Genomic DNA, 72,089 nt, shown 5'->3' on the forward strand with positions numbered 1-72,089 from the left:
TTCGCTTGAAGTAGATCCTCCTACCGGAGGAGATGAGGGAGTCGCCGAAGTCTAGGAGGGCATTAGGGGCGAAGGAGAGGAAGCTGTAGCATAGCTTAACTTATATTTGTGACTTTTGTATGTAAAAACCATGTAACAAACCGCTCTGATATATATATTTTCTTTCGGTTGTTGCTTTTCATATGTGTGTGATTGTCACTTTTTTGCCCTTTATATGTGCCCTTTGTCCTTTTGCCGACTCCATATTTGTGTTTCTTCATAGCTAGGGTGGCCAGACCCTTTTTGCAATTTTGAGTACTCGTTTATTCGCTTAATTTTATGCCTTAACTTATAATTCTTCTTTCGAAAATAATCATAAGTTTTGATCATAAGGTTTTGCGAGTGATGCGTAATCATGCATCCGCCTTTCTTTAACATGCAACACATTTATGTGTTTTTGATTTTAACCCTAAGGTTTTTTGCGAGTGATGCGTAATCATGCATCCGCCTTTCTTTAACAGGCAACACATTTATGTGTTTTTGATTTTAACCCTAAGGTTTTTTGCGAGTGATGCGTAATCAAGCATCCGCCTTTCTTTAAGAGGCAACACATTTGTGTGTTTTTGGAAAGAATCCGCATTTTGTTGTAACATACTGAGTGAATGTAATAACTTTTATTGATGACGAGAAAAAGTTTATTACATATGTACACCAATTGTGCGGGATCGAAGCCTTATTAAAACCTTTTATCAGAAAACCCAGTGGGAAAAACTCATAAAAGGAAAAAGAGTACTCGTCATTTCCTCGAACTACTCGGCCTTTCTATATAGGCGTAGATTCTCTAGATTCCAGGTGCGCGGGAGCTTCTTTCCACTCATTTCTTCTATTTCGAAAGTGGCCGGTCCCATCTTCTTGGATACTTTGTATGGCCCGATCCAGTTGATGCCTAGCTTGCCTTTGCCATCTCTAGACTGTATTTTATCTGCTTTTTTCAAGACCAAGTCTTTTTCGTTGATCATTACTTTTCGCACTCTTCTGTCATGGTATTTCTTGATTCTGTTGCGGTACATTGTCATTCGCATGTAAGCTTTTTCTCTTCGTTCCTCCACAGAATCCAAAGCATCTCTGATGTTGATAGGATTTTGTGTCGCAATAATAAATTGTCCGATCTGTGGGCGACTTGATTTCAACAGGTAGGACTGCTTCGGCTCCATAAACTAGCGAGAAAGGTGTTTCGCCTGTTGCTGCCTTTATAGAGGTTCTGTATGCACACAGCATATGGGGTATCTCATCCGCCCAACCTGTTTTTTTGTCACCTAGCCGCTTCTTGATGCCTTGAACCATGGCCCTGTTGGTAACCTCCGTCATACCATTTGATTGGGGATGGTTTACAGAAGAAAAATGATTCTTGATTCCCATGCTTTCGCAGTATGTTTTGAACTTGGCACAGTTGAACTGGGTTCCATTGTCGGTTATAAGCTTCTGCAGGATCCCAAATCGCATGATAATGTTCTCTCGTAAGAACTCGATCATTCGCTCAGGTGTTTGTGCGGTTACTGCCTCCGCTTCTACCCATTTGCTGAAGTGGTCCACTGCGACTATCAAATACTTCCTTTTCTTTGTTGTTTCTGGGAATGGACCCACTATATCAATTCCCCATGTTGCGAATGGCCACGCCGTCATTATAGTGATTTGTTCAGCTCCGGGAACATGCTTTTCATTCGCATGGATTTGACAGTTGTGACATTCCGCAACCATCTTCTGGGAATCTTCCACCACCTTGGGCCAGTAGTATCCCACCAGTTTGACCTTTCTTGCCAATGCCGCCGAAGCTTCGTGCGCGCCACAAATTCCTTCGTGTAGTTCTCGCAGCACATAGTCTCCTTCATTGCGACTAACGCATTTCAACCATGGACATGTGTACGATTTCCGATATAAAGTTCCATCCCGCATTGAGTATCGTGCCGACTGCCTAATTATTTTTCTGGCTAAGCTCTTATCAACCGGCAAATCTCCCTGCTCCAGATATTGACGGATTGGCATCCGCCAATCTTCATCGTCTTCCAGTTCCTCGATGATCATAATCTGATCAACCTCGAATGCTGGTGCCGATTTTATTTCCAAGCTGCATGCTTTTTGACTCCATGGTTCTCTACTTGCCGCTGCTTTTGCCAATTCGTCAGCTTTTGCATTTTGGCCTCGTGGAACATGCACCATCTCCCAAACGACTCCCTTGTGCGTTAACTCTTGTGTCAATCGGCTGACCACCTGATGGTATTTTACTAGCTCCTCCTGTTTCACCAGATAATTTTTTGTGATCTGGTTTATCATGAGTTTGGAATCGCTGTAGATTACCACTCTTTCTGGGGTGAGTTCATTGAGCAACCTCAATCCACATATCATAGCCTCGTATTCCGCGGTATTATTGGTAGTTTTGAAAGTTAATTTTGCTGCATAGTACAGGCGGATAACCTCCAGACCTTTGATGACGACTCCTAGCCCTGCTCCGTCTGCAGATAAGGCCCCATCTGTGTACATGCTCCACTCTTCTTTTTGTGCCTTTGGACATTCATCATCATCCCAGGTGAATTCGTTCACGAAGTCGGCGAGCACTTGGCTCTTTAGCGCTGGTCTTCCTTCATAGTGGATATCGAATTCGCCCAGGCGAATTGACCATTCCATCAACCGGCCGGATGCGTCAGGTTTCTGCAGTACCTTTCGCATTGGGATGCCAGTTCTCACAATGATAGTATGCGCCTGAAAGTATGGTTTCAATCTAGCCGCCGTGGTTATCACTGCGAGGGCCATTTTGTCCAACTTCGAATACCAGAGTTCTGCATCCTTCAGGACTTTGCTCACGTAGTACACTGGATATTGTTGCCCTTCTTCTTCTCGCACCATCACAGTGCATATCGCCATGCTGGTGACGGATACATAAAGGAACAAATCTTCTCCGTCTTCCGACATGCTCATTAAGGGCGGATAACATAGTAATCGTTTTATCCCCTCAAATGCTTCTTGACAATCCGGCGTCCATTCAAAGGACTTGGATTTTTTGATGGCATTGTAGAAAGGTAGACATCGCCTAGCTGAGCATGATATGAATCGCCCTAATGCCACCAACCGCTCGTTCAGTCTCTGTACTTCCCTTATGTTCCTTGGCGTCTTCATCTCCATTACTGCTTTAACCTTCTCAGGATTCGCCTCAACCCCTTTACCGCTAACAATGAAACCCAGGAACTTTCCCGCTCTTGCTCCGAATGTGCATTTCTCTGGGTTCAATTTGAGACCATATTTGATCAACACTTCTAGGATTTCTTTGATATCCCGCGGGTGGTCTTGCATTTTCTTGCTTTTGATGATCATGTCATCAACATAGATCGAGAAGTTCTCGCCGGATTTGTCTGAAAATATCTTGTTCATCATCCTCTGGTATGTTGCTCCCGCGTTTTTCAATCCAAAGGGCATCACCTTGAAGCAATAAGTCGCCTGGTGAGTTATGAATGATGTTTTGATTTCATCCGCCTTCTCCATGGGTATCTGATGGTAACTGGATTTCACGTCGGTGAATGATAAAGCTTCATATCCTGCAGTTCCATCTACCAATATATCAATGTTAGGAAGTGGATACATATCTTTCGGACATGCCTTGTTCAAGTCTTTGAAGTCGACGCACATTCTGTACGTTCCATTCGGCTTTTTGACTAGCACCACATTGGCTAGCCATTCCGGATAGGTGACTTCTCGAATCGCATCCGACCTTAGCAAGTCCGCCACTGCTTTTTCAATTGCCTTTTGCCGCTCAGGAGCATGTCCCCTCTTCTTTTGCCGCACTGGGGTTGCCCCTTTGTTTACATTCAACCGATGGGTTGCTACGTCTGGGCTTATTCCTTTTAGCACTTCATTTGGGGCGGCAAATGCCGACTCACATTGGATCAATACCTCGGTAATGGCTATCTTTGTTTCTTCTGAGAGTCCAGCCGCTATTTGCACGCTCTTGTCATTCGAGATGGCGAATAGTTCCGTTTCTCCCAATGCTTCCGCCGGCAGCTTCTCTTCAACTTTATCCTCCTCTTCCGGTTTTGGTTCAAGTGATAATGTATAGGCCTGTTGAGATACAAGTTGATCACCTTCAACTATGACTCGCCCTTGGTGTGTTGGCAAATGTAACGTTAAATGCTTCATTGAGATGAGCGACTCCGTCTCCGACAGGAATGGCCGTCCCAGAATTATGTTGTAGGCCAGTGGGAGATCAACAATTGCGAATTCTAAATCACCTCGCCATTTTAGATTCTTATCGCCCATTTCTGCCTCCAACACCACCTGCCCACTTGTTTGGGAGGATTGACCCCCAAAACCAGTTACATCCATGAAGGTGTGTTCCACCCGCTCGTCATTGATTCCCAACTTGTTGAATGCTGTCCGGGTAATGATGTTGCAAGAACTGCATGTGTCGATAAGGACCCGCTTGATGTCCCATCCTTCAACGGCCATCGTGATCACCAGGGCATCCGCATGTGGCTCCGTGATTCTCGCAAATGAGTAATTGAGGGCATCCCCCCTATGTGTGTTGCTCTTTCGCCGTTCACGGCGAGTTCTTTTTGTTGGAGGCTCGTAGATTCCGCCTGCTATCACGTTTATCACCCCTTTCTTCTGCTTCTTTTCTGGCTGTGTTTCTCCCTCATGCGGGAGCGTTGTTTTCTCATCAGTTGTTTCTTTTCTTACAAATTGACTCAGCTTGCCTCTCTCGATCAGTTTTTCTATTTCCTTCTTCAGTTCGTAGCAATCATCTGTGTCATGGCCATTCAACCTGTGGAACCTGCAACACTTACTGGGATAGCGCCCCAAACTGGTTCGGCCTTTCACCTCGGGGAATCGCACATCCTTCTTCAAGGGGCTCTTTTCGATCCAAAGTAACACCTCTTGGCGAGTCGTGTTTAGTGGTGTGTGATGTCCTCCACCTTGAAAGGGACGATCGCCTCTTCGAATAAAATTACTTTTGGACTGGGTCTGACGCCGACTGTCCGAAGTGGTTCTAGCGGCATCTCTTTCTCGCCGAGTTTGGGCCCTATGTTCCCTGTTGACATCATCCACTTCCATGAATTCCTTTGCTATCTTCATAAGCTCGGCTACAGTGCGTGGTTTGTTACGGATGATTTCTTCCCGCATGCTCCAATCTGTGGTTCCATCCGCCATGATGTTGCGAATACTCACGATATCCGGGTTCTGCAATCGCACCAGGATATCGTTAAAGGCGACAACAAATTCCCTTAGGGAATTATAGTTTCTCTGTTCGATCTTCTTCAGCCGCCTATCTGTCACATCTGCCGCTTTACAGCCCACGAACTTCGCACAGAAATCCCGACTATATTGTTGCCAATTGTGAATAGATTCTGCCGGTAAAGATCGAAACCAATCAGATGCCGCACCGCCCAAAGTTGTCGAGAATAACCTGCAAATTATGCTTTCGCTTGCCCCTGCAACATCCATTAACTCTCTGTAGTTCCTGATATGAGCCTCAGGGTCAGAATTTGGATCCCCATAGTATTTTGGTATGGCAGGTGCTTTGATTCTGTGATCTGGAATGAATTCTCGCAACGAAGGGGCAAAAGGTGAATCGCTTTGGACCTCTGCTCTCGGCCTAGGCGAGTACCCCATTCGCTCCATCATGCTTCGTAATTGATCTTCTAAGTCAATATCGGGTATTCGCCGGACTTCTTCCATCCGCTGCTGGTGAATTCTGGGTGGCATCCACCCGCCCATCGGTGTTGAGACGTGTGCCTGTTGGGGGACTAACCGCTGTCCCGTTATAGGATCAAAGTTCCATGTGTGCTCCCGCCCAGGAGTCATCAACTCCGAATGTCTGTGAGGAAAAGGTTCCACTTGCTATAGCGGAAGAGTGCCTTGCACTCCTAGCAACGGTTGGGATGGCTGCCAGGTCGGATGTATCGTCGTAATGAGATCTGGGTGCGAGTAGTTGCTCGGGTGGCTGTGTGGGTTTGTGCGACTACTCTGGCCCACTTGATTTGGCGCCTGAGATGGCTGCGGGAGGGCCGATATGACAGGGATAGTCGGTGATTGTGTTGAGATAACCACAGGTTCTTGAGGAGTAGCCGCCACAACGCTATTGTGTTCGGCGAGGGCCGTTAGTAAATTAATCATTCGATCTCCAGCCGCCTGGCTCATGTTCGAAGTCAAGACTTGTCCAGCCATCTGCATGAAATCACTATTGGACATTTCCATCTCAGTTTGCACTTGGACCTCCAATAAGGGACTCAATTGTCCCGAAGGACCCGATGAGCTAGGCACCACAGGCTGTGTACTTGCAGGTTGCGAATTTGCAATCCGTGGTCCCCTGGAGTTCATACTGGTTGATCTAGTGGTAACGCCGGTCGTTCGTGATGGTTCTGACATGTTCCTCGTGTACCTTTAACCAAATGTTGGTAAAAAAGGTCCACCTTCACCGCACCAATGATAACTTGCTGGATCCACGCTCACCGCACCAATGATAACTTGTTGGATCCGCTTTGATATTCTTTGCCGGAGTTACCTGCAAAACAAAACCGGAGACAGGATCTCCGGGAAAACTCTCCGACGATCAAGTCAGTTTTTGTAAAAATGAGTCTATAATTTAGCAATAGCTTTGTGGGAAAAAATGTGAACGTACCTCCCCCCTTATTCTTAAGGCCTTTTATAGGTGTTTTTTGGGTAACCGCCGAGGGCGGTTACTCCTTAGTGGGCCACGTTCTGAGGGCGGTTACCCCTTTTTAGGCCATGTCCCTTTCGTGGCTTTCATGGCAACGAACGTGGTTTTGAGTGGGAGTCTTGACGCTCCGTTTAGGAATTCGGGGCGGTTTACTCGCTGCGCCCGCTTCCTTCATTCGGGTCCCGTCCAATCTTAGCCCATGGGGCTTTAATATGGGCTGGGCTTGTGACTATTAATTTATTTATTTTGAAGAACATGGATAGTGAAGAATTATGTCTAGCAGACAGTGCAACTACTCATACCATACTGAGAAGTAGGAAATATTTCTCTCATTTGACAATGAAAGAAACTTGTGTTAATACTATATCAGGTAGTTCAAAGATTATTGAAGGCTCCGGAAGAGAAAATATATTATTATCTATGGGAACGAAATTTGACATTATGGATGCATTATACTCTCCCAAGTCTCAAAGAAATTTATTGAGTTTTAAAGATATCCGTCAGAATGGATATCATATTGAGACAATAAGTGAAGGAAATGTAGAATACCTTCAAATCACGAGTATTACCCAAGGCACTAAACATGTTGTTGAGAAATTACCTGCATTCTCCACTGGATTGTACTACACTAATATTAGTACAATTGAATCATATGCTATAGTAAACCAGAAGTTTACTGATAATGTCCAATTAGGACATATCAACCGAGATACTAATCACATATCAACCGAGATATCCTAATCACATATCAACCGAGTAATACCAATCACATACTCAATGTCAACCGAGATATCCTAAGGCTATATGAACCAGTAATTGCATATTAAATTTGTGTAGGGGCAAAATTTGTCTCTGAACCGATAAAATTAAGTTATTTTAATAGTGTATAAAGCTAAAATTGTATCATATGTTATATTTAAACAGAATCAACAAAGATTGATGATTGGTATTTTCAAGCCAAAAAGAAAAAATCCGCTAATTCTACATAAAAATTCAATAAAAACTACTCCAGATTTCCACAAGTAAATAACCCTGACATATAAACATAGCTAAAACTTGTTTTTTTTTTTGTGAAAAATAAAACCACCATAAACATTACCACACACCAAAACATTTTTACTGTTACTAGAGCTGGGTATGGTTCGGGTCAATCCGGATAATTCCGATAACTTTCTTGATAATTTGGAGCAGTTCAGTTCAGAGGTTCTATTCCAGTCAACAAGGTAATGAGAATTTTAATTAAAAATATCTATACATTACTATATGCGTATCTAGAGTCTTATTATTTGGAATTTGAAATTCCAGTTTAATGATGTCAAGAATGAAACTTTGTAAACTGAACTTGAATATGTACCCTCAAAGGCAACTAAACTGTATTATATTTAGAGAATGACAAATCTGCAGACCCTTGTAAATTTGTTGGCCAAATTTAGTACACCCTAATACATTAAATAAAAACTCATTCAATTTCCTGACCTACTAAACTATATTTAGATAAAGTTTTGCACAACACATGAACTGCTACGTTTTTCCAGTGATTCCATTTTACAGAAAAACCAAAATCATCTGATTTCATGCCACACAAAACAAAACAATCCAAATCAATAGTGGGTTTAATAAGAATTAATTAAGATTTTCTGTCCACCAAAACATTTTAATAATTATAATATAAACGTTAAATAGAAGCATGGATGAGAAATCGGAAATCACAAAAGAATAGGACGAACGATGGCGAAATCCAGAATCTCATACAACAAAATCAAGAATATATCAAATACAATCAAATCAAATATTGTTGCAAAATAATCATAAACGATTCTCATGTTAATTCATCGAGATAAAAATCGGAAGCGTACCTGAACCGATAGTGCAACAAATTGAATAAAAACGATAGTGGCTAGTGGCGTCTACAATTGATGGGAGGCGTGCTCAGACGGCTAGGGTTTCGTGCTGATAACATGTTGTAAATGTGTGTATCTCATTACTTATGGGTGTAACATATATATAGATATAACAGGGGTATAATGGTCATCCATTACATTATTTATAACACTCCCCCTTGGATGTCCATTATACAAAAATAAGTAAATGCGCTTGGGGATGCTGCCTCATTAAAAACCTTACCAGGAAAACCCAGTGGGAAAAACCATGGTCAAGGAAAAGAGTGCAGCACGCATTTACTCCCCCTCATGAATACATAGCTAAAAATCTTTACAACGACGCAATCCAATGCGATAAACTAACTTCTTGAAAGTAGCAGTTGGAAGCGCCTTGGTGAATAAATCCGCCAAATTGTCACTTGAACGAATCTGTTGAACTTTCACATTACCATTCTTTTGTAGATCATGGGTGAAGAACAATTTTGGTAAGATATGCTTCGTTCTATCTCCTTTAATGTATCCTTCCTTCAGTTGTGCAATACATGCAGCATTATCTTCATACAAAACTGTTGGAGCTTCTTTTTCGGTAGATAGACCACAATCTTCTCGAATATGTTGAGTTACATACCGTAACCATACACATTCACGACTAGCTTCATGAATAGCTAAAATTTCTGAATGATTAGAAGAAGTAGCTGCTATGGTTTGCTTCATAGAATGCCAAGAAATTGCAGTATCACCACATGTAAACACATATCCCATTTGTGATCGAGCAGTATGAGGATCAGACAAATATCCTGCATCAGCAAAACCAATCAAGTCCTCTTTGGACTGGTTAGAAAAGAATAAGCCCATATCTTTTGTACCTTGAAGGTAACGGAATACATGTTTAATCCCATTCCAGTGCCTTCGGGTTGGACATGAGCTAAACCTTGCTAACAAATTCACAGAAAATGATATGTCGGGTCTTGTATGACTAGCAAGGTACATCAATGCCCCAATTGCACTTAAGTATGGTACTTCTGGACCAAGAACTTCTTCATTGCTTTCCCGAGGACGGAATGGGTCCTTATCCACATCAAGTGATCTTACAACCATTGGGCTACTCAATGGGTGTGCTTGATCAAAATAGAATCTCTTAAGCACCTTTTCTGTGTATGTTGTTTGATGAAGAAGTATTCCATCTTTCAGATGTTCAATTTGAAATCCCAAGCAAAATTTTGTCTTTTCAAGATCTTTCATCTCAAATTCTTTTTTCAAATATTCCACTGTATGTGAAATCTCTTCAGGAGTTCCGATGATATTTAAATCATCAACATACACTGCAATTATGACAAATCCAGACCCAAATCTCTTAATAAAAATGCACGGGCTGATAGGGTCATTCTTATAGCATTCTCTTATCAAATATTCACTAAGGCGATTATACCACATACGCCCTGATTGTTTCAATCCATAAAGAGATCTATTTAACTTTATGCAGTAATGTTCTCGAGAACTAGATCTTGCTGCTTCTGGCAGTTTAAATCCTTCCGGGACTTTCATATAAATTTCATTATCCAGTGGACCATATAAGTAGGCTGTGACTACGTCCATTAAACGTAAATCAAGTCCTTCTCTTATTGCCAGACTTATGAGAAACCTAAAAGTAGTTGCATCCACCACATGAGAATATGTTTCTTCATAATCAATTCCAGGTCTTTGTGAGAATCCTTGTGCAACCAAGCGTGCTTTATATCTCACAATTTCACCATTTTCATTCCTTTTTCTCACAAAGACCCATTTATGTCCCACTGGTTTTACACCTTTAGGTGTACGGACTACATGTCCAAATACTTCTCTCTTTGCAAGAGATTTCAATTCTATCTCAATTGCTTCTTTCCATTTTGGCCAATCATTACTTTGTGTACACTCCTCAATGGATTTTGGTTCATGATCCTCATTTTTATCCATAACACCAACTGCTACATTGCATGCAAAAATTTCATCGATGTCGATTTTATTTCGATTCCATTTTATTCCAGACATGACATAATTAATAGATATCTCTTCATTCTCAGGTACCTGAATTTCTTTCTTTGTCATGTTTATAGTCTCTTCAGGAGATCCTTCATTGTTCTTTGGTTCATCGGAAAGGCCATTGTCAATTTCTGCTCCTTTTCTTTTTCGAGGATTCTTATCTTTGGAACCGATAGGTCTACCACGCTTCATGCGTGTGTGAGACTCATTAGCAGTTGGATGTTGTCCTTCAGGGACTTCAATTATATTTGGAGCATTTACAGCTGGAATATGTGATTTGGTCACTCTCTTTGGGTCAGAAAATGCATCTGGCAATTGATTCGCTAAGTTTTGTAAATGAATTATCTTTTGAACTTCTATTTCACATTCTTTAGTATGAGGATCAAAGTGAGACAGAGATAATTCATTCCAACTAATTTCTTTTTCCAACTGTTTCTTTTCTCCCCCTAATGTTGGAAAAACTGACTCATTAAAATGACAGTCAGCAAATCGAGCCTTAAATAGATTTCCAGTAGCTGGCTCTAGATACTTAATGATTGATGGGGATTCAAAACCAACATATATTCCCATCCTCCTTTGAGGACCCATCTTAGTGCGTTGTGGTGGAGCAATTGGAACATATACCGCACATCCAAAAACTTTCAAATGAGAAATATTTGGTTCCTGACCAAGAACCAATTGTGATGGGGAGAATTGTTGATTACTCATTGGCCTGATGCGAATTAATGCTGCTGCATGTAATATAGCATGTCCCCAAGCTGATATTGGAAGTTTGGACTTCATAAGTAATGGTCTAGCAATCAACTGCAAACGTTTAATTAACGATTCAGCTAGACCATTTTGTGTATGAACATGAGCTACATGATGTTCAACATTTATCCCAATGGACATACAATAATCATTAAAAGCTTGTGAAGTGAATTCACCAGCATTATCGAGGCGAATTGCCTTCAAAGGTAAATCTGGAAAATGTGCTCTTAATCTAATTAATTGAGCAAGTAATCTCGCAAACGCCAGGTTGCGAGTTGATAATAGGGAGACGTGTGACCATCTAGTCGAGGCATCGATTAAAACCATAAAATATCTAAATGATCCACACGGTGGGTGAATTGGCCCACAAATATCTCCTTGTAAGCGTTCCAGAAAATTGATTGATTCATGTATAACTTTGGCTGGTGAAGGCCTAATTATTAATTTTCCTTGTGAGCAAGCAGCGCATGTAAAATCATTAGGAAGAATCTGCTGGTTCTTCAATGAAGTCCACATGAATTTTTGATTATTTTTCGCATCATTATTGAACCCGGATGGCCTAATCGGTCATGCCAAACAGTAACATTATCAGTAAACTTCTGGTTTACTATAGCATATGATTCAATTGTACTAATATTAGTGTAGTACAATCCAGTGGAGAATGCAGGTAATTTCTCAACAACATGTTTAGTGCCTTGGGTAATACTCGTGATTTGAAGGTATTCTACATTTCCTTCACTTATTGTCTCAATATGATATCCATTCTGACGGATATCTTTAAAACTCAATAAATTTCTTTGAGACTTGGGAGAGTATAATGCATCCATAATGTCAAATTTCGTTCCCATAGATAATAATATATTTGCTCTTCCGAAGCCTTCAATAATCTTTGAACTACCCGATATAGTATTAACACAAGTTTCTTTCATTGTCAAATGAGAGAAATATTTCCTACTTCTCAGTATGGTATGAGTAGTTGCACTGTCTGCTAGACATAATTCTTCACTATCCATGTTCTTCAAAATAAATAAATTAATAGTCACATAAATAACTTTAACAACTCAACTTCAATAATATCTCATGCATATAAAATTCAAAATAAAATCCATAAAATCATAAACTCATAGTTTAACACAAATCCATAAAAACATAATAATAAAGAAATCCTAGTAACATCCAAAAATAATGAAAATAATGTCTACTATTTCTATGTCTAATTTATATCATTGCCAGAGGGGGGAATGAAATCATCAACCTTCAGGGTTGTATTTCTACAATAAAAGTCATCTGCGCCATCTTCATACACAAGATTTGTTTCTTTCTTGTTGTTTTGCTTCAACGATTGTTGATAAAGATCAACAAAATGCTTTGGTGTACGACATGTGCGAGACCAATGGCCTTTTCCTCCACAGCGGTAACATGTATTGGTCACTCCTGCATTGTTATCTTTTCCGTGTCTGTGACCATCTTTATTGTCCCACTTCTGGTGGGATTGTGAGTTCTTAAAATAACCACCTCGACCTCGACCATATCCACGTCCACGTGCATGTCCGTGACCACGTCCACGGCCACGTCCTCGACCACTACTATTATGATCATTTTCTTTCATATTATACGATGTCACATTCGCTTCAGGGAATGGAGCAGAACCAGTTGGACGCAACGCATGATTTTTCATCAATAATTCATTATTTTGCTCAGCCACAAGGAGACAAGATATAAGCTCAGAATATTTCTTAAACCCCTTTTCACGATATTGTGTCTGCAGGACAACATTATTTGCATGAAAAGTAGAGTATGTTCTCTCTAACATTTCTGCATCAGTGATTTTGTCTCCACATAATAGCAATTGTGAAGTAATTCTGAACATGGCTGAGTTATATTCACTTACTGACTTAAAATCTTGTAGTCTTAAATTAGACCATTCATGACGAGCTTTAGGTAATATCACATTTTTCTGGTGGTCATACCTATCCTTTAGATTATTCCAAAGGACTTGTGGATCTTTCACAGTCAGGTAGTCAATTTTAAGATCTGCATGGAGGTGATGACGAAGAAATATCATAGCTTTTGCCTTGTTTTGACTGGTTGCTTCATTTCCTGCTTTGATTGTATCACCAAGTTCTTTTGCATCTAGGTGAATTTCAGCTTCTAACACCCAAGATAAATAGTTGTCTCCAGCAATATCAAAGGCATCAAATTCAAGTTTCGTAAGGTTCGACATAGTTCACTATATATATATATATATATATATAAGAAAAACAAATTATCAATTAGGACATACTAATCACATATCAACTGAGATATCCTAATCACATATCAACCGAATAATACCAATCACATACTCAATGTCAACCGAGATATCCTAAGGCTATATGAACCAGTAATTGCATATTAAATTTGTGCAGGGGCAAAATTTGTCTCTGAACCGATAAAATTAAGTTATTTTAATAGTGTATAAAGCTAAAATTGTACCATATGTTATATTGAAACAGAATCAGCAAAGATAGATGATTGGTATTTTCAAGCCAAAAAGAAAAAGTCCGCTAATTCTACATAAAAAATTCAATAAAAACTACTCCAGATTTCCACAAGTAAATAACCCTGACATATAAACATAGCTAAAACTTGTTTTTTTTTTGTGAAAAATAAAACCACCATAAACATTACCACACACCAAAACATTATTACTGTTACTAGAGCTGGGTATGGTTCGGGTCAATCCGGATAATTCCGATAACTTTCTTGATAATTTGGAGCAGTTCAGTTCAGAGGTTCTATTCCAGTCAACAAGGTAATGAGAATTTTAATTAAAAATATCTATACATTACTACATGCGTATATAGAGTCTTATTATTTGGAATTTGAAATTCCAGTTTAATGATGTCCAGAATGAAACTTTGTAAACTGAACTTGAATATGTACCCTCAAAGGCAACTAAACTGTATTATATTTAGAGAATGACAAATCTGCAGACCCTTGTAAATTTGTTGGCCAAATTTAGTACACCCTAATACATTAAATAAAAACTCATTCAATTTCCTGACCTACTAAACTATATTTAGATAAAGTTTTGCACAACACATGAACTGCTACGTTTTTCCAGTGATTCCATTTTACAGAAAAACCAAAATCATCTGATTTCATGCCACACAAAACAAAACAATCCAAATCAATAGTGGGTTTAATAAGAATTAATTAAGATTTTCTGTCCACCAAAACATTTTAATAATTATAATATAAACGTTAAATAGAAGCATGGATGAGAAATCGGAAATCACAAAAGAATAGGACGAACGATGGCGAAATCCAGAATCTCATACAACAAAATCAAGAATATATCAAATACAATCAAATCAAATATTGTTGCAAAATAATCATAAACGATTCTCATGTTAATTCATCGAGTTAAAAATCGGAAGCGTATCTAAACCGATAGCGCAACAAATTGAATAAAAACGATAGTGGCTAGTGGCGTCTACGATTGATGGGAGGCGTGCTCAGACGGCTAGGGTTTCGTGCTGATAACATGTTGTAAATGTGTGTATCTCATTACTTATGGATGTAACATATATATAGATATAACAGAGGTATAATGGTCATCCATTACATTATTTATAACGTGTTATTTTTGGTATTTTTCATATAAAAATAAAAATAAAAAATTTATAAGTTGTACAATAGTGTTTTTTATTTTAAAGAAAAAGAAAAAGAGACATACGAGAGTGTGATGATGTATCGGACTACTAAGAAGTTAGATCATCCAAAAGAAGCAGGGGAAATACGTTGAGACTAATTAGCACAAATTACCGCCGTCCGAGCCCGTGCCGATTAAATTGCTGCGCCTCTCCGGCGCCAATTAACTCAATTTTCGGCTGCGGGAATTCATAGTGCCGGACCTATTAGTCTAGCGGTTTACTGGCGATGGGGATAATTCGGAGCTGTTTTTCGTTCATACTGGGCACGGTTTCCGGGGTTTACATTGCTCAAAACTACGACGTTCCTAATATTAAGAAGCTAGCCAGCACCGGTCTCTTCATGGCCAAGCTAATGGAAGAGAAGTATCGAAAGCCCAAGAGCAAGAAAGATGAGGATTAGCATCTCAGCCGTTATCAGGTTATCCTCTCTTCTTGTTTAACGAAAGGACTGATTAGGTCATACAAAGTCATTGAGAAAAATTAGATATACGTTTGAAGATTTGATTGTTACTGTTATTAAATAAAATTATTATACTTTGGATCTCTACTTGTTCCATATATTGAATTTTGCCCTAATTTTTATTTGGAAAAACTTGAATTTCGCATGCGGGTTCTGATTTTTAATTTAGGGCTCAGTTAGTTCTTTTGCTGATTTCCTGCCGGTGGACTAACCCGGAATTATCTGGAGAGGAGACACGATCGGAGGTTTAGGTTTGAAAAATGAAGGTTACTTTTAATAGGCACTTGTTGTGAAGATCTGCTTGTAATATCACTCGTTAGGTATGCAAAACCATTGTGATAATCAGTCGGATGAGATAAAAGTTAAATTAATTTGGAAAACGTGAACTGTTGGTTTTTTCGAGTTAATTGGTACATGAACTGAAAGAAAAATGTAGACATCCTCCTTTGCCCAGCTAGATATTTATGTATAGTTTGAACAAATTGGGACTGATATATAGTTAACATCTATTACTGTGATGTGAACTCTGATTTCTAATGTTAGAAATAGTTGATATTGAAATGCTATTTTCCACTTTAAAGTTTTGAATTTGATACTATTTGGGCGAATTTGTGAGAGAGCATCATCAGTTTATAGTTTATTGGAGGATATTACTGGTCATGGTTTGTATTGTACAAGAGGATGAGGTGGACAGCGTAGCAGTCTTGAATAGCTGTGACCATACTATACTAGCACCTATTACAATGGCCTAACTCTCCCTCATCTGTTCCCATGGATACTTAGTTAGTAAGTGTTGAATTGAACTGATCTGAATCTTTTGAGGCAGGGATTCGAAGGTTGCAAATGGTAATTGCCATTTAAGATGATGCTATGTTTTTGGATATTCCAAATAAAGTTAACATGTTGAGGCAGGTGGGCTGCAAACATTCACCTCGCATAACAGCTAATAGCTAGTGTTTTAGCATTAAAACGAGGCAGGTGGGCACAGAATTAGCCTAGCGCACAGCTAGTAGGCCATGTTTAAGCATGGAAATGGTGGACTAGTATGAGGTTTTTCGACTATGAAGTTATGGTTTTCTTTTAGTTGTCCAAAGCTTGTAGAGGTAGGCAAGTATTGACTAATTGTTAAGTTATGTCATACTAGGCTGAACTTCAAATAGGGTAAAGCATTTTGACACACTCAACTCTGCCTCAAGTATTTGCTTAAGGAACTGGAAATGTGGGATAGAAACAGGGTAATTAAGAATAGCTGTTTACAATTTTTTCAATTTTTATTTCCCATTCTTAATCTTTTTAAGTAGTTTCCCACTTCTATTTTATTTTGTTATTGGACTTTTTCGTCCTTAGAAAGCTGTAATGCAAGCTTTTACTGATCCTGTATATAAACAAGGTTCTCTTGGTTCCTGCTATGGTCATAAGAGGAGGTAGATGCTATTTTCAATTGTCAGTTCGATTAGAATGTTTACTAATACTGGGGATGTGATGGAGCATCTTCACAATTGATAGAGTGGGGGAAAAGGGTTCTTTACTAGAAAAGTTAGGTCATTGCATCTTACACTCTTTGCTTAAATACATGATCTCAAATGATTTGGGGATTGAAGAGGCAAGACGAAATGCAAATGGTTGAGTTAGTTTTACATCACAATGTTAAAATTCTAGAACTAGAAGAAACACCAACTGCTGGTGGTTTGATTTCAGGGGGTATAGCATAATAAGGCTGCCTGCCTATACATCTTTTTGTTACTGTTTCAGCTTCTCTAAACAGAGTTGACTCATGTCGAAGTCGAAATCGAAATCTTGTGCTAAATGTGAAAAATAACACAGCAATTTCCCCCTAGTTTTAAGGAGACTACAGAACTTGACCCATAGGAGGTAGGGGTGTCAAAACAGTTGTCTTGTTACGTGATTTGTAATATATTTTACGTGATTATATATCATGTAAATACAACAAAAATGATAGTAATGTCAAATGGATCGTGTGAGGTGGGGTTTCTCTACAAATTGTGTCGTTGTGTTAGAAATTTTCAGGAATATAACTGAATACCAAGAATCTAAGACATTTTCTTCAAACAAGTAAATTGAATTAACTATTATGGATATGTTGTAGATCCGAACCAAATTGATTTTCTTAAAATAAAAAATCATCTTATTTATTAGTATAATTTTGATAGTTGGCTAGCTGGTAAGTGAAACAAAAATCAGTTACTGAATATAATAGGTTTTTGGATTTCTCAATTGTAATTTTTTCAATTATATAGATTATGTTGTGACAACCACCTAATAGTTATACTTAAAATAAATAATTAAACAAATAAAGTTCCCTCTCCCTTAAGAAGAATTTAATTTTTTTTTCCAAAATTCAAAAAGTGACATCTCAATTACATAAATAAAATTAAGGGGAAATTTCTTTTATGATGTGTTTTACAAATTTTATTTCACTCCATATCATCAAATATGATGATATATTTTTATAGTACTGTGTGCTTAAACCACTATTCTATATTTTTATAATACCGTGTGCTTAAACCACTATTCCTTTTTTTTTTTTATATATATATAGGGCTTAAGCGACTATTCCTAAAACATCAATCTTTTTTTTTTTTTTTTTTTGGGAAAAAATCAAACTTTTTTATCAAGTTTCCCTTGAGTTCAATAAATTTCAATTGAGTTTTTATGAGTTTCAATCAGTTTCATTTTTATGGCACTCCCATAAAACTAGTTGAAAGTATTTTGAACTATTTTGTACATTGACAGAAAGATCTTACTTCAGTTTCAATTGAGTTTAATATAAGTTTCAACTAGTTTTACCTTTTGTGAAGCCAAATGAAACTCATATGAAATTAATTGAAAATGTACATATATAAGATGTGACACACTAAATCCTTTCTAATTAAAGGAGAGTTGAACCATTACTCAACATCTAATATATATATATATACTAATTGATAATAAAGTAGCTTAAAAGGTAAGAAGAAAGAGGTAAAATTAAATTATTAAAAATATTTTATTTATTAGTATACGTCTTTTTTTTGGTAAACAAGGAACATTTTTTAAAAAAAATTTGTGCAATGCGCTTACATTAAAGAAGAAAGAAAAATCTCCACCAGATCCGAATGTGATTCGAACTCATGACCTCCCTAGTCATAGGTAAGCTCTCAACCACTAGGCTAAGAGCTTCACCACTGGTAAACAAGAAACATAAAATGCAGAAATAATAATAAAATCATTCATTCACACAATTTTACATCAAAGTTTAAAAAGAAAACTCTCATCCTTATGTGGTTTGAATCCATAATTTCTCCAATCATAAGTAGACATTCAATCACCAAACTAAAATCTTCACCACCATAATAAAATCATTCATATGAATAATGGAACAAAGGAAGGATAATCACAATTATAATAACAATGACAAGAATATGTTTCGGTTATTTCGTTCCATTTACAGAAAGCACTTTCACCTTCTCCTGTATGTTTATAGTAACATACTTCTCGACAATTCGAAAGGTTGCACTTTTTTTCATCCAATACGTCATCGCACCTGTAAGCTTCCATCTTTCTCACTGTTGTTCCTGCAACAATAACATATATTCATCCAAAATCACTAATTAATTGTCTTACAATTCAATCTGTAATTTAAATATACATAACATGATTAATCATAATCATAATTATGTTTGTAAGATAGTAATCATAGAGATTCATTCAAATAAATATATAATAAAACAAACCTGAAATGATTAGGATAATGATTAAGAAATTAGCAAAGGAAGCCATCTGTATATACAGAAGAAATTATATGGTTTGTATGATGTGGAATTGGAGAGCTATTATATATATAGGGCACAAATATTTGTAATTGTTTATTACAGTTCAAAATAAAAAGTAACTAATAAATGTGGGCTTTTTGTAATTATCCTTTCATATGAAAAAAATAGAGAAAAATTTAACTGACATTCGTATTTTGGATATACCAAGGTGTATTTATGTGAGAATTTAAAGCGTTTAGATAATGTATTTTCTATGTATATACAATGATTTTTAGCGTATGAATCTCAATAAGCATTTTCCATTATTTGTAATAATGAAGTTGTTACAAATAATTATTGATTTGTAATCAATAATTTGTAAAGTTAGCTGGGATTGGTTAATTTTTTTTTTAATATTAAATAAAAAATAAAGTTAGTTGGACTTTCATTAATTTATAATAGAAAAGTATATAATTATCACATTTTATCAGATTATACATATTAAAAACATGATTGATTTGTATTAAATTTATGAATTATAAGGAAATTTATTATGGAGTCCTGGTCTTCCAACAAATACAAAGGACCTGCCATACAAAATGCGACATGTGTCAATAAATTTACCAAATCAGCAATTAAAAAAAAACCTTTTAATCATTTTTCAATCTAACTTTCCTACTCCTTCACTATTCTCTTCTCCAATATCATAGTTTCTTATTCTTCATCTGCCAATCAGTTCTAAGACTCTGTTTCTATCAACTCAGCAATTTAAAAAACCCTTTTAATCATACGGACATAAAACATAATTTCACCCTAAGATTTTCAAAGATGTTGAAGCTTCTTTCTCTCTCGTTTTCCATAAATGCTTCAAGATTCTTTTCACCTTTTGTGTTTTTAGTTGATGTGGTTCAAATTTAGGAATCATTTTTCAAAATATCAGAGTATTGATCAGTGATTCCGGCGACCAATTGCATTTTAGGGTTGTTTATTTATAAATTTTATTTTAAAGTTCTGCAGACTTGTAATTGGATTGAGTGCTTCTCATTTTTAAGATTTTGATATGGTGAATAGCTAGTCTGATCTATAAGGTTAACAACAGAACCAATTGTAGCCTTCGTTCTATCAAGTCGTCGCCGTTCTCCACCAAATAGAGAGAGAAAATACACCTGAACTACAATCGGCCATCGACGGTGTTGCTGGTGGAGATCGGTAGACTGCCGATCGACGGACCTAGATGTTGCTGGCGGACAATGAAGATGAGTTGATGGAAAAAGAGTCACTCAACTGATTTGGAGAGAATGAAGTATATGAATCAGAAACTATGAGATTGGATTGGAAGAGAATAGTGAAGAAGATGGAGAAGAAGATAGAGAATAGGAAAGATTGAAAAACGATATGATTAAAAGGTTTTTTTAATTGCTGAGTTGGCAAATTTATTGACACATGTCGCATTTTGTATTGCAGGTTCTTTGTATTTGTTGGAAGATCCGGACTCTGCAATAAATTCCTGAAATATAGACCAAAATATTATTTATCTCTTTTTATTAATTATTTTCATTTTTATGTCACTCATTAAATCCACTCTTTATGCATTGAAAACTTGAAATGAAAAAAATACAATTAATATTAAACTCATTAATTTCCTTAAAAAAAATTAAACTCAAGGGTAAAATAAGAAAAAATTGCCTTAAAAACCAAATCTGATAAATAATACGAAATAAGAAAATTTGATGAAATCTGATAATTATTTTGAAATGAAACGAATATTTAGTTTTATTTCTAGTACAATTTAGAAGGTTTTTTTTTTAAAGATAACAACAATAATAATAGGATTTATTATTGCAATTGATCTAATTAATTGTGTTAGAATTATTCGGTAATGAGTTGAATAATTAATTTATCCAAAATGATATTGAGCCAATCATTTCTAAAAGACGGAGTTTATAGATGACAAATAGGAATGAACTTTGAAGAAAGCAAAAATGAAAGAGATAAACTAAGATTTGTATATGAAATATATTTTTGGTACTATAAAAGAAAGACCTTAGATTCATGATCAGAGGAAATAGCAAAATTAGTTTACAAGATACTTGTAAAGCTTTATATATAACTTTACTGTATATTATAGTATTAAATCATTTGGGTTTATGATAATTGGGCTCACTATGATTTAAGGACTTCAGATGGATTCTGTCCAACGCAAAGAGAAATGGAGGGTTATAGTATGGCTTAAGTATGGACCGAAGGCAATCATTCGGCGGTCTTTGTGTTGCCGAATGCAACTTCTTAAAAAGGTATCTTGGAAAACACGTGGACCAATCAAATCGCTGGATTCCAAATAAACGCTCATCATTCTCATAAATATAATGACACGCAAAGATAGGGTCCACCGACCTATCATAAGCTGCTACATGTCCGAGATATCACTTTAGTTATCTATAAATAGTAGAGGTGCCCCCAGAATCGAGATAACTTATTTCTAATCATTGAAATATATTTCTTTAGTCTTTGACATTCTCTGAATTATCAATTGACTTTATCATCGAAGAGGGTTCGCCGGTCTCCAGCCCTTTTTTTAATGGTTATTGTATTTTCAGGTGATTAAGACTCTGTTCAAAGTCTTTACATACAAAATATGATAACACTGTATAATGGTAACTAAGGGATATGTACCTCTAGTAACGGAAACATAAATTCTAACTAATTACAACAATGAAACTACTTAGTAGATAACTTAATAAACAGTAGTAAGGCACTTATATATCTTGTACCTCCACTTTTAAAGTGTTTTTTCTTTGTTTATTAATCATATTTTAGTTGGAGTTAATATATTCTACTAAATCTTTTTATCCATTTGAACTGTTTTTGATCTCTATAATCATTTTATTTATACATTTTTCGAATTTAGCAAGAGCGGAAACAATTGATCTTGTCTTTAGATCACTACATCTACGTTGTTGCAAAAGAAATTACTCATATCCAAATGTTCGGAATGGCCTAAAAGATGGAGATTGGATTGCAGCTGCTTTTCTACGGATTTGGATTTATGAGAAACATATGGTTTGTTGTTCGTTTGTGCTATTATTACATTTTATGACATTTTTTACTCTTTGTAGACTTTTTATTCCGTTTGTGGATCTTGTATTGACTTGAAGTTTTATTCCTTACTATTTTTTTTTTATTGTACTTCTACATTTTTTTCATCTAATGGAATTACCTCTTTATTATCGGAAAAAAGTCTTCTTCTTGTTGGATTTTTTTTGTTTTTCTCACTGATCATCTTAGTAGTTTTGTTTTTCGGTCCAGCTCGTGGGGCTGCAGGTACTATGGATCCTCTGACTGCCAATCGGGTTGCCCTCCCCCTGCCTTCCAAAGGTGCCTAGAGGACGGGCCAGACGCAGTAGAGTGACAACCCGGGAGCGGATTCCCTCTTTTTCTCAGCTAACAAAACACTCTATCCAATCCGACGCACCCTTCTCTTCGTAATCTTTAACGGCTTTGTGTCCTAGCAGCCGTCCCTAGGGCTACTCATATTTATAGGGAAAGCAATCGAGTGGTTGATAGTTTGACTCGTCATGGTTTAACTACCGCTGACTTTACTTGGTGAAACCTGCATCCTAGTTTTGTGATGCTCTCATTTGTGATGATTTTTCTTTGGTCTCACAACTTAGAGCTTGATAGTTTTTCTTGGTTTCTCTTTATTTGTACCATTTTCTTCTTCTTCTTTTTCAATAATATATTCAGGCCCTTGGGATGTCTAAGTTTTTTTTTTCTAAGTCTCCATGTTTGATTCAAAGTTATCTATTTTAAAGATTTTAGGTAAATTTATATCTGATAACTTGCTGGATCCGCTTTGATGTTCTTTGCCGGAGTTACCTGCAAAACAAAACCGGAGACAGGATCTCCGGGAAAACTCTCCGACGATCAAGTCAGTTTTTGTAAGAATGAGTCTATAATTTAGCAATAGCTCTGTGGGAAAAAAATGTGAACGTACCTCTTCCCCTATTCTTAAGGCCTTTTATAGGTATTTTTGGGTAACCGCCGAGGGCGGTTACTCCTTAGTGGGCCACGTTCTGAGGGCGGTTCCCCCTTTTTAGGCCATGTCCCTTTCGTGGTTTTCATGGCAACGAACGTGGTTCTGAGTGGGAGTCTTGTCGCTCCGTTTAGGAATTAGGGGCGGTTTACTCGCTGCGCCCGCTTCCTTTATTCGGGTCCCGTCCAATCTTAGCCCATGGGGCTTTAATATGGGCTGGGCTTGCGAAATGAGTATAACCCGTTTTGGGCTTCGCGGGTTATCAATATCCGACATACATATTTTGACAGATTATTTATACTTATGTTAGTAACAGAATAAATATTAAAATCTAATAATTTATCAAATAAAATACTCGTTTTCCATGAATAGAATTATGTACAAATTTTGGATGTACCTAAATAATTAGAAACCATTCCTTTTAAGCCAACGTTAAAAGACTTAATTTCAGCCACTGAAAAAATATAGTTTAATAGCAAAGTTTAAATTCCCACTTTAGAAGAAATGCTATAATACGTGGAATGCTCCTTGACTACTTTTCTATTAATTCTTTATAAGTGTTACAGACCAACTTGACCTCTAACAATTCAACAAAATATTTTATATATCTGATTGCCAATGCCATACTAGTTTCTGGACCTAATTTCTCTATCTTCTCTCCTAATACTACAATATAATAATATTCAGATGTAGGCATGACTAATATTCACTGATAATTTATCAACGTCTGATTGATATTTTTTAACTGCTTTATAGAAAAATTATAATTTCATACAATTTTTTCTTCCCGCGAATAATGGGGTGATCAAATTCTTCTAACCCCTTAATCCGTTAGTGGGGCCACAATTAATCCAAGTAGTATATAATTTGTGGATGTAATGCATAAGCCTATCATTTTCAGCTTTCATAAGATAAATTAAAAAAAAAAGAAATTGAAAAGATTGAGAAGCAGCTGCCTGTTTCATGCTTTTTCTACTATCCGCATATGGTCATCATTAATTAATAATTAATTATGTCTTTGGACGTAACACACAAGTTAAAGAGTTGCCTAAATATTCCCATTTTTTTATTTGCAAAAACTTCAAGCAAAATTTGTCTTTGGTGCACCATTTCCAACAGATGAACACATTCCCAAGTAGACCTGCTTATGGTTAAGCTGGTCCTATCTAGCAAGTAAAATAAAATATATTCTTTAATAATAAAATTTAAATTTTACATTCAAAATAAATTTTTATAAATTCCAAATCTACCGTTTTGATAGTTACGTATCAAATCAAACTTAATTTGTCCAAATTTCATCCATTTGGATATGGATGTGGACAGACCAGATGAATACTGAACCGTATTTCCAAGTGAACAATACTTTTACATTTGGTAGTGTTGTTGATCAAGAAATTGGTAATTGCTTATTGCAGAATTAATCAATCTTGAAAGGGAAATGATTCCATTTTTGGTGGGAAAAGAATTAAATTCAAAAGCTGTTAGCATCAAATGCCTAGTTGCTTTTTTTGGATGTTTACCAATTTCAACTTTAGCCTTTATTTTCCACTTTCAGATGCAAGCTGTGTCTGTCCCCATTTCCCACTCATTTCAACTCATCAGATTTCAAACTCCGGAATATGTCAACTTGTAGGATTTTTCTTTTTCCTATGATGGAAACACATTGGATCCCTTTTCCCAAATAAACATCTTAATTCAGCTCATTTAATAGGATTAACTTTAGCAGCTCAAATCTTAATTGAAAAGAGGTCGGTAAGCATCCTTTTTTGATGCTGTAATGGTAAATTCATATATATAACATACAAAAAATGCTTACATACATAAATAAATACATCAACAGGCTCTACCCTGCTGCAACTTCCTATGCTTTTGGTTCCCCTTTACGTATCATAATTAACGAATGGAGATGGTTCGGAAAAGCATTCTCTTCCATTGCCTCAGCATTTCATCAGATCAGCATTTCAACAAGTACAACTAACTACTAAATGCTCTGAGAATTACACCAAAGAAAATCAAACATCAAGTTAAGCTGTTGGACGCCTTGATGTTGCAGAACCTTGAGACCTCGATTCCGAAATCTTTGCAGTTACTTCAGCAACAACAAGTTTAGTTAGAAGCAAGCCAGCAATAAGAGCTGCTCCCATTAACATTGTGAAAACTGCAGTCCAGCTCTTTGCAGAAATATAACCGGTAAGCAAAGGTCCAATGGCAGCCCCAACGGAGCCTGTTCCGTCTATGATTGCTGCAACTGTTGCCAATGCCCTTGAGTTCCCTTTCAGAGAACTGTGGGTTCCAAGGTCAGCTGAGACAGCTGTTGTTATAAGAGCATAAGGCCCGTTCACGAACATGCCCGTGATCAACATAAGAGCGATGTTTGCAGTCAAGGAAACTTGTCCGTAGCTTCGGTAAAAATAGAGTGCAGGAATTGCACAGTACATGAAGCTTGCTGCTGTAATGGCTCTGGCACCTAAACGATCAGAAATATGCCCAGCTAAAATTCCCCCAACAACTCCTCCGACATCAAACAATGTTGACAAGTTTCCAGCTGCACTGCTGGATAAGTACTTCCCATCAATTGCTGTTGGATTGACAGAGAGAAATGTTGGTTAGCTATGTATATAGTGGAAGCAAAATGATGCATTTGGTAACCATAAGTTCATTAAAACACAATAGAGAAATGTAGTACCTGTGTGGCTAATGTAGAAAGGAAGCCAATAGAGAAATGTGTAAGCCACCAATTTGGAAAAGAAAAGGCAAAGAGCAAATATAGCAACGCCAGGAATTTTCCATGCTTGGATGAACCCAACAGCTGATGGTTTAAGCTCAGAGTCTGATCCCAATAGAGGCTCTGTAACTCCCTCTCCTGTTTTCCTTGGAGAATGCAATTCGTCTTCATCTCTCTCCGCTCCGACTGAATCGGGATGAACAGGCAAAATTAGAAACACCACCAACCCAATAAAAGCTATCAGGAGACCAGGCAAAACAAAAGACCAACCCCATCCATAGTTCAACATTGCAGCAGCAATCAATGACCCGGTAATATTCCCAATAGATGTGTGAGCATTCCATATACCCATAATTAGCCCTCTCTTCCTCTTACCGAACCAGTTTCCGACCACCGCAACCACCGAAGGCCATCCGGTTGATTGGAACAATCCAGCAACCATTTGCATTATCAAAAAGTAGTAAAAGTTATGTACATTTGCCCAATATCCAACACCAAAGAGACAAGTAAATATACCAGTTCCAACCATTCCCATAGTCAAAAAAATCCTCAAATCCATTCTATCTCCTATATGTCCAGAGCAGTACATCCCCATGGCATAAACAGAAAGAAATGCCAGGTCAAGTTCACCCAACAGAGCTGTGCCATCTGATGCATCAAATGGAGCCCAACCACCTCCGAGTTTCAATGAAGGTTTGCTTCTTTCTACTGGTTCATTTGTGTAATTCCATGTAAAGAGGCTTAAACCTAGCTCAGATGATTGGGGATCAAGGGTACTCTTGACAATGCTAGTCGTTTTCCTAGCGGCATGGTAGCTTGTGTATGCCAAAAATGTTACAATCAAGACAATGGCTTGATAGGTTTTGTATGAAAGTTTGCTTTTCTTTACATATTCCAGGAATTGAATTCCATAGGGCTTATTTTGAGTTCCATCAGGGGCTTCTTCTGACAGTGAACCCATGTATGAAATCTTAACCCTGCAAAGAAGAAAAAGAAAGTAAAGCTTTCCTTTCCACCATTTTAAAATTTAATCGGAGGATCCAATTCTTTCCTTCTTCATTTTGTGAGCATGAATTTCTAAGTTCTTGAATTTCTATGCAAATCAAGATCCCAAATCCAATAATACATCCAATCCAATAATAATAAATTATTTTATGTTCTCTTACCTGACTTTCATTTCATTAAGAGAAAGGCATGAGTCTGCAAATCTCAGATAAAAGAAGAAGAACAATGTTTATATCTTTTTCCAAATCTGAACCCACTTCATTTCATTTGGGTTTTTTTTTTTTTTTTTTTTTTGAAGTTTTGATCTGCTGAAACAAAGAATTTTCTTATGTCGTTGGATTCTTGGTATTCCGGCATATATGAATGGATGCCCTTTCATTTGCAGGGATGAAGAGAGAGAATGAGAGAAAAGATAGGGATAAAGAGAGAAAAAGAGGGATTAAGGGTAAAATAGAAAGAGAGGAGGAGAGAGAAAACCGGTCAAAATGGAGAGTATTTAATAGAATAAAAGCAGCAAAACAAATTGAAGAATAAAGACTGCTAGGAGGATTCTGTAGAAAATCAGAACAGATGAGCAAAAAAACAAACGAAGAAAAATCACTCTGCCGTTGAAAGCAAAATTCCGGCAAACATAAGTGCAATAGCCTTGGAACAACAAGTTTAAAACCCAAAGTATAGAATAATTTTTTTCCTATCTTCATAAGATAATTCGTAGCTCAATTTATAGATTGAAGAAAAAACTGATCGAGATTCAAACTTGTAGCAGACAAAAACGGGTAGATAACATTAATACAAAACAGATTCAACTGATTAAATTGAAACTTGCACACTTAAATCTGAAAAAAATTGAACGGGGTGCAACTTCACAATCAGCAGAAATTTCTCGACTCTCTCAATGAACATCAAGCAAGACTAAAATCGTTAATAGAAACTGAGGAAAGGAAACCTCAAACCTCTGCATATGAAGCAAAAGCTTTCAAAATTATAAAAAAATCATAAGAAAAAGATATCAAACAATCGTCCTCAAATTCAGGTAAACATCAAAGTATAAAAGAAGATATCAGAGAGGGACTAGGAAAGATGTATTGATGTTGAACACTTGCCCGAAATTGAATTCAGATAAGTTTGCAATCAATGACAAGTCAACCACACTTTATTAACATCGACCATCCGAAAATTCAATTCAAAAGTACCAAATTTCAAAAGCAAAATTCATGTAAATAGAAATTAAGAATATGCATAAACATAAATGAATTGAGACAGAGATAGCAAGCATTTACCTTGGTTTAGCAGAGCCGAATAAATACTATCTATCAGAAATAATCGCCTTCTTCCTCTTTAACTCCCTCAACAAACACTTTCCTTCCTGGAGATTTTTCTGTTGCTTAAAGAACAATAAAAGCAGTGCTCTCACAGATTCTAATGGTTGCGTTTTTACAGAATCTTCAAAAAGCTGAAGGAAACTGATGTGCTTTAGACGCCCGGAAATAGAGTTATTATATTAAGCACTCTGCGTTCCATCTACCCAATTCACATTTGTACATATGTATTGTGACTCATGTAATAATTAAAATAGTGACGCTTTTTATAATATACATGAGTCCATATTACACGTCTCAAAATATATATGAAAGGTCCTCTATTTAACATGTGGGATGAGCAAAAAAAAATTAGTCTGTTTTTCATCCCCAACCCGTAAATGCCAGTAAACACTACACAATTTTAATTAAAACTTGTAAATACCATACAATTTTAATTAAAACTTGTAACAATAATATAAGTTCATAAATAAATATTATCAATTAAAACATATAAATTCGTATACATCAATGTAATCTAGTCCAAACCGCTCTCATGTCAGCATAAATATTGTCCAGGTGATGAACACTCAGATCACGAAATCTATGCCATTGGCTGGCAATGGGAGGCACTGAAAATCCAAGTCTTAAATAAAGACGTATGTAGTGTTCATAACTCTCCAAATGACAAATGACAATCTCTCGCTCCGGTAGTCTTCCATCGTCTGAACGCATCGGCAGTATACTACAACATCCTAACTGTGGCGCAGTGAAAAGGAATATCACTGCATTCAACACAGATGCAGCAGCATATAAGTCATCCGGGCTCACCATCCAGTGGGATTGACCACACCCCGCTCCTGTCCATCTAATACGCGTGAGGGCATCATCTACTCGGTTCCAGAACACTGGCTTATACAGATCACGGTAGACCCGCACCTCATTTTCTATAAGCACTCTCAACAACTTCCACTCCTCTTGATTATTTGTGATGGCGCTGGCTAAAACACGAAATCCACAGTTACCATCTGATACAACATCTAGGTATCTGGTAATATATGGTACGATTAGTCCCTAAACTCTAAGTAAATGTTGGTATCCGTTGATATCCGCATCAAATCCGGGTGCAAATATGAACATATGAAGTTTGTCAGTGATAATATATTTACTTTAACATTAACTTATTTATTACGAAAATGAAATATACCCGACATCTCATTGTTATGTATAGAGGACGATGAGCTTCGGCCTCGACTACGACTACTCCTCGAAGTAGAAGACCGAGCACGACCATGTGCACCCTGACTGTACTCCCATGCACTCGGATTCCGCTTCGTAGATGAACTCCCCTTTGGTCTACCCCTAACTATGTCTTTGACCTCGGGTTCTTTGTAACTGCTTTGATCCGGGTTAATTTGATCATGGATGTAGACAGATGTGCTACACACCATTGCAGGATCTAATTTGTCAACCTTTTCCACAAGAGAGTGAAAAAACCGGTGATCCTCGGACCCATCACTATATACGGGAGCAGTAACTGGTATGTCACTCAAACCATCAAATGCAAGAGTTCTCTAAAAAGGATGGATGCGCTCCACACTAACCGACGTATTCGAATCAATATATTTTTTAATTTCACATGCACAAGGAATACCATGAGTCATGGGCAACACACATCTGCATTGATGAAACACATCCACACTCAATTCTCACATACACACCATCTCATCATACAGTACACACAAACAGTAATTTGAAACATGTAAGTTCAGGTAAGTGAAAGGAGCTACATAGTGAGACATCGCAGATCTTCATCTCGAGTCCTCAAGTGAGTATCTGGTTATATACAGTAAAACATTACAAACCTAATTTATTATAATTAAAAAGATTAAATTTAATAACAGAAAAAATGTCTTACTTGATCGCATCAATTTGAGCCTCAATGTCCTTGTGCACCTTCGCCCACACTGTATTGAGCGCACCAATAGATGAATTCAACCACTGCTTCAACTGTGCATGTGAACTCTCTACTCGACATGTTGTTGTGTTTCCTAAGTGCAACACATTGTTCGTCCACGCTCGACAGAACTTCTCCTTATGCACAAGCCATGTGGTCTCCACATACTGTATCACACGAGGCCATTTGACAGAAGTATTCTTCATGCTTATCACTGCCTCCTCATATTCGGCTACTGTCAGCGCTTGAATTATTTTTTTCCATTTGGTATTCTTAAAAATTTCTCCAAAATCCTTCATTCCAATCAACTTGTCTACTCTATCCTCCACATCTTTATTAATATGCCATGTACACAACAAATGATGAGTTTCAGGAAAAACCTCACTAACCGGTCTCATCAATTCTAACTCCCCGTCAGTAGCAATGACTGTCGGATGCATATCAGAACCAAGCAAAAGCCTTCATTTTCCTAAAACCCACATATAACTACCCTCAGTTTCATCCTTCATAATTGCATACGCAATCAAGTAGTTCTTGTTTGAAGGCATCATTCCAATGATCTCAAAAAATGGCATTTTATACTTATTTGTTTTATATGTTGAATCCATACCAACAAATAAGTAGTAGGATTGGAACAGGGTGATCGAAGTAGGATGTGCCATAAAGAGGTGAGTCACACTATTGCTGCCCGGCTCCGCTTGCATACAATGTAATCAATATCTATAGCAAGCCGATAAAACTGATTGATTACATCCCAACCCTCAAAACTCCCAGTCCTTATTTTTTCCATGTAATTATACACACGTCTTTGGGTCGGGCAATCCTCATGGTGTTTTTCTTTAATTGCTACAAAAATAGCACAAGGCTTTGCTTAAGCTGCACTCATTTGACGAACAATTTTTTTTGAAGCATGACTTAGTCCGCTCATCTGTCGATAGCCCTGACGATATACAACCAATCCATAATTGTGCTGTCCTCTCTCTCCAGCAACACCATTCACCATCCAACCCCCTAATTCAGCGATTTCTAGAACCTTCACCTGGAATTTGCAACCACAGTATTTTGTTTTCATATTCCTCCGTACTACTTCCTCCATATCCCTATCCCCAGTCCTTTGAGTATTCTTTATACCACGAGCACATTTAACCAATATCCATTTTAACTTACCCCCTGTCTTGTTAGAAGCTATAGTTAACTCGAAGCCAAGCCGAATCACCGTCTGTTTTGCCCAGTTAACAACTTCCTGGTATGTTTCAAACGTCTGTACAGGATAAAATTTCCCACTATAATCGACACCATTACTTCCGAAATCTTCTAACAGAACCTGCAAATATTAACTAACGAACATTAGACTCCATTACGATCAAATTCGGCAATATTTCGGGGCCTAAACCCATAAATTCACTTTTCTGACTACCGGGCGAATGAGCATCACGCCCCACCTTGATGTGGGGCATGATGTACGCACGCCCCACCACAAGGTGGGGCGTGATGTTCATGCGCCCGACAGTCCGAAAGTCTTAATTTTTGCAAAAATTAAACCAAAAACATAAATGCTCAAACGGAAAAATACCTCGACTTCAGCGGCTTGGTCGTTCTCGTCTCTTCCCGGGGATGACGGATTGCTCGCCATTATACGTGTAACTCTGATTTTGGAAAGAAATGAGTTGGGGAGAGTTTGAGAGAGTTTGGGGTTTTCAAATTTTTGCTAAGGGGCGGTATCGTCTTTTTCTGGGGCTGAGGGTGGGAAATTTGGGCTGGGTATAGTAATCCACAAAATAAACTGTAGCAAAAATACACTTGAGTGTAATATGGCGAAACACGGTATTTTTATAATACAAAATAATAATAAAAAAATCAACCTTTTTTTTATTAATTCTTTTACCATTTCTTACCAATTGGTAACATTTCCGTTTATTAAAATTAATATTCAATTAATTACTATCTCGCAACATTTTAGTTTTTTCAAATTAATGTCCAATTAGTTAGTCTTCCGCACGTTTCAGTTTCTTCAAATTAATTTCTAATCAATTACTCATTCTTAACGTTTTAGTTTTTTCAAATTAACATCCAACTAATTACTCGTTTGTTGTAATTGTGAGTCAAAAGTTACTGATGAGAAATCAAGATCAGTCAATGTATTGACCCTGCGCTAAGAGCGGTCCCTGTGGTACACTCCAACGATCAAATTAGTAAACAATAGGGGTAAATATAGAGAGAGAATTATAGAGAGGATGTTGAGAGAGAATGTTACCTCCCTCTACTATGGAGAGTTGTGGCTCTATTTATAGGTATTGGACCCTCGGAGGCATAACGTCGCTAATGCCCCTGAGGTCTTAATTTGGTTGTGGGGTGTTCCCATGACGCGTTGGGGTTTAGTGAATCCCAATGGATCTCCTTAGCTAGCTGGCGGTCGCCTTGTATGGTCACTACGCCTCGAGAGCTTGGGAATGTGAAGGTGAGTTCACGGATGCTGATGGAGGCATTAATGTTGGAGAGGAGGGGCCTACCTAGGATCGCATTCTACACCAGTGGGATGTCAACTACTATCCAGTCAACATGGACTTCGACCAGCTTGTCGTTCTCCCTGAAAATGACCTGGAGGGAGACAATGCCCAAAATGGGGACTTTAAAGGTGCCTTTCTCTAATGCCCAAAAGGTGCCCTTCGAAGGTGCCTTCCCTGAAACGCTTTTTGTGCAGCACTACCGCCTACAACGATCGCCAGGAAAGGAGGTTCACTGAGCTGCCTGTGTCGATCAGGATGCGATAGACCATAAAGTTGTTAATGGTTAACGAGACAATGAGAGTCTCACTATGATTCGTACGAAGGGGAGGGCAGACCGACAGGGGTTCCCCAGTTGGACCGTTGGATCTTTTTTGGGCCTATGATCCCTCGAGGTGTGTTGGAGCTCCTTTGCGGATGATATAGATTTCCCATTGGTATCACAAACATTTGGAGTCCTCCAAATACGGAGGTGCGTCTCGTAGTGGCGTTCTTCCTTAAGTTGCCTGCCCCGAGGAGTTTGACCTTGGAGTAGGAGTTTTTTTGCACTCATTGAAGTAATTTTTGTACTCTTCAGTGGTATAACCACTACGTTTGTGGAACTTGCAGTCCCTACCCTATGTGGATTTAGGCGAATCCACTTGGCTTTGAAAGCCTCTATAAAGCAGACGATGAACAAGTCTTTTAGCAAGTTGAAGGGGTCAGTGTACTCAGTCTCTAACTCTCTCTACCATTATTGAGCCATTCTAACCAAGGTGGTCGGGAAGACTTTACACATGACGTGGTCTTCATTGGAGTATAGGTTGATCATGCTCATGAAGGTAATGTAATGCTCGTTTGGGTCCTCAATGCGAGTGTAGGAAGGGAGGCAAGGGGTTTTCCAATTCTTAGGAAAGTTGGCCTCAATAATCTGCTAGACTAGAGGGGTCCTGTGGCTCCGTAAAAGGATTTCTTGTCAAGGAAGCGTTGGAATCGGGCCTCCTAATCCTCCCCCTATGCTGAGGGCGTCTTCTAGGCGGCAGTGTGATGTGCCTCGAGCTACTACTGAAAGACTCACCAACGGATAAGTGTACCATGTCATTATCAAGTAATAATCTATAGAAGTCCAGGCATCGAATCCATATGATTTATATGGCAAGTACGGGACTAATCAGTTTTTTTATCGTTATTTAAGCGATGATAAGTTGATTTGAGTTTGTTTTTATACTAATCTACTCCTAGCATAACACTTAGTACCGGAATATGTCAACTTGTAGGATTTTTCTTTTTCCTATGATGGAAAACACATTGGATCCCTTTTCCCAAATAAACATCTTAATTCATTTCATAGGATTAACTTTATGCAGCTCAAATCTTAATTGAAAAGTGGTCGGTAAACATCCTTTTTTGATGCTGTAATGGTAAATTCATATATATAACATACAAAAAATGCTTACATACATAAATACATACATCAGGATCTACCCTGCTGCAACTTCCTATGCTTTTGGTTCCCCTTTACGTATCATAATTAACGAATGGAGATGGTTCGGAAAAGCATTCTCTTCCATTGCCGCGGCATTTCATCAGATCAGCATTTCAACAAGCACAACTAACTACTAAATGCTCTGAGAATTACATCAAAGAAAATCAAACATCAAGTGAAGCTGTTGGAGGCCTTGATGTTGCAGAAGCTTGAGACCTTGATTCCGAAATCTTTGCAGTTACTTCAGCAACAACAAGTTTAGTTAGAAGCAAGCCAGCAATAAGAGCTGCTCCCATTAACATTGTGAAAACTGCACTCCAGCTCTTTGCAGAAATATAACCCGTCAGCAAAGGTCCAATGGCAGCCCCAACGGAGCCTGTTCCGTCTATGATTGCTGTAACTGTTGCCAATGCCCTTGAGTTCCCTTTCAGAGAAATGTGGGTTCCAAGGTCAGCTGAGACAGCTGTTGTTATAAGAGCATAAGGTCCGTTTACGAACATGCCCGTAATCAACATAAGAGCGATGTTTGCAGTCAAGGAAACGTGTCCATAGCTTCGGTAAAAGAAGAGTGCAGGAATTGCACAGTACATGAAGCTTGCTGCTGTAATGGCTCTGGCACCTAAACGATCAGAAATATGCCCAGCTAAAATCCCCCCAACAACTCCTCCAACATCAAACAATGTTGACAAGTTTCCAGCTGCACTGCTGGATAAGTACTTCCCATCAATTGCTGTTAGATTGACAGAGACAAATGTTGGTTAGCTATGTATATAGTGGAAGCAAAATGATGCATTTGCTAACCATAAGTTCATTAAAACACAATAGAGAAATGTAGTACCTGTGTGGCTAATGTAGAAAGGAAGCCAATAGAGAAATGTGTAAGCCACCAATTTGGAAAAGAAAAGGCAAAGAGCAAATATAGCAACGCCAGGAATTTTCCATGCTTGGATGAACCCAACAGCTGATGGTTTAAACTCAGAGTCTGATCCCAATAGAGGCTCTGTAACTCCCTCTCCTGTTTTCCTTGGAGAATGCAATTCGTCTTCATCTCTCTCTGCTCCGACCGAATCGGGATGAACAGGCAAAATTAGAAACACCACCAACCCAATAAAAGCAATGAGGAGACCAGGCAAAACAAAGGACCAGCCCCATCCGTAGTTCAACATTGCAGCAGCAATCAATGACCCGGTAATATTCCCAACAGATGTGTGAGCATTCCATATACCCATAATTAGCCCTCTCTTCTTCTTACCGAACCAGTTTCCGACCACCGCAACCACCGAAGGCCATCCGGTTGATTGGAACAATCCAGCAACCATTTGCATTATCAAAAAGTAGTAAAAGTTATGTACATTTGCCCAATATCCAACACCAAAGAGACAAGTAAATATACCAGTTCCAACCATTCCTATAGTTAAAAAAATCCTCAAATCCATTCTATCTCCTATATGTCCAGAGCAGTACATCCCCATGGCATAAACAGAAAGAAATGCCAGGTCAAGTTCACCCAACAGAGATGTTCCATCTGATGCATCAAATGGAGCCCAACCATCTCCGAGTTTCCATGAAAGTTTGCTTCTTTCTACTGGTTCAGTTGTGTAATTCCATGTAAAGAGCCTTAAACCTAGCTCAGATGATTGGGGATCAAGAGTACTCTTGACAATGCTAGTCGTTTTCCTAGCGGCATGGTAGCTTGTGTATGCCAAAAATGTTACAATCAAGACAATGGCTTGATAGGTTTTGTATGAAAGTTTGCTTTTCTTTACATATTCCAGGAATTGAATTCCATGGGGCTTATTTTGAGTTCCATCAGGGGCTTCTTCTGACAGTGAACCCATATATGAAATCTTAACCCTGCAAAGAAGAAAAAGAAAGAAAAAGGAAGATTAGTCTTTACTTTCATTTAATAGAATAAAAGCAGCAAAACAAATTGAAGAATAAAGGCTGCTAGGAGGATTCTGTAGGAATCAGAACAGATGAGCAGAAAAACAAACGAAGAACAATTACTCTGCCGTGGCAGGGCCACTGCCTTGAAAGCAAAATTCCGGCAAACAGAAGTGCAATAGCCTTGGAACAACAGTGTTTAAAACCCAGAGTATAGAATTGGAAAGCAAGACGTTTAACTTTCAGAATAATTTTTTTAGTATCTTCATAAGAGAATTCATTGCTCAATTTATAGATTGAAGAAAAAACTGATCGAGATTCAAACTTGTAGCAGACAAAAACGGGTAGATAACATTAATACAAAACAGATTCAACTGATTAAATTGAAACTTGCACACTTAAATCTGAAAAAAATTGAATGAGGTGCAACTTCACAATCAGCAGAAATTTCTCGACTCTCTCAATGAACATCTAGCAAGACTAAAATCGTTAATAGAAACTGAGGAAAGGAAACCTCAAACCTCTGCATATGAAGCAAAAGCTTTCAAAATTACCAAAAATCATACGAAAGAGATATCAAACAATCGTCTTCAAATTCAGGTAAACATCAAAGTATAAAAGAAGATATCAGAGAGGGACTAGGAAAGATGTATTGATGTTGAACACTTGCCCGAAATTGAATTCAGATAAGTTTGCAATCAATGACAAGTCAACCACACTTTATTAACATCGACCATCCGAAAATTCAATTCAAAAGTACCAAATTTCAAAAGCAAAATTCATGTGAAGGAAAACAAAGCACAATTTAAGAATATGCATAAACATAAATGAATTGAGACAGAGATAGCAAGCATTTACCTTGGTTTAGCAGAGCCGAATAAATACTATCTATCAGAAATAATCGCTTTCTTCCTCCTTGACTCCCTCAACAAACACTTCCCTTCCTGGAGATTTTTCTGTTGCTTAAAGAACAATAAAAGCAGTGCTCTCACAGATTCTAATGGTTGTGTTTTTACAGAATGTTCAAAAGATGATCAACCGGCTCCAGCAACTCCGAAAAGCTGAAGGAAACTGATGTGCTTTACACGCCAGGAAATAATCTCCCTTTGTTCCTTGTTTTTTCAGTGAGCTCCGATGTTCCTCTCCCTGTAAATATTCTCAATCTTGATTAGTCCGAAATTCCCATTCTGTCCAACTTAACATTGACATTAGCATAAAGGTAAATTTGCTTTCTCGGCTTTGATAAGACGAAATTGCCCTTGGTTTAAAACCCAAAGCGAAAATAAACTGTAGCAAAAATAAACTGGTATGATAGGACACGTATAGTTTTATATATTATAAAAAAAAATCACAATTTTTATCAATTCTTTTACCATTTGTCTCATTAGAATTTCGGGTTTTTTCAAATTAATATCCAATTAATTATTTTATCGTAATATTTCAAGTTCAATTTTTTCATATTAATGTCCAATTAGCTAATATTCTGTAACATTTTGGTTTCTTCAAATTATGTTCAATTAAATAGTCTTTAGTAACGTTTCAATTTATTCAAATTAATGTCCAATCACTTATTTATTCTTAACGTTTTAGTTTTTTTAAATTAATGTCCAGTTAATTTTTTTTTTTTTTTTGTAATTGTAAGCCAAAAGTTACTGATGAGAAATCGAGATCAGTCAATTGCTTGAGCTTGTGCCAGGAGTAGTCCCTGTGGTACACTCCAACGATCAAGTTGGTAGACAATAAGGGTAAATATAGAGAGAATGTTACCATCCTCTACTGTGGAGAGTTGTGGCTCTATTTATAGGTATTTGACTCTAGGAGGCGTAATGTCTTTAATGCCTCTAGGTGCCGTTTGGTAAGATGTAATGACCTTCATAATGGAATGGTCATTACATTGAAGGCTAATTACCATGTTTGGTTGCATATTACAATTTCATTGTAATGGAATGAGAAAACCTTGAGTTAAATTTTTATGAAGAAATCTTGTAATCCCCATTACATAGAAAAATACTTTGAATTCTCATTACATTGTCATCTAACCTCTCATTTCTCAAATCTCACCTCTCATTCTTGTAAAAAACGCAACAAGTAGAAAAATATGAAAATTGGAAACGAGAAAAATGAAAAAAATGAAAAACCGAAAAAATGCGAAAAATGAAAAACCGGAAAAATGAGAAAATAGAAAAACGGTGAAAAATGTTGAAAATGGAAATTAAAATAAACGAGAAAAATGTAAAAAAAATATGAAAAAATGAAAAACTATATACTAATTTATTGATTTCGGTTAATCTAATTTTGTATTTGATTTCGATTCGATTTTTCACATTTTTCGTTGATTTTAATTATGTAAATAAAATTTTATGATTGCATTTAATTAGAAGTATTGTAATGGTTATTACATTACATCATAATTATCAACCAAACATGGTAATAGAATCATTATTCCATTCCATTACATTACAACTTTGATTACATTACAACTTTGATTATATTACATTGCATTACATCATACCAAACGGACCCCTGGGGTCTTAATTTGGTTGTGGATGTTCCTCTGATGCTTTGGGGTTCAGTGGATGCCCAATGGATCTCCCTAGCTAGCTGGCGGTTGCCTTGCGCTCTGGGAGCTTGGGAGTGTGAAGGTGAGTTCGTAGATACTGGTAATATGTTGGAGAGGAGGGACCAGCCTAGGATCACGTTGTAGGCTAGTGGGATGTCAACTACTACCTAGTCAGTAAGGACTTCGACCAGCTTATTGTTCTCCCTGAAGATGACCTGGAGGGAGACAGTGCCTAAAATGGGGACTTCACTATCAAAGAGGCCCACCAGGGGGAAAGTGCCTTCTCTCAAACGCTTTTCGTGCAGCCCCATCACTTTCAACTCTGGCCAGAAGAGGAGGTTCACTGAGCTGTCTGTATCGACCAGGATGTGATGGGCCATAAAGTTGTTAATGGGTAAAGAGACAATGAGGGCCTCGTTGTGATTCGCAAGGATAGGGGTGGCAACGATGTGGGGCAGGGACGGAAATGCATTTCTCAATGTTTACGGGACAATTTTGGAGAATTTCCATTAAATGATTCTGAAATTTTTCATATCCGTCCCCTCCCATACAGATCCCCACGGGTAATGAAAAATCCCCATGCCCAATAAAATAATAATATTAATTTAAAAATATACTTAATTTTTATATATACAAAAATTAAATTATGATATTAAAAAAAAAAGCAACCATTATACTGTATCATAATTGTTCAATATAGGTTATTTACTTTATTAATATTTAGTTTGTAAATAAAGCTTCATTTCCGGTATCATATTTAGTTTAAACTAGTCGAAAACCAGTGCGATGCACGGGATATGAAACTTTTATATAATTTAGATAAATAAATAAATTAACATATTTACTTTTAAGTAATTTTATATCATGATATGAAACTTTTTTATATTATGTATATTTGAAATTAATATATATTTTTTTATTGATAATTCAAATTAAATTAAATTAATTTTGAAAATAATTGATTAAATTTTTATAAAGTTTTAATTAAAGATGAATGATTTATTTATTTTTATAAAATTCAATAATTTGTACTTTTTAGTAATTTTAATATATTTTCATATTTTGGAATTCTATGAAACAATAATAATAAAATATGAGATTAATTAAGAAATATATTAGAATATAATGAAAAACTAAAAATTGAATTAAACTAAAATTAAAATTAAATATTATATTTACGATACAAAAGAATTACAATATATGTTAAACAAAAATTGAATTAAACAAAAATTGAATTAAACTACAATTAAAATTAAATATTATATCTACAATACAAAAGAATTACAATCTATGTTAAAATGGAAGCAACGTCAATATATTCTACTATAAACTATTACAATCAATATTTTTCTAATGTTGCACATGAAGAAACTTTATCAATTCAATATGTTACATATAAAAAAATAAAATTCATAAAAATTAGTCACAAATTTATCTTGATGATAATCATCTTACTTGATGGAATTTCATAATCACTAAGTATTCGAATTCAATTATTCATTCTGCTACAATATCCCAATATATCCAATTGAATCAACTTAAGGTGATGATTTTTCCTATTTTCATCTCGTAATATCTCATCAAGACATTCGATCAATTTGTTCTCCATTCTTTCATTGTATAAAATATCAGCCACGCTCGCAGATATCACTTATTTAATTTCATTAATATTTTCTAATAATTATATATTCTTGAATTTCGTAAGCAAGAAAAATAAATAAAATAATAGAAAACAAAAATGAATGGACAAAAAAGATAATTAGGAGAGAACTATATTCCTCTCTTTTTTCGAAAATAAGAAAAAATGCCAAGATATAAGCATATAAAGAGAAGAGTGGAAATATTTTTTGTCCATTAATAAAAAAAATATTTTTTCTTAATGAAGTATTAAGTCCACTCAATACAAAAAAACGTTTTATAATTAATATGTGAAATTAATTCTATTAATTATAATCATTATGCTCAACATTTGAGAATTTGAAGAGATTCAAATAATAATATTTTTTAATTAATATTTTTCAATAACTTGTCTTATGATCATGTTTCATTTTCATCTGTTAAAAACTCTTGAAATACTAACAATTTTGTACAAACCATAATATAATAGTTAAAAACTATATAAGCCAATGTTGCAAAAGCAATTATCTCAATATCCCATAATTAATATACATTTTTAGGATTTTGAGCATCAAAATTTATTTTTATTTACCTTCATTTTGAATTTGTATCTAGCATAATCCAAATTCTTCAAGAATAAACATCTTATCAAGTGCATTAGATACTTATAATCTCTTTGTATAGAGAACTGAAAAAAAAAACTTCTTCATAATAATAATAATAATAATAATAATAATTATAATAATATAATATAATTTATAATTGAAACAAACTTAATTGTATGTATAATATTTCAATACCTCTTTAATATTTTATTCAATATGTCTCAAACTTCAATGAACAACTATTATGTGAAACTTTATATCTATTTGTACCAAAATGCATAAAAATAAAAAATACAATCCATATCAGTTAGATAAACCCAAACTAAAAAATGAGTGGATTTCAACAGGTTTCGTGTCACACCCGACCCTAGACGACCTCAATCGGCATCGGGCGTGAAATAAAAAGATCATAATCAATACTTAAGAGTCTCCACAATAAGCAGCCAACTTCCAAACCCCGCCTAAACGGTCGGTAACCTTCTCTATATCCTGTACTTTCTCACCTAAAAACATTAAAACATTTAAAAAAAGGTGAGAGAAAAATCTCAGTAAGAAACTATCAGCCATAAAAACTAACTTTATTTAACATAGCTACATATATACGTTTATAAAGGGATTTAATCAAAACCTTATAAAATATACTCAAAACTTAAGTTTATAATAGTCATCAAAACCTTATAAAATAGTTCATAAAATAAAATATTTGTATGTGTATCCATCCTCGAATTCCACCCGTGTAGATCAGAACATCAATCATAACAATATCGAGATATCTCATTTATATCTCGTTCCTTGCCTAACAGTTAGGACTACCAGCCGTGCACTCTGGCCATACCGCCATTATGTATGGTCTTACAAATACAACTCCTACCCCGGGCAATCCTAGATGGACAAAACCATTTAATCTTTCGAAATATCACAACTCATAAAAATCATATTTGGACTTCAATCCAAAATAATAACAACAATCACCGCAACAGACTTCTCAATCCAAAAACAATTCGTAAGAAATCATCAAATTCATTTTATTCAATATATATATACATTGAAACAAAAAACATATATGTATATATGTAAATCAACCAAATCAAGCCTTAAATCAACATAATCAAGTAAAATCTAAAATTCACATAGAAACATAGTCAATAGCTTCATTTGAATCATAATTTCACAATAAAAAACAAAATCGTGAAAAATTCTAATTTTACAAAATTTCCTGCATAACCTTAAATATCACTGTCTGAAAATTCTTTGATTATATATATATATATATATCTATATACATAAAACTCAAAATATAGTTGATAGTTACTTACCTTGGTCACTAATTGAACAAAATGCACCCGATCGATTCGCCTCTAAATTCTGTCTAAAACGTTTCCCTTCCAAACACTTCCGAAATTCAAAAACTCTTCGATTATGACTTAGAACTATACATAAGGATGCTATGGTTCCAATTTCGATTGATTCGTTGTGGGTGGTGAAAGAGCTGCGGGGAGACGAAGGCGGAGGAGAAGAATTGCAGCTCGCCGTGTTTGTCCTGTCTTGTGCGAAGGGGTGAGACGTCGGGTTTCTGGTGGTTGGTTTTGAAGGAGATTAGCGAATAAGCTTCTGTTGCGAAGGGGCAGAATTGTTGGGGAGGGAGTTTGTCGGGACACAGTGAGGTTCTAGTCTGTTGTGATTGAGCATTTATCTCTGATTGTGTTGAGGGCCTGGTTCATCTAAGGGGTGCAGGAATACAGTTTTTGTCTCTAATGGAGAGGGAAATGGAGAGGCTTCGAATCGCAGGAGAGGAAGGAGGGCACCTTGAGCTGATTGCACCACCTGCAGCAGAGGTGGTGGTGGATGAGGGGCTCCGGTTCTTGGGATGGTTTGTTGCGGACAAACCGCGAAACTTCTTGAGTATGAAAAACAGAATGGCAGTTCTGTGGAGACCGGTTAGAGGAGTCGAAATTCAAGAGGTGAGTTCTAATCTTTACTCTTTTGAATTTTTTCACCCGATTGATAAGGATAGGGTGTTAGCTGGAGGTCCTTGGTCTTTTGACAATTATGTGCTGATTATGAATGTCTGGAATTTTGGTGTGCATGTGGATGATGTGAATTTACTGGATTACTCTATCTGGGTGCAACTTTATGGATTACCTGTGGGAACTATGTCTGAGATAGTAGGTAAACAATTAGGCAACTTCCTTAGGTCTTTTGAGGAATATGATTTGAAGAATAATACCAGTATTCACAGACAATTTATGCGTATCAGAGTTAGCCTAGACAGTGAGCGTCCGTTGAAAAGATTTAAGAAAATAAATAGCACAGGAAATGTTTGGTCTCTAGCAACTTTTAAGTATGAACGGCTAGGGATTTTTTGCTATGTGTGTGGCTGCCTGGGCCATACAGAACGCTTTTGTGAGAAAGTTTTTAACTTGCAGGGGGGAAATTCAGGGAGAATGGGGGGAATGGCTAAAGGCCCCAATAAGAAGAGGAGGGGATCAAAGTGGGGCGAAATGGTTACGAGAGAGCAATGGGGGCAGTATAGCAGGAGGGAGTCGGGGGGGGGGGGGGGGGGTTGGAGGGAGTAGGGGAGGAGGGATGGGGGTCATGAGGGACATAACTAATACAGGGAGAGGGAGAGGGGAGAGGGGGGCGACCAGACATGTTGGGTAAGGGGAGAGAGAGGTACTGATTTGCCCAATTTCAGGGCCCTTTTTCAAGACCATACTGAAGGAGAGGAGTGAGAAAATGGGAGAGGAAGGGAGTGATAAGGGTGAGGATACTGAGATGGAATTAAATGATATTAGAAAGAGGAGGAGGGAGGGTCAGGAGGAGGGAATGGAGAAGAAAGGGGAGAATAGACAGGAAAGGGAAATTTCTGTTCCTGGAAAGGATAAAGGAATTTTTATAGAAAATGTTTCGACGAGCCCTAAAGATCAAGGCCGTCGGGGAGAATGAGTTGCCTAAGCTGGAACTGTCGTGGCCTGGGAAACCACCGGGCAATTCGCTCCCTAAAGGAGCTTGTTTCTTCCCAAAGACCTAGTATTGTATTTTTAATGGAAACATTGGTGGAGGATCAGAAGGTAAATTTAATAAAACAACAGTTGAAGTTTGAGGGAGCATTCCCTGTGTGTAGAAGAGGTCGTAGTGGTGATTTAGCATTGTTATGGAAGGCATGAACACAGGTGGAGGTCAAAAGTTTTTTGGACCACCATATTGAGGCGATTATTACTGACTCGACTCAAGGAGATTAGAGATTAGTAGGCTTCTATGGGTTTGCTGACCGTAGTAGACATGGAGAGTCATGGGAGTTACTGAGGAGATTGGCTAGAGATGATTCCATACCATGGATAGTGATGGGAGATTTCAATTGCATCTTAAACAATACTGAAAAGGATGGGGGCGCTAGCTACCCCTACATTTTAATGCAGGAATTTGCCAGAGTAATTGAGGAGTGTGGTTTGTGTGAGCTGGAACTGAATGGTGATCCGTTTACCTGGGAAAGAGGTAGGGGTACTGAGATGTGGGTGAGAGAAAAGCTTGATAGAGGTTTTGCTTCACCAAATTGGCTGAATAGGTTTGCTAATTACAATCTCAAATCTTGCATGACAGGGTATTCAGATCATCTTCCCCTTTCTCTTCAATTGAAGAGGGAGAGGAGAGAAGGAAGAGGAAACAGATTCTTTTTTGAGGAATCTTGGCTAAAAGAGCAGGAGTTTCAGAATTTGGTCAGAAGGCACTGGAGGGGGCAGGGAGGTAGACAAATTCAGGATAAATTGGAGTCGTGTGTTCAAAAAATGACAGCGTGGGGGAAAGATTTTAACACGCGCTTTAAAAGCCAGATCAGAAAGTGGAGGACCCAAATGGAAAGATTACATGGGAGCAGTGATAGGGAAGCTATTGCCTCTTATTTCCTTGCTAAGAGAAAACTTAATGATACCCTGGAAGCTGAGGAAAGTTACTGGAAACAAAGGGCTAAGGTTTATTGGTTGACTGAGGGGGACAGAAATACACAGTTCTTCCATGCAAATGTCAAAGCAAGAAGACAACAGAACCAGATTGCCTCACTAGTTGATGAGAATGGGGTTGTGATTGAAAGTCATGCTGATTTGAAGGAACTTGCGCAAAGATATTTCCAGAACGTTTTCACTGCTTCGAATCTGCCAAGGGTAGATACGGTCCAGGTTGTTGACACACTTATCGATTCCCCTACAAATGAGCTTCTTATTGCCCCTTTTGCACATGAGGAGTTTAAACAGGCCCTGTTTTCAATGAGTCCTAACAAGTCCCCTGGCCCTGACAGACTTAACCCTGGTTTTTATCAAGCCTTTTGGGATACACTGGGAGTTGATGTAGGAGAAGCTTGTGCAAAATGGCTTCAAGAGGGTGAATTTCCTATTGGGGTCAATAATACTAATATTGCCCTTATACCCAAGATTGATAATCCTCAAATGCTAAAGGATTTTCGCCCTATCTCCTTATGCAATGTCATATATAAAATAATTGCCAAGGCCTTGGCCAATCGATTAAAAAAGATCCTCCATCAGATCATTGGTGAAACACAATCTGCTTTTGTTCCAGGCAGGTCTATCATTGACAATGTGCAGGTGGTTTTTGAGAGTATACACTTTATGAAGAGACTTAACAGAGGAAAGAACGGTCAGGTTGCTTTAAAAATCGACATCAGCAAGGCCTATGATAGAGTTGACTGGGACTTTCTGAAAGCAGTTATGATTCGGATGGGCTTTCACGAGATCTGGATCGGTTGGATGATGTTATGTATCACAGCGGTGAAGTATAGAGTGGCAGTGAATGGAGACTGCTCTGATCAAGTAACACCCGGAAGAGGTCTGAGACAGGGTGACCCTCTTTCTCCCTATCTTTTTATCCTATGTGCTGAAGTCTTATCTAAACTAATAAGGAAAGCTGAAGATGAAGGGCTTATCTCTAGATGTAGGATTTGCAGTACGGCACCGACTGTTACACATCTCTTATTTGCAGACGATAGTTTCTTGTTTTTTGGGGCAAATACGGATGAGGCTAGGAAGGTAATGGAGATCTTGTCTGATTATGAAGTAGCTTCAGGGCAAGCAGTGAACTTAACTAAATCGGGGATCTTCTTCAGTTCAAATGTATAAGAGGAAGTGAGAACTGAGATAAAAACAATACTGGGGGTGAGTTCACCGCTTGATACTGGGCGGTATCTGGGATTACCTTCCCTTATTGGTCGCTCGAAACGTCGAATTTTCACTTTCCTGGTTGATAGATTGCGCAAGAAATTTGGTACGTGGGGTCTAAAATTCCTCTCCCAGGCTGGGAAAGAAGTGCTTCTCAAGTCTGTGGCCCAGGCTTTACCAACCTTTTGTATGAGTACGTTCCTTTTATCCTTATCTATCTGTGATGAACTGCAAAAATTAATGAATTCCTTTTGGCGGGGTTGGAAACCTGAGGGGAGGAAAAACATTCATTGGTTTGATTGGGGTAAACTATGCATGCCAAAAGACTCAGGGGGGATGGGCTTTAAGGATCTACATGTGTTTAATTTGGCAATGTTAGGTAAACAGGGATGGAAATTGCTAAAATCCCCTAATACCATAGTAAGTAGAATGTTCAAAGCTAAATATTTTCCTAGGGATGACTTACTTTCCTCTAAATTAGGCAATAACCCTAGTATGGTTTGGAGGAGTATATGGGAGGGTCTTAGCATATTGAAAAAAAGGATTAGATGGAGGGTGGAGAATGGTAGATCAATTAGGGTTTAGGAGGATGCTTGGGTACCTAATTTAGAGAACTTTTGCATAAATTCCTTTTTAGTCCCTGGATTGGAAAACTTGACAGTTGCTGACCTGTTATTGGAGGATAAGAGAGGGTGGGATATGGAAAGATTGAATGGGTGCTTCGTGAAATTGAAGTGCAAGCCATCAGTGATATCATTTTGCCATACAATGTTGGGGAAGATGTGAGAATCTGGCACTGGTCAAAGGATGGGATTTTAATGTGCACTCAGGCTACCTAGCTGGCATGGGTATGGGTGCTGTTAATAGGGATCATGAGGGTTGGAAGAAATTGTGGAGGTTGAGGATTCCACCTAAGCTGAAACAGTTTATCTGGCGCATTTGTTCGAAATGTATTCCAACTAGAGCTCGGTTGGCTCAGAGAAGAGTTCCTATTACAACAGAATGCCCTGTCTGTATGGAACAGGAGGAGACGGATAACCATTTATTTACTGAGTGTTGTTTTGCATGTGACATTTGGCGTATCACAGGAGTCCCTTCTCCGATTTTGGGCAATTTGAATCTATCTGAGTGGCTCCTGCAAGAAGTATGCGGCTCAAACCAGGTGAAAATTGTCAGAATATGATGTGCTCTGAAAGCAATTTGGGATCATAGAAACAGAGTCCTTTGGCACATGAGGTGGTGGCCAGCGGATACCAGTTGGCGGACCAGCTTGGAGGCGGTTCAAGACTGGACAGCATACCAACAACGAGTGGCTCCTAGACAACCACAAGCGGCATCGCCACATTCCAGAGAGGGGCAGATTCACCATGGCATCAACAATGCACAAGTGCCGACTAACAGGGCCATGAGACAACCGGTCCCGATTCAGAAATGGAGGCCACCCAAACCAGGCTCTATCAAATGCAACATTGATGGGGCAATATTCAAAGAATTGAAAAGCAGCGGCATGGGCGCGGTAATCAGAGACGAAAAGGGATCCTTTTTACTCTGCAGCAGCAGCTTTATCCCATGTACCAAAGAACCTAGCATCATTGAAGCTCTTGCTATTCGTACGAGCTTGATATGGCTTGTTAATTTGGGTTATACATTTGTTGAGTTCGAGTCTGATGCCAAACTTGTCGTCGATGCTATTCTAGATGGGAAACATGATATATCTGAGTTCGAAATGATTATACAGGACTGTAGCCAACCCACATTTTAAATTAGCTTTTATTCCTCGTTTAGCGAACAGTGCAGCTCATTTGGTAGCTAGGCTTGCCTGTTCCAATGGTAGCGATTTCGTTTCAACTGTTGTGCCGGAATGGCTCATGAACACTATTGTTATGGACGCGAGTCCTTCATCTATTTGATTGCATCTTTTCTGGTTAAAAAAAAAACCGCCTACACCGCTACGAATTTGAGATATATATCTCAAACTTGACGAATATCCCATTTAATCCTCCATCTTTATATAATCTTTTAAAAATTATTCTAAACTTTTAATTTACACCTAAAACCATCAAATTAACTCCAAACTTTTCCCATAACACCGATTTAACTTCACACACCCAATAATTATAATATATATTACTATCAAGGTATAAATTCTAGAAATTTAGACCCGGACGTGACAATTCTCCCCACCTTAAGAAAGTTCATCCTCGAAATTCACATTCTCTAATCTAACTTTTCTTCCTCAAATAATCTCAAAGATCACAAAATTATTTCACATTATCAAGATTTCTCATAATCATCATAAGATCACAAATTCTAATGTTTCCTTCCATTAACTTCATCATTTATCCATATCGACATCCTTATAACAATCCTTTAAATATAACTTTTAGTAACTTTAAACTTCAACCTAGTCAATTCCATCACCAATAAATCCATAATAAAACTTCAAATATCATATCTTCAATTTTATATGATATGATACACTTTATATTCGTATTTTCCTAATATACACCAAATCTTACTTTAATATCTCTAACTCAAAGTTCTAATTTACTCATATCTCATATACATATGGTTGTAAGCTAACTATTAAACTCTTAAATATCAACTCAAAGTCATACTTAATATCAAGTATGTAACCCATATCACCACATATCAAATAATTTACTAATTTTCATACACCCAATATTTTACTAACCATCAAATCTCATTTCTACCCCTCATTAGCTAGTTACTCAATCCTCGAAAAATTCCAAATTATTTCTTAGCTTTCACCAAATATCCATATTCCTCACTATCGATTATTTCTGAGCTATCATCAAATACTCATATTCCTCAATTACTATCAACCTTAGGTCCGAAGAATTTAACCTAGAGCTCTGATACCAAACTGTCACAGCCGACCCTAGACGACCTCAATCGGCATCGGGCGTGAAATAGAAAGATCATAATCAATACTTAAGAGTCTCCACAATAAGCAGCCAACTTCCAAACCCCGCCTAAACGGTCGGTAACCTTCTCTATATCCTGTACTTTCTCACCTAAAAACATTAAAACATTTAAAAAAAGGTGAGACAAAAATCTCAGTAAGAAACTATCAGCCATAAAAACTAACTTTATTTAACATAGCTACATATATACGTTTATAAAGGGATTTAATCAAAACCTTATAAAATATACTTAAAACTTAAGTTTATAATAGTCATCAAAACCTTATAAAATAGTTCATAAAATAAAGTATTTGTATGTGTATCCATCCTCGAATTCCACCCGTGTAGATCAGAACATCAATCATAACAATATCGAGATATCTCATTTATATCTCGTTCCTTGCCTAACAGTTAGGGCTACCAGCCGTGCACTCTGGCCATACCGCCATTATGTATGGTCTTACAAATACAACTCCTACCTCGGGCAATCCTAGATGGACAAAACCATTTAATCTTTCGAAATATCACAACTCATAAAAATCATATTTGGACTTCAATCCAAAATAATAACAACAATCACCGCAACAGACTTCTCAATCCAAAAACAATTCGTAAGAAATCATCAAATTCATTTTATTCAATATATATATACATTGAAACCAAAAACATATATGTATATATGTAAATCAACCAAATCAAGCCTTAAATCAACATAATCAAGTAAAATCTGAAATTCACATAGAAGCATAGTCAATAGCTTCATTTGAATCATAATTTCACAATAAAAAGCAAAATCGTGAAAAATTCTAATTTTACAAAATTTCCTGCATAACCTTAAATATCACTGTCTGAAAATTCTTTAATTACATATATATATCTATATACATAAAACTCCAAATATAGTTGATAGTTACTTACCTTGGTCACTAATTGAACAAAATACACCCGATCGATTCGCCTCTAAATTCTGTCTAAAACGTTTCCCTTCCAAACACTTCCGAAATTCAAAAACTCTTCGGTTAGGACTTAGAACTATACATAAGGATGCTATGGTTCCAATTTCGAGTGATTCAGACTGTCGAATCTCCGTAAATCAAAGAAACGGTGGAGAAACGGTTCAGAAAAAACTGATAAATCTAAAAGAATAAAAAAAACAAGAAAAGGAAAGATAAAGAAAAAGAAAAGAAAAGAATATATATATATTATCAAACATCACCGCCTACACCGCTACGAATTTGAGATATATATCTCAAACTTGGTGAATATCCCATTTAATCCTCCAACTTTATATAATCTTTTAAAAATTATTCCAAACTTTTAATTTACACCTAAAACCATCAAATTAACTTCAAACTTTTCCCATAACACCGATTTAACTTCACACACCCAATAATTATAATATATATTACTATCAAGGTATAAATTCTAGAAATTTAGACCCGGACGTGACATTTCGAATTAGAAAAATTAATCTAACTTCAATTAAAGATAAAACTTGAGTTCATATAAAGCCGAAAATCTAAATTTTAGTTAGAGTTAACAATCGAAATGATAACATCTAGCAATATATACTAAAAAAGAATGCAAATATACAAAATTTTTATTTTAGTCATTTTGAAAAAAAGACAAATAAAAAAAATATGGATAAGATAGCGAGAGGTATAGAACCTGGGTAACGACAGAAATGGAATTTCATCTCTGAAAGATGAAACTACAACAGCTATTGTTTAATAAAAGTAAAACAACAACACAATTGAGAACAAAAATAACTACAACATATGAAAAAATTGGAGATATCAGTTTGAAAAAAAAAAGACAAATAAAAATAAAACTACAACACAATTGGAGATATCAGTTTGAAAAAAAAAAAGACAAATAAAAAAGAAAAACATGGATAAAGTAGCGAGAGGTATAAAACCTGGGTAACGGCAGAAATAGATCTGAAAGATGAAACTATAACAACTATTGTTTAATAAAAATAAAATAACAACACGATTGAGAACAAAATAACTACAATATGGAAAAAAATCGAATAATTACCTTCAGAAATATAATACTAATTATCACGACCAATGAATATAATGGCAGAATATTATCTATCATGCTTTATATAGAAGTTTATCTGTGACTTTTGGATTTCCTTTGTTTTGTATTTTTTCAGCTTCTCGTAACTCATACTTTCTTTTATTATTTTAATTAATGAGATAGTAATTATTTAATTTATTATAAATATGAATCTGTTATTTTTAATTAATTAAATCTTTTTAATCTTGATTTTTTACTACGTTGACAACTCATCAAAAAGGTCTCTAAAACACTTCTCCCTATTTCTCTCTGCTTCCGCTATTATATATAGTATAGATAGATGATATTATAGCCCTGTCATGTATTAGTAATATTTAGTTTGTAAATAAGGGTATAATTTAGGTATTAATTTACCTATATAATTAATTAGATATTAATTTAGATATTAATTAATTTAGGTGATATTTAAAATTAATGATTTTATCCGGGGATCCCCACGGGGAATTTTCGAGGATCCCTATAGGAATTTACACAGTAACGGGGCGGGAATCCCCCACGGGGTGGATATAGCAATCTCCATCCCCATTTAGGTTTCGGGAAAAAAAATCACGTCCCCGTCCCCTTCGCCATCCCTAATTTTTACGATTATTTTCCATCCCAGTAAATTCGGATACCCGCGGTTTTTGGATAATCCCCTCCCCATTACAAACCATATGTACGGAAGGGAAGGCAAACCGCCCTGGATTCCCCAGCCAAGCCCTTGGATCTTTTTCGGGCCTGAGAGCCCTTAGGGTATGTTGGAACTCCTTTGCGGATGACCTAAATTTCCCCTTAGCATCACGGATGTTTGGGGTCCTCCCAACATGGAAGTGTGTCTTGTGCATGGGGTTCCTTCCTAAGTTGCCCGTCTCGAGGAATTGGACATTGGATTATGAGTTTTTCACACTTATTGGAGTAATGTTTGCACTTCTTAATGGTATGGCCACTGTGTTTATGTTTCTTGCAATCCATATCGTGTGTGGCTTTGGGCGAAGGTTTGGGGGCTAGGGGCGATATGACATGCCTTTGGGCGAAGGTCCGGGGGGCTTCGTCCCCTCCCCGACGCTAGCTCCATCCTTGGATTTATATTGAATATTTTAAAATAGTAGTTGGTTTAAGATGTAAGAAATCATAAGTTCAAAATCTAATGAAGCTCATTTTTTCTATAAAGCTTTTATTTATTTGATTTTTTGTATTCTAAATAATTATATAATTATTATTTTTTATTTTTTTTTATGTATTTTTAATGTTCTTAACCCTTTGAGCTAATTTTTTAGACTCAAAAAACTTATTTTTTATTAAATTAAATTTTATGATAATCATAAGAAATTTATAACTAACAATAAAAAAGATAAAAGTTGTATGATTTTTAAAAAAATTAGCGTTGGATTTATAAAATATTAAAAATATCTACTCATTTTAAACGAAACACTTTTAATATTTTAGCCTCCAACATTTTAACACTGCAAAATTTTATAGTGTTGGAGATTAAAATAATTTTGTCGAACCCTAACAGATTGGACTTTAGAAAATTGACTCCAACCCTATAAATCTATCTCCAACATTGGTTATAATTAAAATTAGCCTCCAAATATAAATTTTTGACTGGTTTATAAATTAAATCACTTGATCTAAAAATATATAGATGTAGTTCTAATAATAATTTTAGGCAAAAAGCATCCTGAGGCTCCTGATCTTTCATTGTTTGGTGTATTAAGCCCTCCATATTTTATTTAGACACATTGAGCCTCTGACCTTTCATTGTTTGGTGCATTAAGCCCTTGATCTTTCATTTAGACACATTGAGCCCTTAATCTTTCATATATGGGTGTATTTGGCCCTTCCGTAAATCAATCCATATATAAGTATATTAAGGGTCTGTTTGGTTAGGTTTATATAATCACAGCGTTAGCATTTTCTCTAGACACTGCAACATTTTGGAGTTTTTCACGAAAAGCTCTTTTTTAGAGCTTTTTATAAACAGTTGTTTGTAGTTACTTATTATTGACAAAATTATACTTTTTATTTTTACAAAATGTGTTTTCTTTTTAATATTATTTTTATTTTTAAAACATAATTATCGACAGACAAGGTTTTGTTGCGTTCAATAAATTTTTTATTTTTTATTTAAATTATTTCTATTAATTTGTATAATATATTTTTTATTTTATAATTTATTTGTTGATTAATTTAAAACATGTCCATATTAGACATTTTAAATACTAACAATAAAAGTTCAGTATAATTTTACCAAACACTAATAATTAAACAGCTAATAACAAACAAGCCCTTAATACACCTATATATGGATTGATTTATGGAAGGGCCAAATACACCCATATATGAAAGATCAATGGCTCAATGTGTCAAAATGAAAGATCGAGGGCTTAATGCACCAAACAATGAAAGATCAGGGGCTTAATGTGTATAAATAAAAGATCGAGGGCTTAATGCATCAAATAATGAAAGATCAGGAGCCTCAGGATGCTTTTTGCCATAATTTTATTATATATTAATCTTTGAACAAACAATAGGTTATACTTAATTAAGAGGGGTCAGGGGATTCAGGTAAGTGGTTAATGATTTTTGGATTGGACTTGCTAACTAAAATTCATTGCCAAGAATGTGGCACCATCCATCAACTTAATTAGCTAAAGTTTTCAAACCATTGGACATTTTAGTCCATTATATTGGACTGTAATAACAAGTCTAAACTTATTCAACTGTACCAAATTGAGTTTCCATATAATAAATTGGAAATGACATCCAACACTTTAAATACATATATATTCTAATTAATAGATCATATATAAAAAAAAATGCAAGACTTCGCTATATAATACTACTATTGAATACTTCATCTGTTCCATAATACATGCAATTTTAAGATTAATGCATATTAATTAAAAAATATAATTAATTTTAAGTAAAAAATCTTTGTTATCACTGTATTAATTGCATCCACTAGTAAATTTATCTATTCCCACCAAGGCAAAAAAGTCAACTTAAATAAGAGTTTATTTGGTAAAAGTAATTAATGTGCATAAATTGAAGCAAAAAAATCTCTAGAAAGATATCTATTTTAGAATGAAGGAAGTATCATTTTTTATAGGCAAATAACATAATTAAACTTCTGAACTTTATATGTTTTAAGGATCAAGCCTCTGATCAATTATTTTTCCATAACGATCATTTATTTTGTTATGAATTTGGCCCTTATTTAACTTTTCTGTCGAGTTTGGGAGATGAGAAGATCAATTTTACGATTCTAATCAGGGGCGGAACTAGGGGGGTTGGCCGGGGCTCGAGCCCCGGCTGGCCGCCCGAGAATTGAGAAAAAAAAAATTTAGTAACGGTGTCTCGTAATATTTTGGAGAGAATTATATTGACTCTATGTAGTATTATTTCAATATAAAAAGGTAGATGAGATGGTTAAGTATGCTTGCTTTTGTTTAAGAGGTCTTGTGTTTGATTCCCTTCAGTCTCATTTTTTTTATTTATTTTAATTTTATTTTTCAATAATTATAAAAACATGTTACCATTATTAATTTAAATGAACTCTTTATTTTTATTTTTATTTTCATAACACTTTTGAATTCATTTTTAATATGTCTTTACAAAAAAATAAATAAACATATTTAATATTCATTTTTATTATGTCATTACCATTAAAAAAAGTAAATATGTTTAATTTTCTATTAGTTCAATGCTAGTTTCTAAAAAAAATGATATCATTTTTACAGTTTTAATGCGTTGGTGGCTAAAAAAAATTTGCCGAGCCCTAACGGGCTGGACTTTGAAAATTTACCGTCAATTGCACAGTTAATTTTGATTTTTTTTTTACGTTTTGAATTTTTTTTATTGATATGTTTGAGCCTCGGGTCATCCGGGGTCCTGGTTCCGCCACTGATTCTAATGCTGAAAATCACAAAATGAGAGATGAGAAGATCGAGTTTGGAAGAACCTACTAAAAATTAATTTCTATAATTTCTTATTACATTTTACCATCTATCTATCCTAGTCAATAAACTTTAATTTTTATTTGTCCTTGTCCATAAACTGAATTGCCCTAACGATGTGTGCCGTTCAAACTTGATGGAAAAGTTAAATAAGGGTCAAATCCATAACAAAATTAATAATCAAGGATTCAATGTAAAAAAATAATCGATCAAAAACTTGATCCTTAAAACATATAAAGTTCAGAAACTTAAATATGTTTTTTGCCTTTCTTTATAATTTGTCTAATTTTTCGGTTTAAAACTCGTTAAACATTTTCGGTGACAATTTCCTACTCAAGTCAACTTAAAATCAACTTTAATGGGTGAATACTAGTAACATTTTTTTTAATTGCTTAAATGCGACGTATAAGGGGGAAAAGGAATTGGAAAAAGCGGGTGATGCGTAAAGCAAGGGTCAGAATTTGTAGTTGCGTGCGAGTTTTAAAAAACGATGTTATTGATAGAGTTCTGAAATTGTCATTTTTATTATTTATAGAATAGGTAGAAGCAGGTGTTATGATATTATTGGTGGATCATATGACTTTTATATTAGTCATACGTTGTGTACCCGAAATATTAACGCATTTTACGTGAGATGATGACATCCCTACCCTAGTACTCTATATCATTATCCACCCATGACTTTCACATTCATTGTTGAATCATTTAGCTAAGAAATCAAATTTATCTATTTTATATATAAAAAATCAAATTATCTCCTTATATGTATTTTTCAAATACGCGTACATATATATCTTGCTAAACAACAACAGAAAAAAAATGTTCTAACAGAAAAAGATGTACACAATTGAGTTGTTCGAAATCCCAACGGGGTATAGAGCCAAATCATGGTTGTCACAAGATAGGGAAAAAAAAAAAAAATCATTAGGCGTCTGATCTTTTATTTGTTTGGATACATTAAGTTCCTAATTATTTATTTTTCGTCTCATTAAGCCATTGATGATCAAAAAAAGTAAAATTGAACATAAAATTTGATTAATAGACTGTTATTCATTGTACTTTCATTCGAAATTTATATTTTTTTACTGTTTGAAATCAGTTTTGGATATGTCATGTGGCTATAAGAAAACTGTAAAAACTTTAATCCAAACTGTAAAAAATATTTTTTTTTAATAATTTCAAATACAGATGAAATCAATAACGTATTTTTAACAGAATTAGATGTTCACAACTTACTGATTTGGTCATCAAGGGCTTAATGAAATCAAAAATAAAAGATCAAGGGCTTAGTGTATCCAAATAAAAGATTAAGGGCTTAATGAACCAAAAAATGAAAAATCGGAGGACCTAATGATGCTTTTTACCCAAAAAATACGGTAATGATGGTAATGATAGAGGATTAAAGGTTTAAGATTTAATCAATGTTAGTTTTATTTAACCTTTTAACATAAGAAAGTATTAATAATATTAATAAAATATATATTAATAATTATAATAATGTTTTTTAATATAAAATTTAAATTTTTCTCTCAAATTCTAGATTCATTGATAGATTCTGTGCAGACTTGACATGAAACTTGAAATCTATCAAGAGACAAAAAGAATACTTTATAAATAAAAACTATAAAACTAATCGTAAAATACACTTTGCAAGGTTACAAATAGGATATACAAAATATAAAGTAAAAGAGTTGTAATATCTCCATGTCAATATGAAAAAAATTGAAAGTATGACTAAGGACTAAAGTAATAAGTTTTTGAAGGGTATAAATTCTCAATTTCTCATAAAAACTTATCTAATAATTAATTCATTATTGAGTTATTGACAAACAATAATAAAATCAAACTTAATTTTAGATTTTCTTAAAAAGAAAAAAGTTGAAATTTAAACACGTGAAACCCGCTAACCCATGATCAGTTTTTTGATTTAACGGTTCAACCAGCCAATTCAATGGGTTTTAAGTGGGTGTCAGTGATGTTATGTTTTAGGCATCTATGGACCAATTTTTCTGTCGAGTTTGGGTCAACTGGGTTGACCTGACCGGGCTGGTCCGGGTCTGACAACCTTGGTCCAAACACATATAGGTCTCTTGTAACTTGGAGGGGCGTACATTATATAATAATGTGAGGTAAATTATATACATGTTGTACAACATTTACTCTATTCCACATTTTAATGTACAACATTCATTTTTACATACAACCTTATGGTGATCTCCCACTAAAGTGTACAATCGATAAAAAAGACCAAATCAACCTGTCATGTCACCAATTTTTTCTTCAACCCCGTTTTCTCTCTCTAACTCTCACTTTCTCTTTCTTTTTCCTCTCGCTATTTTCTTTTTCAAACACAAGTAGAGCAAGCAGATTGATTTCATTAGGCCCATAAATGCATCTCTATACCTATGTGATAACAAATTTCATATAGAAGCTCTAAATTAAGATGAGGTATCGATATGGTTTTGGCTTCTCGTTACAAGGTTTGCCTAAAGCATTAAGTTGATCTGAATGAAGCGATTACCTTTAGAAACACGATTGAATTGATCTTTCAGTTGTTTGATATGTTCTTCGCTTGATTTTGCATATGTTTTGGCAAGAATACCAGAGACATCCTTAGTGGTTTTTGATTGAGAGATCACCAGAATGAGAGATGGAGAAAGAGAGCCAATTGGGGCAGCAAAAAGAAGTTGTTCCTGGCTATTACAGAATCGTAGAGCTAGATTAGGCTGTTCGACATTGTTGATGATGACAGTGGGGGAGGAGAAGGGAAAGTGCCATCAACAAACTTATATAGCTCATCCCAATCTAGATTTGCATCTTCCAAGAGAGATAATTGGTAGGGATAAGTTGAATGGTGCGTTGAATATTAATAAAAGTAAAGGGTTTGATTAGCTCATCGTTATTGGGAATTTGGGAAGAGGGGTTAGGGTCTGGTATGGGGAGGCGTGAAGGGAGGAAGAAGGATTGTAAGAAGGAGAGAGGATCGAAGAGCTCTGATACCACATGGAGGAATATGAAAGAAGTAGTTTCATTGATAATGTTTTTGTTGCGGAAACGGCTAACAAATTCAAAGCTAAAGCATAAAACAAATAGAGAAAACACCAGAATTTAACGAGGTTCGACTAATATTGCCTACGTCCTCAGACACTACTGAATAATATTCAAATGGGCACATATTACAAATAGAGAAAGGAAGATAAAACAACTAAGCCTTAGAATTAGAGGAGGCAACTTGTGGGATGCTTTAAGCTTAAGCCCAAAGCCCAATATGGGATAAAACAACTAGCATTAGAAAAGCTTTACTAAGTTGAACTTTTCCAATGTGGGATAACAAACAAAATATACATCTTTTCCTCTTCTTTCCTTTTGGATTCCAATGTGGGATTCCTAAAAGAGAGCTAATTTTCTACAATCTCCACATTGACGATCTTCCAAGAAACCCCAACCAAACTATCTCTTTATCCTTTATCATACTCAGTAGTGTTTTCAAAATGCAACTCCAAATAGATATGACATTAATCGAGTCCAAATAATGTTGAAACTTGATTAATGTTACCACCTTTTGCCATATTTGCGGGATTTTCAGCGGTCGGAATCTTCTGAAGTTGTATTTGACATGCTTCAAAAATTTCCCTAATAAAATGACAACGGACATTAATATGCTTCGTCTATGCATGACATACTTGGTTCTTTGTTAAATAACTAGCATTTTGACTGTCACAATGCACTTTGACATGCTTCTGACCAACTCCCAACCCTTAAGCCAAATTGCCTCCTTCACAACCTCTAAAACTTCCATGTACTCTGCCTCCATCATAGACACAACAACTGTCAACTGTAAGGTAGACCTCCAACTAACTAGTGCCTTTTTCATGGTAAACAAATCACCAGTAGTTGTCGGTTATCTAAATCACCAGCATAGTGAGAATCACAGTACCCAACTACGTATTGGCCGATTTTCTCATCCCGCTCAAACATCAAACCAACATCCACATATTGACAATGTCATTTCCCATAATTATGCATATACTGTTGAAACACCTTTCCACATGATTTTAATTTGACAAAATTATTTAAGTTAATCCATGATTAAGGGACAATTAAATTTAAGTGCTTTGATTTAATTGTACTAATATGTTTGTTCAATGTTGAGTATAAATATAAATACAAATAAAAAGTAAGACAGGACAAAGTCAGCATGAGGATATAGCATAAGCTGAGTGGAGTGTAAATCAGCATGATGGAAGATCTTCAGAACATATGCTTAAAAGATCAAGCTCATCAACGAAGCTGAGTGGAACGAAACTCAGCATCAAAAGTAGAGAAGTCTTCTTGAAGAAATGTGTCTTGCAGAACGAAGCTGACCATAGAAGCTGAGTAAAAGAGAACTCAGTATTTGCATTGGCAAACAATCGAAGACAACGGCTATCAAAGACAAACTGAGTGATCTTCAGGACAGCACGAATGATCTGTTTGCTAAAAGACAAGCTCCGACAACTGTCTGCACCAATAATAGAAATCTTGGAATTACGCAAAAGCCAATCTCGAGATGCATGGGTCAACTGTTCTGTTGCTAAAAGACAAACTGGCACAAGAAGATGAAATCTGTAAGAAGAGGACAAACCTGACGTCTGCGGAACTCAGACGACAGGATTGGCCTGCAAGTCTGAAGCTGACCAGAACCTTGTCTAAAAAAGGAGCCGTTTGGATCAACGGACAAATCCAAGATTCAAATCATTTCTGCTTCAGCCCTCAACTATAAAAGGACATAATCATTCTTGGATCAGTAGCCGATCACAACAAGAACAAAAAGAGCATACATACAAAGCACAAAGAGATCTTACACCCAAATTCCTATTCTTATGTAAAAGCTAGATTGATTTTCTGTAATCATCTAAAGTGTTCTTTATTTGAAAAGAACAACTTGTATCAATTGTAAAATTGAGAGTGTTGTGCTGAGTACTCGGTGTTGAGTGCTTAGTGGCAGAGAAATCTAGGTGTTTGGGTATAGCAATTAGTAGGAGTTGAGTAGATGAATAGAGGACGGTACTCTTGCATATTCAACTGCCTTGTAAACAGTTTGCGCTCTACCTTTAAAGAGCTCAGTATTGGATTTAAAAAGCCCGGAGGAATTCTGGGGACTGGACGTAGGCGGAGAGGCCGAACCAGGATAAGTTATGCTGAGTAATTTCTAACTCTCTCAATATATATATATCTGTATGTGTTGCTTGGTATATTTACTTGACATATAAATTGTTTAAATTGACACTGAGTAAATAAGAGTGCTGAGTTGGAAGCTGACCACAAAAGTGTCAATTCCCAACTCATTTGTAAAATAGTTCTAGTAAACATCTGACTAAAGCTATCTTACGCTATAATCGGCCGTGCTGGCCAAAGCTGAGTTAACAAACTTAAGAAAATATATTAAGTCAGCTTAATTAAAAACGAAAAAGTTATATTAGTTCCTAACCCCCCCTTGGAACTAATCATACGGGACCAACATATACCTGCTCCAACTCCAACTGCTTGTGAAATTTCGGGCCTCGTACACACCATCAGATACATCAAGCTACCAACCATATTCGCATATGGAACATTTGACATATATTCTCATTCTTCATCACTTTCTAGAGATAGAGCTGCACTGAGCTTGAAATTAGGAGAAAGTGGAGTACTAACTGATTTTGTCTTCTAGAGAAGTTGTCATCAAAGTAACATAATAAGATTTACCTCCCAATGGAACTGTTTTGGAAAGTCCTTATACTTCTCATTGAAACAATGCATCCAAAACTTCACCTTGCCAAATGCCAAAATGACTCGTACCATAGAAAACCTCTACTACAATTCTGCTATTAGACATGCTTATTCTTGACAAAATAGACATCTTTGCCAATGTGGAATCCAATGATGTTTCATTAATTGTCATCTCGGCTCAAATTGAAAATTCACCAATAATAATTTGTCTTAAGTAACTTCACTAGAAAGATTCTCAAGCCACAGGTGGAGTCACAAACAGTCTCACTTAAGTACCAACTTTCTTAGGCGATTATTGCCTTTTTGACAAAATTTTCCTATGCACTTAAGACATAATATATCTAAGAATTTTTCAAATGAGTGTTTTAAAACACTACCTTTCAATTTGATAAATAGTCAATGAAACCCAAAGAAAAAATATTTCTGATGTGTCGATCGATCTGTCTAGCTGCGGCACACATAGCATATTAAATTTTTAAACCAACAAAACTCGGAGAAAAGAAACTTTTCTAATATGTTGATCGATCCGTCTAAATGCAGTGTACAAAGCATACTAAGTTTCTAAACCAAGGCTCTGATACCAATTGTTATGGAAACGACTAGCAGATTGAAAGTTAAAGCATAAAAGAAATAGAGAAAATACTAGAATTTAACGAGGTTCGACCAATATTGCCTACATCCTCGGACACTACCAAATGACATTTCAAATGAGAAAATATTATAATAGGGAAAGGAAGAGAAAACAATTAAGCCTTAGAATTAGAGGAGGCAAGTTGTGGGATGCTTTAAGCTTAAGCCCAAAGGCCAAAGCCCAATGTATAGAATTAGAAAAGTTTTACTAAGTTGAGCTTTTCCAATGTGGTATAGCAAACAAAACGTACATCTCCTTTTCCTCTTCTTCCCTATCGGTTTTCAATGTGGGATTCCTAAAAGAGAGCCAATTTTCTATAGTTTTAATGCATAAATAGCAAATACAACCTTAAAGTTACATCAGAGATAAGCTCTAGAGTTAGTTTTAACAATAAGATATACATCTAGAAAATAGGAAGATAATTACAAATAAAATCAATAGAATATCAACAATTTTGTGTTATGACCATGTCAATCCTTATCATGTTGATCTAATTTATTGGCATATGTTTGGATTTTGTGCTTCAAACATTGCAATTTTTAAGGCATTTGAAGGTTACTGTAAAGTCCACATGTTAGATTTTAGTATCGCTCATATATGCAATGGCCTACACTTGTAAGTTTTAAACCTCTTTTGTTAAAAAAAAATCTATTGTGATATGCAGGAAACTAAAATACTTACATTCCAACTATGTCTTCATTGTTAATTTGTATTTGTATGTCCATTGAAATTATTCTCATTGATATTGTGTCCTTTTCCCAATATGATACTTAACTAAAGGATACATACTTTATTCCTTTTTTAGACTCTCAATTAGGCATTTTATTATTAATTTTGTGACAGATTAAAATAAAGTGCTATAGTAAGTGCTGCCATGTAAAATGGCCTGAAGTGATGCAATGTAAGTACGTGTTTCTTTAATAATATTAGTAATCATTTAAAATCATACATTCACTCATGCAATATGCTTTGTTGCTTGATAACTCAAGTCAATTATTGTATAAGATAATATGTTGAGAAACTGGTTAAACAGTTAACTGTAGTTAGACAGTTAGTTGAACTTCAGTTATAAGTTTGCCAGTATTGTTAGTATGTAGTTAAGCAGGAATAACTCAGATGTTTTTTCATTCATTCAATTACAATATGTATGGTGTAATCATTATATTTTTCTTTCTTAATACATTTTTCTCTTTACTTTAATTTCCTCCAGATGGTATCAGAGCTTCTACATAGAAATCAATGGTGAATTGGAGAAGACAAAATCAAAGAATAAATAACAACAAGTTCTTGAATCGGAGGGTGAAGAAGATGAATAATTTTTCAACAAAATATATACACATCGTAATCAAGAAGATCCAACAAACATGGCAGATATGGATACTACTCGTTTCGATCTTGAATGATATGATAATCCTCAATTATCTCTATTAGTGTGCCACTAATTGATACTAATTACCTTTCATGGTTGCATGCTGTAAAGATTGGCTAGCAGTGAAAGACAAATTAGATTTTGTTCTTTGTGATGATTTGAAGCCAACACCCACTCCACTGACTTTATTCAAGAAATGGAAAAGATGTGATAACATGGTGCTCTCTTGGCTTTTGAGCTCAACGTCGGAAGATTTGACAGAATCATTCCTCTATATTAAGATTGTAAGAGAAATCTGGCTTGAATTAGAATATAAATTTGGACAATCAAATGGGCCATTGATTTATAAGGTAAAGAAAGATTTGACAACTCTTGCATAGGGAGATTTGTCAGTTTATGTTTACTACACTAAGATGAAGAAATTGTGGGAAGATTTGGTAGTCTTAAATCCTATTCCTACTTGTGATTGTGTTGCAGTCAAGCAGATGGTAGATATGGTTGAAGCAAATCATTTGATGCATATTCGTATGGGATTACATGATGTGTATGAGCAAACTAGAAATCAAATACTAATGTTGGATCCTTTTCCAACAATTAACAAAGCATATTCAATGGTTTAGAAAATGGAAAAGCAATGCCAAAATGTTAACAATAGCAATGCTATTATGTTTGAGTAATTGGATATTGCTAATGTAGTTAGTACAAGAGGAGAAAAGCAGGAAATTGCTAAAGAAGATATGTTCTATAATCACCATAAAAACTAGGACATTTGATGGAAACTTGTTTCAAGTTAAAAGAGTATCCATAGTGGTTTAAATCTAAGAATAGGGGAATCAAGAAGGGTTCTAGTCATCATGCTAATGGAGTTTAAGAAGGAGAAAATGTCGAAACTAATCAAGATCCACAACAGTCACAACAAATTTTTCAACAGTTTTCTGTAGAAAGAATTTCGGAAGTTCTTGAACAACAGAACTGCAAATGATTTGGCTTGTTTCATAGGATTTGCACATAATATCATCGATTATGCAAATTTAATTTGTTCATATATTAATGATTGGAATATAGATTCAGGAGCCAGTTCACATATGTGTTAAAAAATGTTTTTTTTTCTTGCAACTTCTAATTTGTCTACACCTCAAAAGGTTTTTTTTTTGCCAAATTGTAGTATCAAGATAATAAATAAAAAGAGGATGGTGAAGTTCAATGACAAATTCCAATTGAGAAATGTGCTATGTGTTCCTACTTTTAGGTTCAATTTTCTTTCAGTGGGAAAATTACTGCAAAAAGAAGAAATTGGAATTAGTTTTTACCCAACTTATTGCATATTACAAGACCTGGAGTCTAAGGAGATATTTGTAGTTGGTCACATGGACAGATGGCTTTACAAGATTAATAAAAGGTCTTTTCGATCAGATTTGTTGAGAGGTGATATTAGTGATAGTACTTTTAATGTTGCATCTGCAAATGTTGGTGATGATACTATAACCTGACATTATAGAGTAAGACATTTTTCTTGGAAGAAACTTAAACATGTGCCTAATTTCATTTTGAAAAACAATTTGTTCCATGTGAAATTTGTCCATTAGCAAAGCAGCATAAGTTATGTTTTCCACTTAGTAATACCGTTTCTATTTATGTACTTGAACTTTTCCATACAGACATTTGGGTCCTTGTCATTTGCCTTCTACAACTAATTCCAAGTTTATATTGACAATAATTGATGAAAATCCTGGGACAATTTTATTGCAATCTAAAAATGAAGTGTGTTTAATGATGACTCGGTTTATCTTGCTTGTCCAAAATCAATTTATAATGCTAAGATTAAAATAGCGAGTAGTGATAATGGAACGGAATTCACAAGCAATGAATATCAATCAATGTTATCTGGTTTTGGTATTCAACATCAGAAAGCTTATCTGTATACACCCCAAAAAATGAGGTTATTGAAAGAAAACACAAACATCTTTTGGAGGTTGCAAAGGTATTACTATTTCAGCCAGGGATCTCAAATCAATTCTTGGAAGAGGCTATCAAAACAGTCACTCATATTATCAATTTATTACATGTAGAGAGTCTTTAATGGAAGACATCATTTGAAAGGTTACATAAAAGGGCACCATATTACCCGCATCTTAAAATTTTTGATTGCCTATGTTATGTTTCTAATTTCCATCCATAAAAGGACAAAGTTTAAGTTAGAGTACATGAGGTAGTGTTCATGGGTTATGCAACAGGACAAAAAAGGGTATGTGGTGGACATGTATGGGTTTTGCAACATGACAAAAGGAGTATGCGATGGACATGTATAGGTTATGCAGCAGGACAAAAGGGGTATGGGTTATATGCACTTTATCATCTACAGAAGTTAAGTACATATCCATGGCTTTTGTTACATCTGAAGTTCAATGGATGGTATACATTTTACAAGCACTCCACTTTTTACATTAACAACCTGATCCATTTTTGTCTACCATTTAACTAACAAGCAGTTCTACCTTTCACGAGAGGATGAAACATATTGATTTCGATTGTCATTTTATAAGAGAAAATTTGACAACATGTCTCAATCATTTGCGCATTTTTACTACAAATCAAATTGTTGATGTCATTACAAAGCCTTACTTACAAAGTTTTTTAGTTTTTTAAGCCTGTAATTGACAAGCTTGGTGTACTTACTATTTGCACTATAGCTTGAGGGGGACAACAGAAATACTGAAAGGTATCTTTTTTTGATTAAAGGCGGAGGACTGGTAGAGGATTTCAGACATCCCAACTATGTTGGCACCCCTGAAGGACCCCTCACAGAACCCGAATGAATAAATGAAATAAAGAATAAATAATACATGAGAGTTCAATCAGGTGAAACGAAATGTTGCCTAACCAGAAAAATTAAAAGCCAATAAGCCACGACAAAATGTAGGGGGCAAATCCCACCAAGTGATCCCGGAAGAGGTCCGAGCATAATTAGCCAAGGCATCTGCAACCTGATTACCTTCCCGGAAGAGATGTGTGATAACGATCCTCATTGTAGCCATGTTCCTCTTACACTCCTCCCATTCCGACCGAAGACACCAGGGGATAGCAAAGTCGTTATTCTTCAAGCAATTAACGACATAGGTGGAGTCCGATTCTAGCCAAACCGAAAACCAGTCGTGATTGTGTGCTTTACTGATAGCAAAAAGAGCAGCTCGCAGCTCCGCGACATGAATAAGTCCGTCCGTAGTCGGAAAGGAGAAAGCTCCAAGACAGCGCTGTTAGACAAGGTGCCGAACGGCCTCGCCCGGGCGGACCGGGGGGTGGACACCTCATGGCGACGTAAGCGGTGATTGGCGCCGAAAGCAACCAATCGTGGAATCAAGCTGCTCGGCAGGACCGGAGCCTCGAGTATGGAAGAGTCGCCACCCACGAATGGGAAAATGAACACCGATCCCTTGCGGGAGACCGGTGAGGGTTCGGGAAACTTAGGTACGAGCCGAGAAGGCTAGCTCCTTTCCGGAGAAAGGCTACTAGGCACCCCGACATCGCCCGGTTATGAACCACCGGCCTCCTACTCAGCGTGTTAGGCGATAACGGACTAATCGCATATTTCTTTAAGTTTAAAATTCATTTGAAACCTTTTCTTTCTCGCTTTGAAAACCGTTTTGAGCATGTTGTTTAAAAGCCACGTTAGTAAAGAATCACCCATTTTGCATAAATTTAAAATACATAGGAGAGAGAGGGGGAGAAGGAAGAATTGGTTTATTCACAGCGTGATTTAGGCTTTTATGTCGTATATTACATCTACGCTAATCTTACTCCCAAAAACGAGTTTATTTACATGGTTCGTACCTTAATCGCCGTTGGAACGATTTAGGTACGTTTCAAAGCCCTGTTAATGATGATCACTCGAATCGCTGTTGGAACGACTTGAGCGTTTGAAAACGTTGAGCAAACAGTTTTAATCTAAAAACGTGATTAAGCATACAAGTCAATTTATTTTGTACAAAACCATTTAGTTAGGAAAGCAATTCAAAACTTCATTATTTACAACGAAACAATTTACAATGTTCGCTTAATCCGTCGTTGGAACGGATTAAGGTTTCAATACGTGATGTTTTGGAAACGGTTTAAAAATGACAAAAAAAGTTATTTACACTTTAGGAATATCTAGAAAAACTTTTAATTTAAACAACCAACTTGAAATCTCTTTTTGTCTTTTATTTTCTCCTTTTCACTCAATTAACCTTCACTTGAACATAATTACAACACTTACTAATTAAACCCAAATTCACCTAACCCAAATACTTTTTAAAACATATATATATATATATATATATATATATATATATATATATATATAGGAAATTCAAAAAAGAGGAAATAAATATACTTATTTATATGAATATACACTATGGCAAAATAATAATAATACTTATATAAAAAAAAAGGTAAAATAATAATGTGTATATATGAATTAATAAGTAAAAATGGTAGTAAGTATAATACTAGATATGATACACATTTTATTTTAACTTGAGAATATGTAAAAAGTAATGGATAAAGTTTATAAATAAGAAAACCATATTTAAACTAAAATAGTTTTTATACATAATAAATATATGGAGGATAACCCACCCAAAACAATAAAAGGAAAATATACATATATATATATAGCCTTCATAAAACCAAATTAATGAAAATCATACCCAAATATACAAAATAGGTATTCAATAGTAAATTATTACTAGTCATATACTTTGAAAATAATTTTAATAATCCTATTACATATTTATACATATACCTATACAAGAATAAATGTAAAAAAGATGAGAAAAAGGTTGGGGAAATGGATTTTTTAAGTTCCAGCAGCTTTACCGACGGAAAATCCGTCGGTAACCCCCTTTTAGTGACAGAAAACAGCAATTTACAGAAATAGTCCAACAGTTTTCAGATTTTATCAAAAACATTAGATCTACTCTATTTTGTCATTTTAGCCTCCAAACTACCCCAAATCGGGTCATGGTTTGTAACGGAGGATTCTAAAATGACGTTTTATTGAAAATACTGGTTCAAAACATTTATAAAACAACGGATCTACGACGTTTGGATCCCGAACTACCCTTGAATCGGGTCACGGTTCGTATTGGGATCCAAAACGAAGTTTTTATTTCAAAACTAAAACCAAATACTTGTTAAAATGCAAAATAAAAAAATTAACTTAACAAATCTAAACAATAAAAGTGTAAAAAAGAAATAAATAAATAGATTCAAACAATAAAAAGAGATGAATAAATAAACGGGTCTAGTTCCTCGGATTATTACCTCTCAATCGGTAATAGGAATGCCAAATCAAGTCGATTGATAGTGTTTTGAGTCGGATTTTTTTATGTTTTTGCTTTGTTCGGGTCTCGAGGAATTTTTCCAAGGGTTCGGGTTTTTTTTCCTCCTCCTTAATGCCTTGGGCTCCATCCTATTTATAGGCATGGAGCCTTCACCATTAAGGTTTTTTTGACTTGGAGCCTAAGGGTAGGCTCCAAGCAAAGCTAAATTAGCTTACTCTTGACTTGGAGCCAAGGGTAAGCTAATTTGGCTTAATGACTCATTATTATAATTATTATTATTATTATTTGATTTAAAATTTTTTTTTTTTTTAAATCCTAAGCTAAAATTGCACTTGGCCGAATGCCAAGTGCAGGGGGCTGGGCCTGGGCGGCCCAGCCCCGTCACGGGCCGTCCAACGGCCCGTGACGTAAATACCGGCCCCCGACGGGGCCGCGTTTATATATACTAAAAAAAATAAAAATGTTTAACTAAACAAAATACATCTAAAAATAACCAAAATCAATAACGATTTTCATCGAAAATGATTTTCGTCAAAACTGATTTTATAAAATTAGCTTTTATAAAATCGATCTTTTTACAAAACCATATATATTTTTTGGATTGCTCGAACACCAAAATAAAACCCTCTATCGTCCCGAGACTTTATTAATAATAAAATAAATAAGAAAAGGGCGTGAAATACCCCGAACTCGGCGAGACGATTTAAGATTTCACTCGCGGAACCGATTCGCCCGTCATCTCGATTCGATTTCCAAATTCGATCAAACCGGTCTCCACGGTTCCTTCGAACAACGTTTTTTTTATTATTTTTTATTGACTCATCATTTATTTCAATCGACTGATTTGGATCCCTTTTTATAATTTTTCTTCATCGGTCCTCCGACCCCGGTGTCTACAGTTGCCCCTACTTTTCTATTTTTGTCAGTGACGTGTGTGCTTTTTGAAAAAAAAACTTTTTCTAGAATACAACACATGCAATGCGAAATATATTAAAGTAAAAGACACATATAGAGTGGGAGGAGGACTCCCTGAATACCTGATCTTCACGTTGTATGCCTCCACATCGACTGCAAGCGTAGATCTCCCAGCGCGGTTCCTCTTTCCCGATCTTCAAGTCGACCATCTAACCCTAGCCTATACATCGACCGCAGGTATATAGCTCTTTCTAGCGACCCTAGTCTAAAAAATCGACCGCAGGTAAATTGCTCTTTCTAGCGACCCTAGTCTAAATCGACCGCAGGTATATAGCTCTTTCTAGCGACCCTAGTCTAAAAATCGACCGCAGGTATATAGCTCTTTCTAGCGACCCTAGTCTTTACTTCGACCGCAGGTATGTAGCTCTTTTTAGCGACCCTAGTCTTTATCTCGACCGCAGGTATGTAGCTCTTTCTAGCGACCCTAGTCTTTACATCGACCGCAGGTATGTAGCTCTTTCTAGCGACCCTAGTCTTTATCTCGACCGCAGGTACTCTTTCGTTTTGCATATCTCGAAATCCATCGTTCGACCCTAATCTCTACATCGATCACATGCGTTTTCTTGTATTGTAGATCTCCAAATCGAACACCCGACCCTAATCTATACATCAATCGCAGGCGTCCTTTCGTTTGCATATCTCCAAATCAACCGTTCGACCCTAATCTATACATCGATCGCAGGCGTCCTTTCGTTTTGCATATCTCGAAATCCATCGTTCGACCCTAATCTCTACATCGATCGCAGGCGTTTTCTTGTATTGTAGATCTCCAAATCGAACATCTGACCATAATCTATACATCGATCGCAGGCGTCCTTTCGTTTGCATATCTCCAAATCAACCGTTCGACCCTAATCTGTACATCGATCGCAGGCGTCCTTTCGTTTTGCATATCCCAAAATCAACTGTTCGACCCTAATCTCTACATCGATTGTAGGCGTCCTTTGTTGATGATAGCTGGGCTTTATCACTCGTCCGAGAGTTTGTGACCGCAGTCGTTTTGATATTTGGGCTTTATCACTCGTCTGAGAGTTTTTGACCGCAGTTGATTTGATATTTGGGCTTTACCACTCGTCCGAGAGTTTTTGACCGCAGTCCTTTGTTATTTGGGCTTTATCACTCGTTCGAGAGTTTTTTTGAGCGCAGTCGCTTTGATATTTGGGCTTTATCACTCGTCCGCGAGTTTTTGACCGCATTCGCTTTGATATTTGGGCTTTATCACTCGTCCGAGAGTTTTTTACCGCAGTCGCTTTGATATTTGGGCTTTATCACTCGTGCGAGAGTTTGGACTTGGGACCTCATCCTAGAGATTTCGACCGCAGTCGCTTCTTTTTACCAGGATCGTTTGAGTTTGACCGGAGTTGATGATGCCGTAGACTGGAGTCTGTAGCGGGGCCTGTGCCCATTGATGATGCTGTAGACTGTAGTCCGTAGCGGGGCCTATGTCCGTTGATAATGCCGAAAACCGCAGTCTGTAGCGGGGCCTGTGCCCATTGATGATGCCATAGACCGTAGTCCTTAGCGGGGCCTGTGCCCATTGATAATGCCGTAGACCGCAGTCCGTAGCGGAGCCTGTGCCCATAGATCAAATTTTAATTTGCCTATCGAAGCCTACCTAGACTTGCACGGATTTCACGGAGCTATCCGAGTATTTTTGCGTGCGCCTTGACTTGAGTCATGCTCATCACCTGGAGAGTGTTTTTATTATGTTATAGTGTAGTGATATGTATGCACATGATTATGAATGAATGTATATATATATATATATATATATATTTTTTTTTCTCTTTTTCTTTTTTTTACATTGCTTCCCTCCTATTTTCCTTTGCAGGGAGACCTTCATTCTATTGACCGAAGAGTACAGGAGAGCGTGGCGGTTGGGCGAGAGGATTCACTGCGGGATGATAATGCTCAGATCGGATGTTGTTATCGGGATATGGAGGATGAACGCTCCAACTGGGAGGAGCGAGGCCGAGGAGAGGAGTCGCGTGGATATAGGGGCCCGGCGAGCTGCTGAGGAGAGTTTGCGGATTGCGGTGGAGAGCCACCGAGTTTCGGATGAGGGTTGGCGGGCGACTATGGATGCCCATCGAGTTGCCTAGGAGGCCTTAGCTGAGGAGCGGGCACCTTACTTCGGAGGCTTTGATTCGTTTGAGGGCTTTCGGGACTTTGGGATTCCTTCTCATTGATAGTCCCGTCATTGTTTCGGTTTACAACTTTATTAGTACTACCATGATGTATAGCGGGTATATGTGAAAAAGATATTTGTGTAGGCTTTTTATTTGGTGGTGGGGAAAAGAAATGTATAACTCATGACTTACAATACTATGCATTCAGTCGATCATAATAATTCCAATCATTCTCTTCAAATATATTCATGCCTTTATTTATTTACAAACAACAGAAATACTTAGCCAATTATACATTATTTTTGTAATTGCTCAAGACATAACTACTGTTACCAGGACCCGCCTTTTTTCGGTTTTCAGATCCCAGCGATTTTTCAACTCTCCTTTTATTATCCCGAAATTTTCAAATGAGCGCCTTCTTGGGTTTTCACTCATTAGGATGTCCCTTATTGTTGCATATGTCGCCCTTTGCGGGTTTTCAACCTATCGGGAATTTTTATTTCTTTCTTTTTTTATTTTACGAAAAGTATTTCTTAAGCCTATCCAGATTGGTAGGTTCGGAGAACTCCATGCCGTCCATAGTAGTTAGCTTAACCGCTCCTTTGCTCAGCATCTCCTTCACGAGAAAGGGCCCTTCCCAGTTTGGCCTAAACTTGCCCCTAGGGTCAGTGTGCGTCATCCGGATCTGTTTCAGCACCATGTCCCCCTCTCTGATAGGACTAACCTTAACCTTTTTGTTGAAGTCTCAGGCCATCCTCCTCTGATATAGCTGTATATGGTAGAGGGCCTCCATCGTTTTCTCGTCGACCAATGCCAACTGCTCATACCGCTTCTTCACCCATTCCGCTTCGGGAATCTCTGCTTCTACCGCGATTCTCAGTGATCGCTTTTCAATCTCGAT

At 36.3% G+C, this 72,089-nt stretch overlaps 3 protein-coding genes across 5 annotated transcripts; 1 reads left to right on the plus strand and 2 right to left on the minus strand.

The window, feature by feature from the left end:
- The first annotated feature begins 15,047 nt into the window (after positions 1-15,047).
- Positions 15,048-16,010, plus strand: LOC136226617 (uncharacterized). 2 transcript variants are annotated; one of them, XM_066015241.1, is made up of 2 exons: positions 15,048-15,450; positions 15,662-16,010. In XM_066015241.1, the coding sequence occupies exon 1, from the start codon at positions 15,259-15,261 to the stop codon at positions 15,430-15,432; it is 174 nt and encodes a 57-aa protein (XP_065871313.1). In that variant the 5' UTR covers positions 15,048-15,258; the 3' UTR covers positions 15,433-15,450; positions 15,662-16,010. The 2 variants fall into 2 exon arrangements, with proteins under 2 accessions (XP_065871313.1, XP_065871373.1); XM_066015301.1 differs by having other exon boundaries at positions 15,669-16,010.
- Positions 16,011-25,007: 8,997 nt separating this feature from the next.
- Positions 25,008-28,483, minus strand: LOC136226666 (putative glycerol-3-phosphate transporter 1). 2 transcript variants are annotated; one of them, XM_066015285.1, is made up of 4 exons: positions 28,285-28,483; positions 26,270-26,976; positions 25,961-26,185; positions 25,008-25,852 (listed from the first exon to the last, which is right to left on the minus strand). In XM_066015285.1, the coding sequence occupies exons 2-4, from the start codon at positions 26,958-26,960 to the stop codon at positions 25,299-25,301; spliced, it is 1,470 nt and encodes a 489-aa protein (XP_065871357.1). In that variant the 5' UTR covers positions 26,961-26,976; positions 28,285-28,483; the 3' UTR covers positions 25,008-25,298. The 2 variants fall into 2 exon arrangements, with proteins under 2 accessions (XP_065871357.1, XP_065871356.1); XM_066015284.1 differs by having other exon boundaries at positions 25,009-25,852; positions 25,961-26,976.
- Positions 28,484-34,129: 5,646 nt separating this feature from the next.
- LOC136226671 (putative glycerol-3-phosphate transporter 1) lies at positions 34,130-37,220 on the minus strand. The gene is made up of 3 exons (XM_066015293.1): positions 36,971-37,220; positions 35,067-36,082; positions 34,130-34,958 (listed from the first exon to the last, which is right to left on the minus strand). Exons 2-3 carry the CDS (start codon positions 36,064-36,066, stop codon positions 34,393-34,395), a joined length of 1,566 nt encoding a protein of 521 aa, XP_065871365.1. The 5' UTR covers positions 36,067-36,082; positions 36,971-37,220; the 3' UTR covers positions 34,130-34,392.
- Positions 37,221-72,089: the final 34,869 nt, after the last annotated feature.

Source organism: Euphorbia lathyris, chromosome 1, assembly GCF_963576675.1.
Source record: "Euphorbia lathyris chromosome 1, ddEupLath1.1, whole genome shotgun sequence".
In the NCBI taxonomy this organism is placed as follows: Eukaryota; Viridiplantae; Streptophyta; class Magnoliopsida; order Malpighiales; family Euphorbiaceae; genus Euphorbia; species Euphorbia lathyris.

Bases quoted from the DNA above. Each gene is read 5' to 3' on its own strand.
- LOC136226617 (XM_066015241.1), top strand. From the start codon at position 15,259: ATGGGGATAATTCGGAGCTGTTTTTCGTTCATACTGGGCACGGTTTCC.
- LOC136226666 (XM_066015284.1), bottom strand. From the start codon at position 26,960: ATGGGTTCACTGTCAGAAGAAGCCCCTGATGGAACTCAAAATAAGCCC. The intron at 25,853-25,960 runs GTACTACATTTC...TCAATCCAACAG, and splicing joins TTTCTACATTAGCCACACAG to CAATTGATGGGAAGTACTTA.
- LOC136226671 (XM_066015293.1), bottom strand. From the start codon at position 36,066: ATGGGTTCACTGTCAGAAGAAGCCCCTGATGGAACTCAAAATAAGCCC. The intron at 34,959-35,066 runs GTACTACATTTC...TCAATCTAACAG, and splicing joins TTTCTACATTAGCCACACAG to CAATTGATGGGAAGTACTTA.